We start from the raw sequence: 72,089 nt of genomic DNA, 5'->3' as shown, positions 1-72,089 counted from the left end.
CCAGGCCTCGTTTACATCGCCTGTTCCGTCCAAGTCCTCCCGATGAACACGACCACGCATTCCGTTCCAACCCAGCCGGTTGGTTCCCACGCGTTCCGTTGCCTCCCGATGAACACGACGCATTTCGTTGCCTCCCCATGAACATGATGACGATGCTGTTTCTCCGTTCCGACCAGCCATGTACATGAGCCCTGGCCGTACGTATGCACAAGTAGGCGTTCGAGACCCCGCCCGTATGTACACATACGTGGCCGTATTTTCTTTCTTGCACCCTGGCCGCTGTACGTACGTGTACATGCTACGTGCGCGCCTCTATTACGACACGTACGCGCCTCTACTACGACACATGTGCGCCTCTACATCCACCAGTATATATGTAAGTACACGTTCGCGACCAGAATGATAACGCTACGTACGCTTCGACTAGGTGGGTCCCGACTGTCAGGCACTTCCTTGCGTGCGAAGATGTAGCTGGTGGGTCCCAACAGTCAAGGGGGAAACATTTTTTTCATGAAATACGGTGGCTCGTCCGGTGGGTCCCCGCTATCAGGTGGAGGAATAATTATTTTGCATGGAATAAGGAGGCACTTCCTTGCTGCGTCCGTGGACCCAGCTGTCAGCCTCTCCACGTACAGTCCACGTCCGATGGAAGCCGTTCCTTGACCACGTTGACCACACCGCACCGAGAGCACCAGGGCGGTGGACGACGGCGAGGCCTAGGAAGGGGACGACGCGGAGCCGGGGAAGACGCGGCAGTGGATGCCCACGCATAGAGGAGTACGAGGGTTCACTGGTTCGCTGTGGTGTGAGGCTGCCGTCACCGTAGAATAACAAGGGGTATGGGTGAGTAGAGGGATGACCTGGCCAGCGGTGGGAGTAGTAGGGGGCGGTGAGGCCTCCTCCGCATAGCAGCCGGCCACGGGAGGCAGGAGCACGAGGCACGACCGGCGCTGGTTTGGCCAGCTGGAGCAAGAAGACCAGAGGTTGAAGAAGCACTACGACCGTTGGATGGACATCGTACGGTCACTGGAGCTAGAATCGTGCATATTGACTAAGTTGACAAAGCCCTTCGTCCCCGTCAACTTAGTAGGCCCACAAGTCAGCCTGCCACTATACTGGGTCCCAGCTAACAAGGGAGTATTCATTTTTTGTGCATAATAAGGAGGCACTTCCTTGCGTGCGAAGATATAGCTGGTGGGTCTGAGCTGTCAGCGCTGGTAACGTTTTTTTCGCGAAATACAGAGGCCCTTTCGGTGGGTCCCTGATGTCAGGTGGAGGAATCATTATTTTGCGCGTAATAAGGAGGCATTTCCTTGCGTGCGGCTATGGACCCAGCTATCGGCCTCTCCACATGCAGTCCACTTCAGATGCATGTCGGTTGTTGACCACGTTGACCAGGCCCCGCCGAGAGCACCAGGGCGGTGGACGACGGCGAGGCCTAGGAAGGGAACGACACAGAGGCAGGGAAGACTCGGCAGTTGTTTCCCACGCGGAGGGGTGTACGACTGTACGAGGGTTTACTGGTTCGTCTGCGGTCGCCGGAGAATAACAGCAGGTGTGGGTGAGTAGAGGGATGGCTAGGCCAGTGATGAGAGTACGATGGGGCGGTGAGTCCTGCGCGGCAGCAGAGCCGGCCGCGGGGAGGAGGGAGCAGGCAGTCCCGCCAGCGCTTGTTTGAGCGGCTGGAGCAGGAAGAGCGGAGATTGAAGAAGCACGACGGCCGTTGGATGCCCATCCAACAGTCACTGCTTGTGCGTCAACCTTTTTTTAGGAAAGCCTCAAATCTATGAAAAACAGCATACAACCCATCTGCCATTATTTCTAATAATTTACAGCCCATTTGCTAATTATTAAGGTTCTTTTGGAGCCCATATTCTTTTTGTTAGCATTACAGCCCATATTGTGGCCACGGTTAAAAAATTATACGAATTTTTGCATATTTCGGTGCGGTCCGAATTGTTTTTAATCCCAAAATTTCGACTCACATTCAAACTGATTTTAAAAATAAATGTATATCAATATAAAATCCAACAAATTCTCCACGCATAAAAATTAATGTAATTTAAAATCTCGAAATGAAAAAAAAGATATTTGAAACTAATTGCCAGTTTGATGTGCTTTAAAAATGTGCAGCCCATTTCTCATTACCGATGGGCCATTTTCTCGGCCAGCCGAATGAAAGCTCTCCTCATCTTGAAAGATTTGCAGCCCAACAGGCCTGACAAAGCGACTTACTTGGCAAATCACAAAAAAACTGGGCTGTGGCCATGGACCCAGCTGTCAGCCTCTCCACGTACAGTACTCTTCCGATGGAATGTTGTTGACCATGTTGACCAGGCCGCGCCGAGAGCACCAAGGCGGTGGACGACGGCGAGCCCTAGGAAGGGGACGACGCGGAGCCAGGGAAGACGCGGCAGTGGATGCCCACGCGAAGAGGAGTACGAGGGTTCACTGGTTCGGCTGCGGTGTGAGGCTGCCATCGCCGCAGGGCCTGGCTAGCGGTGGGAGTAGTAGGGGCGATGAGGCCTCAACGGCAGCACAGGCGGCCACTGGAGGCAGGAGCATGTGGTCTCCCCGGCGCTGGTTTGGGCGGCTGGTGCAAGAAGAGCAGCGATTGAAGAAGCAGCAGGACCATTTGATTCAAATCCAACGATTACTGCTGCTAGAATTGTTTGTTGACTACGTTGACAAGCCCTGCGTACGCGTCAACTTAGTAGGCCCACAGGTCAGCCTCCCAACCAGTGCGCCCCAGTTGTCAGTGGGAGGAATCATTTTTTTCGTGTAATGAGGAGGCAGTTGATTGCGTGCGGCCAGGCCAGCAGAGGGAGTAAGGTGGGCCGGGGAAGTCTGCGCGGCATCACAGCGGGCCACAAGAGGAGGGAGCAGGCAGTCCCACCGGCGCTAGTTTAGGCAGCTGGAGCAAGAAGATCAGATTGAAGAAGCACGTCGGCCGTTGGATGAACATCCAACAATCACTGCTGCTAGAATCGTGTGTTCACTGACAAAGCCTTGTGTAAACAAGTCAACCTCGAAATTTGTGGCGTGTACAGCCCATTTGCTATTATTTTTATAACTTTTACTCATTTTCTAATTCATATGGAATTTATTGGAGCCCGTTTTCCATTTTTAGAATTGCTGGCCATTTTCTGGTCAGTACCAGGGTCAAAAAATTAACTAAATATGTGGGAAATTTTGAAAATTCGCAATTTTTTGCTGGGGAATGAAATATTCTTAATCCAAAAATTAATAGCGATACTAAAACAAATTTAAAAATAAATTAGTACTATGTCATGTTAAATCCAATGAAATACGTATAAGATAGCAGTGAAGAACAAAAACAAAAAAGAAACTTATATCCCATTTGCTATAATTTTTTTGGAATTTTCAACCCCTTTTGATATTACTTTTGACAGACATTGACCATACTATTAAGCCAGGCCAGAATGCATCCCTCCTCATCTTGAAAGATTTGCAGCCTAGTAATTCGGAGAAAACAAATAGGCGTAGGTTGGGTATTCTTCAAAAAGAAATACTGGGCTACCTATTTTCCCAAAGAACTGGTGCATGAGCAATTAGCTTTATTTATTTATTTACTTATTTATGTTTAGGGGACCATGAGCCTCCCTTCCAGTTAATTATGGGCTTCCCTATTGGGCCTTCATTAGTGGGCTGCATGTTATCAACAAGTGGAAAATGTGTTCCGTACGAAAAATAGTATGCGCTACGTACGGTACGGGGCACTAAAGGATCGAACCATGCAACGACTTCCAAAACATTATGTTTGTCATTCTAACAACACATTTATTCAACCAACAGATGAAATATACTACTGACTGTACATTGAAAACAGCAGCAACAGCAACCAGGGCTGGGGGTGCAACAGAAGCAGTAAGCAGGACAGAAGAGTGAAGACACAGCTCTCTCTTCCAAACCAAACATCAGCCATCATTACAAAAGGGCTACCAAAAAAGAACAAGTGTATGCATCAAACTAAATAAAGATCCTACTACACCAAGTGTACGCATCTAACTAACTGGCTCAGTTAGACGTTACTATTTATTAAGCTGTGGAGATTGGCCGACGACTTGAACCAGATGGGTGCCTGACGGGGGAAACTCCAGCCAGCAGGTCGAAGTCTGATACTTGCGACCCTCTCTCCTACTTTGGGCTGCAGAGCGTGGCGGCACATATCAGGGTATGGTGCATGCAGAGACGCATGGTACGCTATGTACACACAGTTTTGCCTGATGAACGAAACCGCGCTGCCATCATGATCCTTGTCGTCGGTTATCTCCTGGTTAATCAGATAATTCAATCCGACAAACAGAGAGCGTGTACCAAGGCTACTTACCAGCCTCCAGTCAAAAATTCCTGCAGGCCTAGAGAAGCTGGGATCCTGCTCAAAGACCTTGCAGTGACTATGATTGTATTCCGCGAAACAACACGTCCGGTACATGCGAACGATCATCAATCTTTGGTCATCGTCTGATCAAGCCAGGAACCACCTTCAACTGCCATGCCGCTTTTCTTTAAAAGGCTCTAGGATTAGGAAGGGTAGGGACACCAGGCGGCCTACAACATCATATCAAGTTGGAGTCAAATAAAAAATGGCTCTTGATTTAGTCAATCTTAAGAACAACATGTTATGAGCATGAATATTTTTTCAGCAAATGTTGACAGTAATATAAGCAAGCCATCATGATATCATAGGAAAGTAACATACTGCTGTAACAGCCGTTTGTAGCGATGACTGGAGTAGGCCAGCAATACGTCCAGCCATAGAAGGAGTCGATAACGTAAATGAAGCCCTTGTGTTCAATGTCATCAGAGAACCATGGAGGATGTATGATCCTGCGATGGACGTGCAGATTTATCCACTTACCGCAGTGACCTGTCAGATAGGCGAGACCACGGTTGAAGAACGCAATTATCCTGAAGTCTTTATAATTCGCAGATCTTGTGGGCACTTGGCACATTACAACCTTGAGCAAATCAAACTTGGTATCATGTTGGCTACTGTAAGATTCCGAGTATTCTGGGCCGTGGTGCCAAAGCAGTGCAATGTTAATCGAAGGAAGGGGGATCAATCACTGGGTGTAGACCTCCACGAGCATCCAGCTGCTGTGACCGTTGACGAGAACCATCCAAGACGTGTTCATGCCGACCCAGTACATACCGTTAATGTAGTTGAGGCTGACGGGGATCGGATCGCAACCAAGGGGGTTGATGCTCACCACCCTACGATCGTTATGCTGCGTGACACGCCGTTTCTGAAGATCAGACGGCATCAATAAGAAAGGAGCTGGCTTAAAAAGCTCCGGCATGAGGGCCTTGAGTAAACGGTATAGCCCCGACGAGCACGCGGCTCGGTTACCTCCGTGGGGAGCGAATTCCAGCCACTCTTTCGGCAGACGCTGCTCAGTTCTGCCATTGTTAGTGCTTGGGTTTCGGACGAGGGGGGAGAGGCACCTTAGTGGGGATGGAAGATTGGACGAGATTACGTGTGGACAAAGATGGAGAAGCGAATATGTGATGCGGGAAGTGGACAGGTGATGATGACTACAACATGCCGCTTGACTTACGAGACACATAACAGCAGCGTAGGGTCATGTCGATGCCAGGCATCTTGCTTGAGTGATCACAGTACTGGTACTCCCTACAGTGCTATGCCCTAACTTGCTTGAGTAGAGTAGTAGAGTAGGACTCTGCTCTACTACTAGCACCGGAGGAGTAGTATATTCTAATCTAAAATAGTTACAAACGTCAATGCCCGAGCGTGGAACGACTACGAACCGTGCTCAAAGACTGTGTCTACGTGGTGTTTGGACATGGGCGACAACCTCAATGCCAACGGTGCTGCTCCCGTTGCACCGTATGTGTTTTTGTCCTTCCTGTTCGAAATTATGGTAGAATTCATGTTTCTACTCTGTATCCTACTACTATGCTAGTCCACATGATTAGTTTCATCTCTGTTATAGCCGTCATGATTTATTTTGTGCTTATTCGGATTAAATATCATAGTAACTTGCTCATATATTCAACTGGCGCAACGTCCCCTACAGCCACTCCCGTTTCATGGACGACCTGGTCGATGCCTCCAAGGAGCCCTTCATCCACTGCTATGAGTGCCCGATGCCGTTTTGTGGCTCGCCGGCGGACATGGTGCATCACCTCACGGATGCGTGCAGTGGTCACTGCTGGCCCTTGGCGGAGAACATCAAGTACGAGACGTGCTACCCATTCACCATGCCGGAGTCGCTGGAGGATAACCGCTGCCTGCTAGTCTCGGAGGAGGATGGCATCATCTTCCTCTTGATCGTGGGCACCGGCGAGGCCCGCTCAGGCCGCCGCCCGTCTCTGTAATGTGTGCCAGGGGTGACGCCGCTGACACTGACACTGATAAGAGGCCGATGTACGGGTGCTCATGGCATGTCAGTAAAGCTGTCATATCAGAAAACCCAACCACTCCCAGTAATAAGTGGCCTGGATAAATAAACGGACAAGCAACCATCACATCCCTCCGTCTTTTTTGCATTTCATCTCTCTGCATTTACTTTCTCCAGTTCATCTCGCACACTCGATCCCTAGCTACTACTCCTAGGGCCAGTTCTTTTGCCGGCTTCCCCAGCTTTTCCCACAAGACTAGTCACAGTGGAGAGTAACAATAAGGTGCCTCACTCATTTATTTGGGCTTCTAAACTACTACTCCGTCCTGGTTTATTCCTCACCATTGTAATTTGTGCTAAATTTTGACCAAAGATTTAACTGGTTTATTCCTCACCATTGTAATCCCTCCGTCTAGGTGTGTAAGTCATCTTACGAAAACCAAATAATCCCAAAACACTTAGGCGCGGTGCATTAACTTCTACCTCATTTCTTGTTTCTTGACATATCAACCAATAAGAGATAAAGAGTGTGCATGCTTTTAATGACTTGAGATATCAAACACGACATGCAGTGGTTAGTTTATTGCATGCAATACTATTAATTAGCAAATAAACATTAATGTTTCTCGCTTTCTCCTCCTCTTTGGTCATGATGCACAGCCTAAGATGACTTACTCACCTAGACGGATGGAGTAGTGCATGTGACATGCACTAACATTTCATTAGTTAAATTTATGATCAAAATTTGACATAGATTACAATGGGGACCAATAAACCAGGACGGAGGTAGTAGTTATGGGATTACTAATCTAGAAGCCTAAAAGAACTGGCCCCTGGTACTCCTACTAGTAGTAGTACTCAAGTTGGAATTACAATTGCACGACACAACTTGTTAGGCAAAAAATTCGATACAGGGTGTAGGAAGCAGTTTGGGAATTTGCATGCCTTTCCAACCAGTGAGATACTCCGTACAAAGTACGACAGAGAAATAACCACAGAGAAGGAAGCTAAAAGTAAACAATCAAACGAGCATTTTTGCATTTGTTTTGCATTGAATCATTTCACAAGCTTGACTAGTGTTGTTTTTTACTTTTACAAAAACCGCATCATAATGTTAAAACATGCATTTGCACGTACTCCCTCCGTCCGAGTTTATTAGGCCTAAAGACAACTTCTCTTAGACCAAGACACATAGTAATTTTCTCACATTAATTCTTCCATTCCACTCCCAATGCACTCTCTCACATGCATGCAGCCAATGAAAAGCACACATGAAGTGTATTAACTTTTCAGCCATGGCACCAACAACAATAGCTCTCAATACAACCAATGAAATGGTTGCATGCATGCACCTTTCCAACGCGGGGCCTTATAAAAGGGGACATGCTTGTGATGCTGAGAGGCCGTAGTACTCCCTCCGTCTAGGTGTATAAGTCTTCCCTCCTTCTTGGTCATGGTGCACAACCAAAGATGGCTTATTGACCTGGACGGAGGGAGTAGCATAGTCTGCAAGCATATATCGAGAGAGACGTGTAGTGCGATAGTATATAGTAAAGTTTGTGCTATATGCACGTACATGCAAAATGTGTACGAATACACAAGGTTTCCAAACTTTCCCTTTTACATACTTAATTAAGGATGCTAAAAATTCCTGAACGTTTGGGATTTATCATTTGCGTCCCGAAACTAATGAGATCGCCTTACGAAACAAAAATTATACTCCTCCTAGAAGCCACGACGCTCGTAGGAGCGCTTGCGGCGCGCCACAAGTGCCCTGGTGCGCAGCTGTTTCCCAGCGCGCCGGCACAACGCCTCTTCCTCAGCCTCGCAACTCGCGAGGTGCTGATTGGCGGTTTGTGGCGGGCGAGCGTGATCTCACCGGTGTGGTGATCCGGCGCCAACATGTACTCCTCCTCGCTGGAAGCATGCACCCGGTCCACGTACCGCCAAGCGTAGATGAGGCGCTTGGGCCCGACTGCACTCAGGGCATCGGCACGGGCGTCCTCCGCCACCCTCACGGCCCTCGCACGAGCCTTCTGCCAAAGAGCCAATTGCCTGACTCTGTCGGACGCGACATAGGCCTCCCAGGCACCTTGTTCCGCGGTGCGCTTCTCTTCCTCGGCCTTCTTCTCCGCCTCTATTTTGGCGCGCTCTGCTAGAGGCAAAGCGTCCCACAAGGCGACATCCATTTCTTTCCAAAGCTCCTCAAGGCTGGGGGGCTCAGTGGGTGGCGCGGCGTTCTCCTCGTAGCGGGGAGTTGACACGTCCTCCGATGCGCGTGCTGGCGAGATTGGGTACGCAGACGTCCATCTTGACGCGGGAGGAGTGGAATGCCTATGCGTCCTCCTCGACTAGTGGCGGCGAGGAACGGAACGGCAACGCGTCGCATAGCGGCGAGGAGTGGAACACCGACGCGTCCTCCTCGACTAGTGATGGCAAGGAACGGAACGACGACGCGTGACCGTCCGCGCGGTATAGCGAGGGGCTCCTAGGGCTTGGGAGGGGCGATGCCATGGTGGTCGACGTGAGGAGATAGCGCTGTCGTGGGAGGCGCAGTATTTATAGTGAGCAATGGCACACCTATGTAAGATATGGACTTAGCTGCACTAACTTAACTGCAGGTCCAGTTGCGTCACAGACATGTGGGCCAGACCCCTGTTGGGCCCATATGTCAGTGACCCAATGCACCTGCAGTTAAGTAACAACTACGTGGGCATATTTGTTGGCGTAAATTACGGGGGAGCGAAGGGGTGGAAATATTGCTGGTCACAACGGATTGGACGAGCATGGGGGGAGGAGAGTCATGCATGCGGATTTTTTCACACGGGCTTCCTGCAGGTATGGGGAACGTTGCATAAAGTCATCTCGCATGCCGGGCTAGGTATAGTCTCAAGTCATTAAAAACATACACGCCCCACACATGTTCATATTTCAAGGTGCACTAAATTATTGCATGCGATGATTAAGGCTGGCCATAATGGTGGTATGTTAGCTGGTATCATGCACACGCGAATAGCAAACATGCTAATGTGGCAAAGAATTAAAGAAGAGAGGGGGGTTAGATCTAAACCATAGTATTTTCCCTAGAACTACCAGGTTCAACATCTCGCAACATAAACCCATACAACCTCCATCGCAAAAAAAACCATACAACCATACGCCAAGGAGGTACGTAGTACAATGAATTCCATTTTCGCTCCATACCAATCGTTCTAAAAACTACTTACTACTTATAACGCGCCATTGAAAATTGGAACTCTTAACCCTGATAAAACGATATTTTAAGCGTGGCTACTCGATCTGTGGCAACTGGCGAGCTACCGCGCTCCAAGTCGTTCACCTATGGTCCCAACCATCAACTCCTACGGATCAAATTATCACGCGAGCTGACTATTCCTACAAAGGTGCTCCACCACGTACCCGGTACCCGCGAAAGCAAAAATCGTGCACCTAGGGTTTTAGGATTTATTTGTTAACGTCGCCTTTACGTAACACTCATGTGTGCGAGACAGCGAGAGGCCGACTGCGTGCGTGCGCCTCTTCTCTTCGTATATGTACTCCACCGTTTGTCTGGTGTCCAAAAAATTATAATAACTACTAGCAATGTGCCAATGCGTTGCCACACGATCAAAGTAGATTAATACATATTCATCGATTTGATAGAAAAAAGTCTAGTTTTGAAATACATATATCACTAAAAAATATGTTATGTTTCACTCAAAATATATTCCTTTGTCGGTTTTGATGAGATAAGGGAGGAATGTTGTTGGTTTCAAGATTCGAGAAGTGGTATATGTCTAATTTCTACTCTTACTAGCAAGATGCCCGTGCGTTGCACGGAACATCAAGATCTTGTGGGAGAAAAGGATGAATGAGGGAAGGCCTTATCTGCAAATGTGGTGAAGAGTGCGAGTAAATTGCCATATTTTCGTTCCTATCCGTCAGATATAAATCGGACGACCTACATTGCAGGATGGCAGGCCCACCATCATCACCAACTCTATTTTTTATCCCTACTCTTATAAAAAGCATTGTCGGTGATGACCGTGTGCCTGCCATCCTGCAATATAGGCCGTCCGATCTATATCTGACGGATAGGAAGGAAACTATGGCAATTTTGCAAAAAGATACCCGCACCCCTCTCCACATTTGCAAATAAGGCCTTCCCTCGTTCATCCTTTTCCCCCACAAGATAAACTACTCATACAAATGCATCTTGATGTTCCGTGCAACGCATGGGCATCTTGCTAGTTGTTGCAAAAATCCCATGTGTGTGTGAGAGAGAGGGAGAGTGGAGGAGGACAGAGTGCATGTGTGACAAAGACACAAGGAGTGTGTGTGCGATAGGTATCAGCTTAAAATGAGGCGATAGTGTGTGTGTGCACGATCGAGAGGGCATGTCTCGAGAAGGGAAGAAAAATCTAGATATATACAAGGAGCGGGAGAGCGACATGTATGCGATGGTGGAAGCACGAGCGTGCGAGTGTATAAACCTATCTAGAGGTTAGCTAGTCGATAAATGTTTGTGAGAGAAATATGAGTCGGGGTGCAAAAGCAAGAGTTTTGTGTGTGTGAGAGAGAGACGGTAGTCGGGAAGGGGAGTGGAAGCAAGAGTTGTGTGTGTGTGTGTGTCTGTGAGAGAGAGAGAGAGGAGACAGTAGTCGGGGTTGTCTGATCGGTAAACAAATGAATAATTCAGTCTGGGATGGAGACGAAAAGGAGACCGCAACAAATGTTGTGTCTACAGGAGAGAGAGAGAGAGTAATTTTAGTGGTATGAGTCATATGTAGAGACATATAGGGTGTGTGAGAGAATCCCATAGAGAGAAAGACAAAGTGAAAGACGAGTGGAGACTGTGTGTGTGGCGGTGAAAAAGAAAGCTTAGGTACCGAGTGATACCAGAGAACAGTAGAGACGTGAGAGATAATGAAAACCATGTAATGTATAATGATAGGGAGAGTGTGACACTTCTCAGGGAGACGTCGAGATACCATGTTTGCAAGGATAGGAGAAACATGAAGTGAGCGTGCGGGTGAGCTGGAGAAAAGGGAGTGATAGCTACCTGAAGGAGCATGCATGCGAGAGAGATGGGCATGAAAGAAGTGAAAAAAAAAGGGATTCAAATATTTGAATTCGAGATGATGATACATGTAATCCATACTCGAACCAAAATTGATCTATCAAACATGCATACTCATATGAATTCACGCACATCTAAGTTATTTAATATGTAGATATTACTCATCCATACATTTTAGTAGAACATAATTTGATTAATTTTTTTCGAATTCAACCTTAAGATTTCAAGATCGTTGTATTTGTAAATCATATTATACATATAAAGGAGCAGAATTCTTTGTTGTGCTTTTGAAAGTATATATAAAAAATGATGTATATAGAATGTAATTCCAATTGAAAATGGATCCCGCCCGAAAAAAATATAGAATACAAACGGGATTCGAATTGAGTTGGCACGGTAAACGTGCACTCAACAAAATTTGAACGAAGTGGGGAAAGTCGCAGTAACCGCCCGAAACCAAAATCTGCGAGATGGAAATCACTACTGCCTATCCCTGCCATGCAAAGCCTATCTGCTGGATTTCTATAGGTTTCGATAGGGGTAGGTTTGTAATTTCACCCAAACGTGACGTAACCGCCTCTCACCCGGATTCATACACGGTGGGCGCCAAAACACAGTGTGTCCTCGGCCGAAATTGACACCCTCCCCGATTCATATTCATACACGGTGGGCGCCAAAAACAAACTCTCGTCGGCAAATATTCGGTGTATGCAAGATTACCGTCCTATCCCCAACCGACTAATGTTGTTGTGATGTAGTAGAAATTTGAAATGGGGGCAAAGTTTGTAAATTTCCTCGCATTTGAGACAAGCGCGCCCTGAATACATGGTTCTCCCTTCCTCTCTACCTCCCTTTTCCCCATTCGTACTCCGTGGGTGCCAAAACACCCTCTCCACCCCACCCTCCTCCGTCCGCCGCTGTCCGCCACCCCATCCACCGCCGTTCTCCTCCACCATGCCGAAGCTGATACCCCGATGCCATCGTCCATTACAAGAGATCGACCTCTCTCATCCATGTCTTCGGACCGGGATCCTTGCATCTCATCCTCTCGCTTCATCCCTGCCGTCGTCCACCTTGCCGGCGCCGCTCCTACGACCGTCTCATCCACCGCGCCCCGCTGCCACCGTCTACCCTCCTAGATCTGCTTCCACGCCGCCGACAGCCATCGCTACCGCAGCACCGTCAAATTCTTAGCAGATGCGTACACGGCGCCCCACCAGAGGCGGTACTCTTTCGTATCTGCTCAACTTATTTATCGCAGCAAGAAAATAGATCACCACTGCTTTACTCTGATTTCTTGTCTTGGTTACGAAGTTGCCTTTGTCCGGTTTACACCTTCAGATCCGCCATGGCACGCTCAACACTATACTCCCAATGCTTATGGTTTTCCCCTTTTATATTCCACACTAGTTAAATCACAGTAGACTAAATTTCAAAATTGGGTCAGTTGATTTTTCAGAGCTCGCCGGAGTTCGCCGGTGCGATCGAAGGGGCTCGGGTGGTTGTGGGGCCTCGCCGAACGAAGAAAACTCGATGCGGGTGGGGGTTGGGGCGGGGGTGGGGGGTGGCGGAGGAACATAGGTGGTGGGAACCAGTGGTCCGGCCGGCGGCCCGTGCGGTGTTCTGTATGGGAAGAATCAGAGACGAGGAAGAAGAAGGGTTAGGAGGCATAGGATCTTCATCCAACCGCCTGAAATGGTCGAGAGATAGCTGGGAGTTGCATTCTTAATGCACTCTGTTTCATCATGTGTGGGCACTGCGCAACCAAAATTTTATTATCCAAAATCTGCTTGCTCTTCTTTACCATGTTCCTCTTCCGTTCTTCTTTAATATGTACTCTCTCCATTCCTAAATACAAGTCTTTGTATAGATTCCACCATGGACTACATATGGAGCAAAATGAGTGAATCTACACTCTAAAATGTATCTGGATACAGCTGTATGTGATCCATAGTGGAAATCTCTACCAAGACTTATATTTTGGAATGTAGGGAGTATGATAGTAGTACAGTATGTTCCTTGTACTGAAGATGAGCAGGGACATTTGCAGTGTAGAGGTCTATACGGTCGGTTGTGATGGACACTTTGAGCCTCTTTGATTCGTTGGATCTTGTAAACATATGAATAGGATTTGTAGTGGCCTGCCCACTTGAATCCTATAATAATAGCAAGGAAATGCGGGGAGCTGTGTCACCTTTGAGAGTAACACTAATATTAACAGTATCGCACCTTCACTTGAAGAGAGCTGGTATCCGAAGCCTTTCTAGCCGTACCGGCAATATTAGCACATATATTCCAGCAGGTTCCACTTTGCTGATTTTACTCTGATGCTTAAGGTTTTCTCGTTATATCTACACTATGATCTGTGTAGCTGCTTTGTGTCGCACTAGCAGGAGTCCACTCTTGAAGCTAAACACTACAATGACTTACAAAATTGGCACCAAGGCATTGAGTGCCATTCTGGATGCAATGAAACTCATACGCTCCCCACCTGTTGATTCTTGTTCAGAATATGATTCTAATGACTATTCTAACCTCGAGGAGTCAAAGGCAGATGGCATGTCCTGTTCACCCATCAAGGTGCCTGTTCTAATTTGGCAATGTTTTATTGATTGCGGGTATCTTGGATATGTTGTATTGCATTTATTTTACTTTGTTGCACCGCCATCTGCTTAGTTTACTCATCATATATGTCGAGATGCCATGCCCATTCATTATCAATACATATTCCATCTGTCATCATACCATGTTTTTCCACTCAAATGCTGTTCTTGTGCATCAGACATCAAAAAGGAAGAGGGTGATTGCCGAACCTGAAGGAGCACCAGCAAAGTCCTTGAAAAATGTGGTGGTGCCGAAGAAATCAGACATCACCCCACTTATATTGGATGTACAACCAGTGACACAAAACGTAGGACCGACTCTAGCAAACTGTACCCATACTTCACTGGCCACACCACTAGCCCCACCACACAGGACCTGCACTCCAACAAAAGGTATACCGATTTCATTTGCCATAGCACCAGCTATACCACAGAAAAATCCCACTCCAGCCAAAAGTATAGCAAGTCCACCAGCCGAAGACCTATCCCACTGTAGAGACGGCCAATTCCTGCAGATTGGAACCCCACTCCATTTATTCCCAGTTTAAAAGACAATGCTTTCAATGTTGTTAGGGACTACGTGCATATATTCCCATCATGGGAAGATTATTGTGAAGACAAACACCATTTTCACATCTTCCTGTCCAACTTACGTGTAAGTGCTATTATTCATGGTTATTATTTTCCCATTTTCTGCTGATTGAACACATCAATGATTTACATTACATTGTTGTAACTAGGCGAGGGTCAATCTGGATAGTCATGACAAGCAAAGCTTGCTTGTGCTTTTCAAGGAAGCATTGCAGCAGTATCGGTGTTACCTGAGGAAATCACACTTTGATGGCAAGTCTATAAACGAATTTCCGGTGAAGTCTCCTGTGCTAAATTTAGAAGACATTGAATTGAAAAACCTTGTTATGCACTGGTCTCGTTCCCAGGATGAGGTACTGTCTATGAAATCACATGACAATTTGAAATTCTACTTTTCCGCATGTGCCTTACGGATCTTTTTTGCAGGAAATCTGCTCGAAGAAGAATTCCGGTTTGACAAGAACGACAGGATATCGCAAATATGCTGCCTGCTGCTTTGCTCTTGTTAGTACCTGTTGTCCTGTATCACTGTACTTGCATACATACCTGGTTCATTATGTGAAAACAGTATGCATGATAGCTTGCTTATCAATTGATCGCTCCAAATTATCTGATTTGTATGAATGATTACATTTGTGTAGAATATATCCAATGCCAATATTTTTTAGCTCTGCATTGTTCTTGTAAGTACATGCTGTCCTTTATAAGTGTACTTATAATGACAGGTAGTTGTTCATGTACCATCACTCTGCAGCTTATTTTCCCTTGCCCTCCATTTTCTACACATCAGATCTATATTTACTCTTACCATAAGGTTGGTATTGAAGAAGTTTAGCTGTGCATTACTCTTGGATGTACCTTTTGCCTGTATCGCTGCACTTACATTTATAGCTACTTGGTTATGTAGCATTACTCTTCATCTTATCTTAAATATTCTCCATTTTTTTGTATATTATCACATCTATATTTACTCTTAACAAAATGTAGAATAAAGGCAATGCTTTTGAAGAAGATTCCGTGGTAAACTTCTTGAATTCCCCCCCCATTAACATGGACAAGGCCTTTATAGAGCCTGTCTTCACCAATAATGTAAGTTTGTCCATCTCAAGCCTTCAAACTTTGTTGTATATATTTGGTTAGGCATGACTGCAACAGCTGTTTATTTTTGGTGTTTGCATCAAATTGCTTGTTTAAAGTTTATTATGTAGTTCATAAACAAAAGTTTGTCCTTTCTCAATTTAAGTTTTCAGTTGTACAACCAAGTTCCTTCTTCATACCATGTAAATTAAACAATACAGAGCAAGTGATCTTCTTTTGCACTGCATGTATGCTTCTGTTCTTCATTCGTAATCCAGTGGTGTGGTGAACCTACCCACTACAGCACAATGTCATATTCTGCAATGTCTTAACTATGAACAATGTCATATCATTCTACTATTATTTAAACCGTCTCTTTATTTGCCAATCTAAAATGGTATAAATTGACAGCACACTAACCATTGATACTTATGAGTTCTTGATCTGTAATCCAGTGGTGTCGTGAAGCTGCCAACTCCTTCACAATGTCATTTCCTGCCATGTCTTGACCTGGACAATACCATATTGTGTTAATGCAATTTTAAACTATGTCACTTTATTCGTTAGTAAGAAATGTGATGAATTGTCAGCACTGATACTTTTATGTGCAAAACCTGTCATCTGTCCGCTTGTTTATCTTTCAGAGTGAGGAAGATATAAGTGTTGAACAAGCGCAGTCTCATCATCTTGCTCAGCTGCTTGCGCTGTAGCTCCCCAGCAGGGCTAACCTTTCTTGAACTCTATTGAAGTGCTGTCGGTTTTGTATATTATTTTGTCGTCGTGTTTATTTGCACTGGTGGCGATCTTTGATGCCTAGTGTATGTAATATGCTGTCTGCTTGTGCTTTATTATCATAGTGGCGATCTTTGATGCCTAGTGGATGTAATATGCCGTAATTTCTTTATTGTATAGTCTAGGTTTTTTCTTATTCACGATGCTGCAGTTATTTTACTGTATATATCCTGTCTTCGCAGTAAACCGGCCAAATCGTAAAATTACGGTACATAATCGGGCCGTCATGCAATCATGATGTAGGTTGGGCCTGAAACATGCCGAACAGCTCACAGGCCGGCAGCAGCCCAAAATGAACCCCGGCCCATGATCGTGTGAATCAAATCACGGGCTTTTCATAGGCCAAAATTGTCTCGGTCCTTGTTTGGGCCAATCAGATATTGGCTGCGAGCAGGCCGGATGCAAACCAGGCCGTAGTTAGGCCCAACTATATGACGGGCTTTTAACAGGCCAAAATTAATATAGGGCCGAAATGTTAAACGGGCCCTTAACAGGCCAAAACTAATATCAGGCTGAGTTACTAAGTGGGCCTTTAGCAAGTGGGCCCAAAAGCATAGTGTCCAGTTGACGGGCCGAATCTGACATGGGCCATAATTAAGCCCAAAGCCTCTTAAAGGGCCGGACCTGATCTGGGCCGTAATTTGGCCCAGAGCGTGGTAGGCTTTTAACGGGCCGGATCTCATATGAGCCACTATTAGGCCCGGAGCGTGGCAGGCTATTAATGGACCAGATCAAATATGGGCCGACATTTGGCCCAAAACATGGCAGCCAGTTAATGGGCCGGCCTACTAGGGTCCTCAAAATCTTGTGGGCCTACAGTTGGGCTGGCCCATTAATGTCGGCAAAATCTCGTGGGCCTTTAACTGGGTCGGCCCATTATGATCCGCAAGAATCTTGTGGGCCTTTACCTAGGTCGGCCCATTATGGCACACAAAAATCTTGTGGGCCTTTACCTGGGCCGAGCCATTATGGCCCGCAAAATCTTGTGGGCCTTTAGCTGGGCCAGCCCATTATGGTCCGCAAAATCTCGTGGGCCTTTAGCTGGACCGGCCCATTATGGTCCACAAAACCTTGTGGGCCTTCAGTTGGGCAGGCCCATTTAAACTTGATGGGCCGGTCCACGTGTCAACATATCATAGGCGCGTCTCGCCCATTGGATGAGTGACACACGTGCCAATGCGGACCTGACATGTGTCTCCTCCAGCCAATGATGATTTTACACGTGGAAAATCCCCATTGGTCGGGGCTGTTAACGGGTAATCGGATCCAAAACCCGACCCGATAGATTAACGGTGTTCCATTACGGTGGATGGCACGTGTCGGTCACCCTTGACGAAAGCACTTCTGTGACACGTGATTTATCGTCATGGAAGTGGACACTTCCGTGATGATAATTTTGGTAATGTCATGGAACACTTCTACGACAGCACATGTATGACTATCTTGATTCTGTCATAAAATCGTCATGGATGTACATGCATGACAGAAAACGCGACCTACTGTGACAAACATGTATCATCACGGAAGTGTATTTTTTTGTAGTGATTAAGACAACACTCCGGTTGGAAAAGGAAGGTAAAGAATATGATCTTGACAAATTGAAAGCACTTGGATGAGACTCTGGTTAGACGAGGAATGATAGACACAACACTCCGGTTAAAACAAGATAGAGAAGGAATAAGAATGATATAATTTGGACAACACTCTGACTGTAAATGGAAGGAATTCAACATGAACTTGACAAGATAAGAGGATACTTGATGAGATCAACAACACACTGCCTCCGGAACTATTGAAAAATGGCACAAGGGGTAGAAAGATTTCAGACAGCACTCCGGTTGAGAAGGGAGGTAAAACTTGATAGAATGGGAAGAACTTGAATGAAGGACATGACACTCCGGTTGAATGGATAAGCAAAAGGAAAGAACATGATCTCCACAATCCGAGACGGTGAGTGAAGAGAGCAACATTACTATGCCTCCGGAAGAAATGAAAGAATGGAATGGAATGAACGGAGGGAAACAAGATCTTGAGAGAGCACGCTTACAACAAATGCTAGAACGGAGTTGTTGGATTAACAACAACGAAAGGATAAGCTTGATGTGGGCTTATGGAAGACATCTCAAGATTATGAGGTGACAACCTGCCACTAACGGGAACAAGATTGGATTGATATCAACAAGGAGACGAGAAACTTATTTCACCGAGAGGATAAATGAAGAACTTGGGTCATTTATAAGCACCATAAATAGCAATAACCCTTAGGGGAAGCTTTAGGTGAAATATAACCCAAGATAACTACAATGAAGAGATTGATTGGTTGAAAAGATGACTTGAGCGAAAAGAAAATGATGGATTTAGATATATCACTCTTGAAAACTTGTGAATCATGAAACACGAAGGGAAATTATCAAGAATGACATAACACCACCTCAAAAGATGAGATATGAAAGAATTGCGCTTCGGTTGCAAATAATGCTTGAGCTCCTCAAAATAAGACATGTGTTGAGCTTGGGGAATGAAGAATGCTTGAGCTCCTCAAAATAAGACATGTATAGCTTGGCGGATTTTAACTTCGAGAGAAATCTTAAAGAACGAATGAAGAATGAAAGAAATCCTTGATGAGCCACCATGTTGAGCCTCCAGAATAAGGAATTGAATTCACTCGATCAAAAAAGAATAGGAATTACATTATGCTTATCCTTCACCAATTTAAATTGATGACACACAATGGATTTGGCATACTACTTATTCTTCTTGAAAAAGGATTGGGGAGGGATATAGCGTAAACTTGAGAAAAATCTTCGACGAACCACCGATAGGATTTGGAAAGAATGAATGAATTGATATGATAATGAAGGAAGAGAAATCTTTAATGAACCACCGTAAGAATTGAAAATGAACGAAGAAAAGATAAGAAAACACCGGGAAGAATTAGAAAAATGAATTAAGATACTTGAGAGAATTTAGATACAAGTGAAACGAAGAGATCATGAGCTGATTAGGTCATACTCGAATGATGCATCAGTATGATTTGGAGAACGAGAGCTGAAAGCTGAAATGAATAAACCCGAAATGATGGCCTTCGAAGAATTAAACTAAAAAGACTCCTGTATTACTCCGGATGGGTGAAAAGAATTCTCATAATCGAAACTATTATGAGAGGATGGCATCAAGCTAGAACCATGAATCTTGAAGAGAATGGAGCAAGATTTAAGAGAAACACTTCTTCAGTCTTCAAAATTCGAGAATGATGCCGAGAAACACCATCATGAATTGTTGAGATACTCCGGGATGAGAAATAGAAAGGTTGAGCCAATGGTGATAAGAATTTGACAGATCTTGGAGAAATACATATGACTGATGATAATTCATTCTTACGTCAAACTTTGGAAGATTTGAGAATAACTGTGGTAAAATTAGAAGAGTCAGGTAAGATCCTGGGAAAAGATCCGTGGGTTAGGGCCCACTCAAAAGATACACCATTGACCGATTTAAAAGTTAGATTGCACCGGTTGAGTTAAAATGGCTTGAATGAGATAACAATCTCGAAAGAGCTTGAACGAATGCAGAGTGGAAACACGAATCTACTGAGATATCTTCAGCACTTTGGATAAAAAAATAGCAAGAGGTAGATGATTAAGAGGTGCGTCGGCATGAGAAAACATTTGAAATGAGGAAAATAATATGATCAACAAAGCTTGAAATGAATCCACCGGAGAAGAAAAGAGAACGGAGAATGATGAACTTGTAGAGCATCTTCATGAGAACCACCGGGTAAGAACATTGACGGAAAAGAATGGAGAGACTTCCCATCAATAAAAGGATAATTGATTAAGACATCGGATTCCTTGAAGGAAAAAGGGTGGGAGGGCGGGAAAAACAAAGGCAACTTGGAGACGGATGAAACAAACACCGTTGATGAGAACTGAGATTGGATCTTGCGAATGGGAAAAATGATAGGATCATCTTGAAGAGAATCACACCGGTTGGAAAGAATTGACATGATAACCTCGATGATCAAGAAGGACTGGTATTCACATAGAAGTATGAGAACACCACTTAGGAAAGGTATGGAATCAACATTTGACTTTGAAGCAACTTGAATACCACAGCTGAAAAATAAAACAAAGGATTCGCTTGCAGAATAAGCCGGAACAAACATATGATAGAGATTTCGTCTGAAGTTTTCGTGGTGGGGCCCACACGGGCTCGATCGTACATCACCATCATGTACAAGGCAGTGGACAAGACATACGAAGCATCCCCGAGTCAGCATAGCCAAGGACTCTTTAAGACACAACGAGACCACTGTAAAACCAACCGCGGATGGGAGGACCACTAGACATCGAACCCCAATCTCATATCATGCATCTGTCAGAAAGAGATCCTAGGAGCTACTTGAATTCCCACTTATAAACTCCGAAACTTTCTGGTTATGCAATCAGGTGTTGGGGATACAGGGGAAGCATAATATCTCACCCGAAACTAGCAAATCCTACATCCAGCTGTATCCATCCTTCAACACGTAACCAAGAAACCTTCAGAAATCGTGTACCTCAACCTTCGAAAAGCATCCGTTATACGAGTTATGGCAATACTCCCGAACTCCCGCCCCAGTACTAGGTGGCGTCGAGGTTATCTCACCAACAACTGCATAAAAGGGATTTTCGATGTTGGCGAAACTCAGGTATTCCAGAACTGCAACGATAAAATTGTGACGACAACACCTCGGAGCTCAACTCCCCGGGACACTGCCACAACCCCTAAATGTTAGGAGGCACAAAGAACAATGTTCTCGTCACAAGACTATCGGAACGATTCCAAGATACTCGCATTTTTTTAGTGAAATTTGAGGAGAGAAGAGTCAAAACTCTATGCCAGGAGGCCTCACCAGAGCGACGAAGGGACTGAGAAGTAAAAAGAATCCTACTCTCCGATATATATAATCCTAATACTCAAAACATTCTCTTCTAGACTCGACAACGTCAGTGATTCGATCAAGCAGGGGGCTCATAAGTTGGGGAAGGCTCTGATACCAGCTTGTAACACCCACAATGCGGCTATATCTCCCACGTGTCGGGGCACGACTTAGAGGCATAGCCGCATGGTAGGCATGTCACAAGAGGGGTAATCTTTACACATCCCATGTACTGAATAAGAAAGGGATAAAGAGTTGGCTTACAATCACCACTTCACACAAATACAAGTTAAACATACATCATCCAGAATACAATCAAGGTCCGACTACGGAACCAAAATAAAGAAAGACAACCCCAAATGCTAGATCCCTGATCGCCCCGACTGGGCTCCACTACTGATCAACTAGAAACGAAACAACACAACGAACATGGCCTTCATCGAGCTCCCATCTGAGCTCAGTTGCGTCACCTGCACTGGTATCATCGGCACCTGCAACTATTTGGAAGTATCTGTGAGTCACGAGGACTCAGCAATCTCACACCCGCGAGATCAAGACTATTTAAGCTTATGGGTAGGAAAGGGTAGTGAGGTGGATCTGCAGCAAGCACTAAGCATATATGGTGGCTAACATATGCAAAAGAGAGTGAGAAGAGAAGCAACGCATTGTCGAGAAGCTATAAGTGATCAATAAGTGATCCTGAAGCTACTTACGTTCAAGCATAACACAAGAACCGTGTTCACTTCCCGGACTCTGCCGGAAAGAGACCATCATGGCTACACACGCAGTTGATTCATTTTAATTAAGTTAAGTGACAAGTTCTCTACAACCGGACATTAACAAATTCTCATCTACCCATAACCGCGGGCATGGCTTTCGAAAGTTCAAACCCTGCAGGGGTGTCCCAACTTAGCCCATCACAAGCTCTCATGGTCAACGAAGGATATTCCTTCTCCTAGGAAGACCCGATCAGACTCGGAATCTCGGTTACAAGACATTTTGATAATGGTAAAACAAGACCAGCAAAGCTGCCCAGATGTGCCGACAAATCCCGATAGGAGCTGCACATATCTCGTTCTCTGGGCACACCGGATGAGCCAGACGTCGGGTTGGCATAGACCCTAGTTGCCCAGGGGGCGCCGGACATCGCTCAGGTTGGACCAAAACTTAGCGAAGCACTAGCCCGGGGGGGGGGGGTTAAAATAAAGATGACCCTCGGGCTTCAGAAACCCAAGGGAAAAAGGCTAGGTGTGGAAAATGTAAAACCAAGGTTGGGCCTTGCTGGAGGAGTTTTATACAAAGCGAACTGTCAAGGGGTTCCCATAATACCCAACTGCATAAGGAACACAAAATCAAGAAACATAACACCGATATGACAGAAACTAGGGCGGCAAAAGTGGAACAAAACACCAGGCATAAGGCTGAGCCTTCCACCCTTTACCAAGTATATAGGTGCATTAAAGTAAATAAGATATAATAATTATATCCCAAAATATCCATGTTCCAACATGGAACAAACTTCAGCTTCACCTGCAACTAACAACGCTATAAGAGGGGCTGAGCAAAAGCGGTAACATAGCCAAACAATGGTTTGCTAGGAAAGGTGGGTTAGAGGCTTGACATGGCAATATGGGAGGCATGATATAGCAAGTGGCTGGTATCGCGGCATAGCAATAGAGCGAGCAACTAGCAAGCAAAGATAGAAGTGATTTCGAGGGTATTGTCATCTTGCCCGCGATCCCGCAAGGAAGAAGAACGAGTCCAGGAAGAAAAACAAACGGACGAAGTCGAATGGATCCTCACAAACGTGACGGTATAAGAACTAACCCGAAGAAGCATCACCGGAAAGAAGCAAACAACATGGTAAACAACCATCACATAATCATGGCATGATGCACAACCAAGTATGATGCATGTCCGATTTAATGAAGCATGGCATGGCAAAGTGCAACAAACAACACTACAAATTGTGGAGCTCAATATGCAACTCGTTGCATATTGAAGAAAAACACCACATGACTTATTTAGTTCTCTCTCGTTTAGGTACTCAACAATATTAAATGTTGGTTAGCATGGCAAGAGGTGAAGCATAACAAAACTATACTATCTAAACAATTTAAATGGGGCCGGATATAACAAACAACAAATCCGGTAAAACTCCATATGCATTTAGCAAATTAATGCAAACAACAATTCAAACATTTTAATTGTTGTTATCATGATGCAGATGACATGTGCAATTTTATGCATTTTTTATTAAAAGTTGACTTGAGCATGATGAGAGCATTTGTCACCGCGGTAGAAAGAAAGGGGTGCCATGGCGACGAAATGGAAATGAGGCCGCGGCAACATTTCGATGATCTGGTAGCTCATGGGGATACCGGTGCAAAAGGAAGTGGGTGTGAGTGTGTCATGCAAGAAGATGGGGTGCTCCCGGCTACCGGGTTCCCACATGTCGACAACAAGGCAATGAGGAACTTGCAAAGAACAACTCGGACACGGTGCAACCACGACCATCTCATACATCACACAACATTCGTTCACGGGCGTCGTCTCGGTGGTTATACCTTCCAAGGGAGCATTCTTGAGCGGTTCGAGTTCGTAGAGGAAGTAGTTGTTCCGCGACGGTAGTAGAAGTAGTGGTACTATCGGTCCTCGGCGATGGTAGTGGAAGTAGTGGTTCACGAGTCGGAGAGGAAATGATCGTTCATGTTTGGGGAGCGATAGTGGTACACGGTCATCGGGGAACTTGACGAATCCATGTTGACGGTAGTCATACACTTGGTCTTGTCGGATCCACAACAATGGTAGTCGTTCTAGGCATCGGGCGTCGGGGTACTTGGCGTTCTTGGCGATTCCGAAGACGGTGGTAGAGGTACACATTTTAATAGATGTTCGAGTCACAGGTACAAGAACTTGGCGGTCCATGTAGTAGAACTTGGCGCATCCAAGGTCTTCGGGCGTAGTGGTACACATGTCATCGGGGTACTTGTCGGATCCAAGAGGTACTTGGCAATGGTAGAGGTACACGCGGTCTTCGGACTTGCCGGTCTCGACGAAACGAAAGGGTACTTGGTACAATCCGCGTAGTTCGTTGAGGGACTTGGCGAAAATCTAGTCTCGGGTTCTGTAGTCGTCCACAAGGTCCAACATAGAGTCTTGGCAAACCCAGGGTGCATCTTGTCGTAGTTGTACAGTGGGGTGGCCTTGGGTCCACCGCAACAAGAGGTCGACGGCGAGGTGGATGTCCTACTAGTGCCCTGCGGAGGCAGCGAGGCTAGGGAGGCACAACAGCGAAGCCGAGCTCGTGAGGAGAGGAGGAAGTCGTGGCACTGGTGCAAGGGACCTGGTGAACTGGTCAAAGCGGAGCGGGCAAGGAGGCAGGGGCGACGAGAGCCAGCGGGGACGTGGGGAAGACGGATCCATCCGATTCCCAGCTGGAACGAGTGCAGAACGGCGGCAAGGCGGAGCTTGGCAGAGCCGTTCGTGCATGGCGGGGTCCTGCTCCAGTTGGGCGACGAAGACAGGCGCAGTGCCCATGGCAGGGACCGAGACGCGGTGCTCCGGGTCGCCAGTGTCCGGCAGGGCCGAATGGAGGCGGGGCGACGGCGGCACTGGAGGGACGGGGAGAGGGAGCAAGGCAGCGGAGTGGGAGGACGTGACGCGGGGCATGTGTGCAGCGCAGGAGGAAAGATGTGATTGATCGGGCGTCTCCCTTGGAGGTGCTGGTTGTATGCGTGTGGGAGATCGAGAGGGTGAGGGGGAGATGAGTGAATGAAGGAGAGAGGGATGGGGATCGAGCGAAGGAGCTCCTCTCCCTCGGCTCGATGAATGCGGGCGTGTGTGGCGGCGGTCGCTGGAACGAGGGGAGGAAGAGACCGAGACAGGAGTGGTCGGGCCTAGGGTTAGGTTAGGTGGGCCTGTGGCTGGGCTTAGCAGATGGGCCGGTGGAGAGGGAAAAGGCCATAGGCTTGGTCGGCTGGGCAGCAGGCTGCAGGCTCTCTCTCACTCTCTTAAATTCTCTTTTCAGCAAAAAAAGATAGGCCAAAATAATTAAGAGAAGAGGCCATGGAGAAGAGAAAAATTATGGGACATTTTTGTATGGCTTAAAGGAATATTTCCACCCCAACAAAAATGGTATCAACAAGTTAGGAGAATTTAAATTCAAACTTAATTGACTAGAGCCAAAGGAGTTTGAATGGAGGCTAGGCTATAGGGGTGTGCAAAAATGTTGAGGATTTTGGAGGACCCTCGATAAAAGGAGAAACAATTATCGGCAAGGTTTGCAAGTGAAACCTGAAGCAGAAGAGGCATGGAACTAAAATGCATGTGTGTTATGGTTAATTCCAAAAGAACAGAATATTTATTATAGCTCCCTAGTATATTGGGAGGATAGGTTATATAGAGAAATCACCATGTGAGTTCCCTCAATTTAAATAGATCAAAGATCTATGCATTTTATTTTGTTGAGTTTTTTGAAATGAAATGTCATGATGACATGATGCAATGCAAAAAAATAGAGCAAGAAAATAAAACACACGACGAAACTCGGAATAGCTGGAAGTCTTCTGGAGCGTCGGTCTCAGGGCGTCACATCGTAGGTCAACCAGAGTGAGATCCGCACCAGAGTGGTATGGTAATCCTGTTCGGGAGGTCATGTTAATTGACCATGACGAACATACGAACTATGAGGAAGCGATGATAAGCCCAGATTCCGCGAAATGGTTTGAGGCCATGACATCTGAGATTGGATCCATGTATGAGAACAAAGTATGGACTTTGATTGACTTGCCCGTTGATCGGTGAGTCATTAAGAATAAGTGGATCTTCAAGAGGAAGACATACGCTGATAGTAGTGTTACTATCTACAAAGCTCGAATTGTCGCAAAGTGTTTTCTACAAGTTCAAGGTGTTGACTACAATGAGATTTTCTCACTTGTATCGATGCTTAAAAGTCTGTCCGAATCATATTAGCAGGTGCCGCATTTTATGAAATCTGGCAAATGGATGTCAAAATTGTATTCCTTCATGGATTTCTTAAAAAGAAGAGTTGTATATGATGCAACCAGAATGTTTTGTCAACCCTAAAGGTGCTAACAAAGTGAGCAAGCTCCGGTGATCCATCTATGGACTAGTGCAAGCATCTCAGAGTTGGAATATATGCTTTGATAAAGTGATCAAAGTATATGGTTTTATACAGACTTGCGGTGAAGCCTGTATTTACAAGAAAGTGAGTGGGAGCACTACAACATTTCTGATAAGTATATGTGAATGACATATTATTGATCGGAAATAATGTAGAATTTTCTGGAAAGCATAAAGGAGTATTTTAAAGGAGTTTTTTAAAGAAAGACCTCGATGAAGCTGCTTACACATTGAGCATCAAGATCTATAGAGATAGATCAAGACACTTGATAAGTTATTTCAATGAGTACATACCTTGACAAGATTTTGAAGTAGTTCAAAATGGAATAGTCAAAGAAGGAGTTCTTGCCTGTGTTGCAAGGTGTGAAGTTGAGTAAAGACTCAAAACCTAACCACAACAAAAAATAGAAAGAGAATGATAAGTCATTCCCTATGCCTTAGTCATAGGTTCTATAAAGTATGCTATGCTGTTTACCAGTCCTATTGTATACCTTAGCATCTTTCTGACAAGGGAGTATAATAGTGATCTAGGAGTAGATCACTGGACATCTGTCAAAATTATCCTTAGAGGACTAAGGAAATATTTCTCAGTTATGGAGGTGATAAAATAGTTCATCGTAAAGAGTTAGGTCGATGCAAGCTTTTACATCGATCTAGATGACTCTAAGTCTCAATCTGGATACATATTGAAAGTGGGAGCAATTAGCTAGAGTAGCTCCGTGCAAAGCATTGTAGAAATAGAAATTTGTGAAATACATATGGATCTGAATGTTGCAGACCCGTAGACTAAACTTCTCTCACAAGCAAAACATGATCACTCTTTGGGTGTTAATCACATAGCGATGTGAACTAGATTATAGACTCTTGTACACCCTTTGGGTATTAGTCACATGGAGATGTGAACTAATCATATAAAGATGTGAACTAGATTATTGACTCTAGTGAAAGTGGAGACTGAAGGAAATATGCCCTAGAGGCAATAATAAAGTTATTATTCATTTCCTTATATCACGATAAATGTTTATTATTCATGCTAGAATTGTATTAACCGGAAACATGATACATGTGTGAATGCATAGACAAACAGAGTGTCACTAGTATGCCTCTACTTGACTAGCTCGTTGATCAAAGATGGTTATGTTTCCTAGCCATAGACAAAGAGTTGTCATTTGATTAATGGGATCACATCATTAGGAGAATGATATGATTTACTTGACCCATTCCGTTAGCTTAGCACTTGATCGTTTAGTTTGTTGCTATTGCTTTCTTCATGACTTATACATGTTCCTATGACTATGAGATTATGCAACTCCCGTTTACCAGAGGAACACTTTGTGTGCTACCAAACTTCACAACGTAACTCGGTGATTATAAAGGTGCTCTACAGGTGTCTCCGAAGGTACTTATTGGGTTGGTGTATTTCGAGATTCGGATTTGTCACTCCGATTGTCAAAGATGTATCTCTGGGCCCACTCGGTAATACACATCACTTAAGCCTTGCAAGCATTGCAACTAATGAGTTAGTTGCGGGATGATGTATTACGGAACGAGTAAAGATACTTACCGGTAATGAGATTGAAGTAGGTATTGAGATACCGACGATCGAATCTCGGGCAAGTAACATACCAATGAAAAAGGGAACAACGTATGTTGTTATCTGGTTTGACCGGTAAAGATCTTCGTAGAATATGTTGGAGCCAATATGAGCATCTAGGTTCCGCTATTGGTTATTGACCGGAGACGTGTCTCGGTCATGTCTACATAGTCCTCAAACCCGTAGGGTCCGCACGTGATACGTCTCCGTCGTATCTATAATTTTTGTTTGTTCCATGCCAATATTCTACAACTTTCATATACTTTTGGCAACTTTTTATACTATTTTTGGGACTAACATATTGATCCAGTGCCCAGTGCCAGTTCCTGTCTGTTGCATGTTTTATGTTTTGCAGAATATCCATATCAAACGGAATCCAAATGGGATAAAAATGGATGGAGCTTATTTTTGGAATATTTGGAAAATTCCGGAAGAGAAATCCACGCGAGACGGTGCCCGAGGTGGCCACGAGGCAGGGGGGCACGCCCCTGGCCGTCGTGGGCCACCCGTAAGGGGTTGATGCCCTTCTTCGGCCACAATAAAGCTAATTTTCGGAAAAAATCGCGGCGAAGGTTTCGATCCAATCGGAGTTATGGATCTCCATATATACCCAAAACGGTGAAAGGGCAGCAGAATAGAATGCAGAAACAGAGAGAGACGAGAGAAAGATCCAATATCGGAGGGGCTCTCACCCCTCCCATGCCATGGAGGCTAAGGACCAGAGGGGAAACCCTTCTCCCACCTAGGGAGGAGGTTAAGGAAGAAGAAGAAGGAGGGGGGCTCTCTCCTCCTCGCTTCTGGTGGCACCGGAGTGCCACCGAGGGCCATCATCATCACCGTGATCTACACCAACACCTCCGCCATCTTCACCAACATCTCCATCACCTTCCCCCCTCTATATACAGCTGTCCACTCTCCCGCAACCCGCTGTACCCTCTACTTGAACATGGTGCTTTATGCTTCATATTATTATCCAATGATGTGTTGCCATCCTATGATGTCTGAGTAGATTTTCGTTGTCCTATCGGTGGTTGATGAATTGCTATGATTGATTTAATTTGCTTGTGCTTATGTTGTTGTCCTTTGGTGCCCATCATATGATTGCAAGCATGGATCACACACCCTAGGGTTAGTTGTATGTTGATAGGACTATGTATTGGAGGGCAAGAGTGACGGAAGCTTCAACCTAGCATAGAAATTGATGCATACGGGATTGAAGGGGGACCAATATATCTTAATGCTATGGTTGGGTTTTACCTTAGTGAACATTAGTAGTTGCGGATGCTTGCTAATAGTTCCAATCATAAGTGCATAGAATTCCAAGCCAGGGATGACATGCTAGCAGTGGCCTCTCCCACATAATACTTGCTATCGGTCTAGTAAAGTAGTCAATTGCTTAAGGGGCAATTTCGCAACTCCTACCACCACTTTTCCACACTCGCTATATTTACTTTATTGTTTCTTTATCTAAACAGCCCCTACTTTTTATTTACGTACTCTTTATTATCTTGCAAACCTATCCATCAACACCTACAAAGTACTTCTAGTTTCATACTTGTTCTAGGTAAAGCGAACGCCAAGCGTGCGTAGAGTTGTATCGGTGGTCAATAGAACTTGAGGGAATATTTGTTCTAACTTTAGCTCCTCGTTGGGTTTGACACTCTTACTTATCGAAAACTGTTGTGATCGCCTATACTTGTGGGTTATCAAGACCTTTTTCTGGCGCCGTTGCCGGGGAGCAATAGCGTGGGGTGAATATTCTCGTGTGTGCTTGTTTGCTTTATCACTAAGTAATTTTTATTTGCTGTTCTTAGTTTTTTTCTATCTTTAGTTATGGGTAGGAAACGCAAAATACCAAAAAAATTAGTTGTACCTCCCAAACCAATGGTTGAAGAACCACTCAAAATCTATCACACTGCTGAAGCTTATTACTTGGATCATCTTCGATCCCTATGTGCTCGTGCTGAAACCCCAACTAACTTAGTTGAGGGCAAATCTTTAGATGAACATGCTTGTTATGTGCGACACCAAATATCTGAAAAAGGGAAACTTTTACTGGATCAAATTCATCATTTGCAATGCTATGCTTGGAATTTATGTGAAATATATGATTATATTTGTTGTTCTGAAGACCCTAAGAAACACCTTCCCTACCAATGTTTGTTTAAGGATAATGGAATCGTATCTTCTTATGCTAAGGGTGTTTATAATTACTATGATGTTCAACAAATTGAAGAATTTGTTGCTTTTAAGGGTGCTTACGAAATTTCTTCTTTGATTGAAAAGTATGATGCTACTCTTTACAAATCTGAATTTTTTTCCATACTTAAATATTTCTATGATAATTATGCTTCTAATGCCTATGTTGAACCATATATTGAGGACTACTCCGCTGTCCAAGAAGAGACTAATATTTTGCAGGAGTCTATGGAAGAAGAAATTGATGAAACTGTGAGCTCATTGGATGAAAAAGATGATGAGGAGAGCGAAGAAGAAAAGGAGGAAGAGAGGATTAGCTACCCATGCCCACCTTCTAATGAGAGTAACTCTTCAACTCATACATTGTTTAATTCCCCTTCGTGCTTACCGAAGGATGATTTCTATGATGACTATTATGATCCCTTTGATTCTCTTGAAATATCCCTTTTTGATGATGCTTGCTATGCTTGTGGCCAAGATGACAATATGAATTATACTTATGGAGATGAACTTTCTATAGTTCCTTATGTTAAACATGAAATTGTTGCTATTGCACCCACACATGATAGTCCTATTATCTTTTTGAATTCTCCCAACTACACTATATCGGAGAAGTTTGCTCTTATTAAGGAATATATTGATGGGTTACCTTTTACCGTTGCACATGATGATTTTGATTAATATAATATGCATGTGCTTGCTGCTCCTACTTGCAATTATTATGAGAGAGGAACTATACCTCCACCTCTCTATGTTTCCAATATGATAAAATTGCAAGAAACTGTTTATACTATGCATTGGCCTTTACTTTGTGTGCATGAATTGTTCTTTTATGACATGCCGATGCATAGGAAGAGAGTTAGACTTCGTCATTACATGATATATGTTACCTTGTGCTCACCACAAAATTACAAATCATTGTTAATTAAAATTGGCTTTGATATACCTTGGGATCCGGGTGGATCCATTACTTGAGCACTATATGCCTAGCTTAATGGCTTTAAAGAAAGCGCTGCCAGGGAGACAACCCGGAAGTTTTAGAGAGTCAATTATTTCTGTTGAGTGCTTTTATATAGTTTAAAAACAACAAAAATAAAGAGGGGAACTCAAAATTTTTTCAAAAAGGAAAGCGAAAGTGAGAAAGACAAGCATTGTTGAAGTGGGAGCTAGCCTTGGACTTTGTTCATGCTCACGGAAACTTTGTGAATCTTGATTACAGAAACTTTTCAATAAAAATAATTATCCCCTTGTACAATTCCTTGTATTATAAAAATAATGTGCCAAGGTTTGCCTTTAGGATGTTTACATTTGCTTGATGGTTTGTATGGTGTAGGACAGAAACTTTGGCTGTAGTGCGTGATTTTACATTTTTTGCCGGAATGTCAAATGGTTCTGATTCTTTCTGCACTGTCTTCCTATACAAATTGTTTATTTTCCTAATTTTGGTAGAATTTTCAAGTGTCAGAAGTATGGTGAATGTTCATATTATTACAGACTGTTCTGTTTTAGACATATTCTGTCTTTGATGCATAGTTTGCTTGTTTTGATGAAACTATCGATTCATATCAGTGGATTAAGCCATGAAAAAGTTATATTACAGTAGACACAATGCAAAAACAAAATATCAATTGGTTTACAACAGTAATTAGTTTAGTGATTTTCTTCATTATACTAACGGATCTTACCGAGGTTTCTGTTGAAGTTTTGTGTGGATGAAGTGTTCGATGATCGAGAAGGTCTTGATGTGAGAAGAAGGAAGAGAGGCAAGAGCTCAAGCTTGGGGATGCCCGAGGCACCCCAAGTAAATATTCAAGGACACTCAAGCGGCTAAGCTTGGGGATGCCCCGGAAGGCATCCCCTCTTTCTTCAACAAGTATCGGTATGTTTTCGGATTCGTTTCGTTCATTCGATATGTGCAAACTTGGAGCGTCTTTTGCATTTAGTTTTCACTTTTCTTTTATGCACCATGCTGGTATGAGATAATCCTTGGTTGATTTATAGAATTCTCATTGCACTTCACTTATATCTTTTGAGTATGGCTTTATAGAATGCTTCATGTGCTTCACTTATATCATTTGAAGTTTGGATTGCCTGTTTCTCTTTACATAGAAAACCGCCATTTGTAGAATGCTCTTTTGCTTCACTTATATATGTTAGAGAGTGGGCATATCTTTTGTAGAAAGAATTAAACTCTTTTGCTTCACTTATATCTATTTAGAGAGATGACAGGAATTGGTCATTCACATGGTTAGTCATAAAATCCTACATAAAACTTGTAGATCACTGAATATGATATGTTTGATTCCTTGCAATAGTTTTGCGATATAAAGATGGTGATATTAGAGTCATGCGGGGGCAGGGGGCACCTCTAGACACACAAGTTGATCTGTTGATCTCTCCCAGCCGTGTGCGGTGCCCCCCTCCACCATAATCCACCTCGATCATATCGTAGCGGTGCTTAGGCGAAGCCCTGCATCGGTAGCATCATCATCACCGTCATCACACCATCGTGCTGACGGAACTCTCCCTCGAAGCTCTGCTGGATCAGAGTTCGTGGGACATCATCGAGCTGAACGTGTGCTGAGCTCGGAGGTGCCGTATGTTCAGTACATGGATCGGTCGGATCGTGAAGACATACGACTACATCAATCGCGTTGTGCTAACGCTTTCGCTTTCGGTCTATGAGGGTACATGGACACACTCTCCCCTCTTGTTGCTATGCATCACCATGATCCTATGTGTGCGTAGGAAATTTTTGAAATTACTACGTTCCCCAACAATATTATAGTTCAGCACGAAGTTCTAGTAACTTGGAGATAGTGACTAGAGAACTCTGTCAATCACTATGTTATCTGGAAGATTAACTCCCACTTGATTTAAGTGATTGTAGCACTCACACAATCTGAGCACAGGCTCACTGGTTGAGCTATTCTCCTCCATCTTGTAGGCAAAGTACTTGTCAGAGGTGTCATACCTCTCGACTCGGGCATGAGTTTGAAATCCCAATTTCATATCTTGAAACATGTTATATGCTCTGTGGTGTTCAAAACGTTTTTGACGTCCCGGTTCTAAGCCGTAAAACATGGTGCACTAAACTATCAAGTAGTCATCATACCGAGTTCTATCAAATGTTCATAACGTGTGCATCTGCTCCTGCAATAGGTCTATCACCTAGCGGTGCATCAAGGACATAATTCTTCTATGTAGCAATGAGGATAATCCTCAGATCACGGATCCAATCCGCATCATTTCTACTAACATCTTTCAACTTTATTTTCTCTAGGAACGTATCAAAAATAAATGGGGAGCTACATCGCAAGCTATTGATCTACAACATAGATATGCAAATACTATCAGGACTAAGTTCATGATAAATTAAAGTTCAATTAATCATATTACTTAAGAACTCCCACTTAGACAGACATCCCTCTAATCATCTAAGAGATCACGTGATCCAAATCAACTAAACCATGACTGATCATCACGTGAAATGGAGTAGTTTTCAATGGTGAACATCACTATGTTGATCATATCTACTATATGACTCACGCTCGACCTTTTTGTCTCAGTGTTCCGAGGCCATATCTGCATATGCTAGGCTTGTCAATTTTAAGCCAAGTATTTCTGTGTGTGCAAAACTGGCTTGCACCTGTTGTATGTGAACGTAGATCTTATCACACCCGATCATCACGTGGTGTCTCGGGACGATGAACTTTGGCAACGGTGCATACTCATGGAGAACACTTGTACCTTGAAATTTAGTGAGAGATCATCTTATAATGCTACCATCAATCAAGCAGAATAAGATGCATAAAGGATAAACATCACATGCAATCAATATAAGTGATATGATGTGGCCATCATCATCTTGTGCCTGTGATCTCCATCTCCAAAGCACCGTCATGATCACCATCTTCACCGGCACGACACCTTGATTTCCATTGTAGCATCGTTGTCGTCTCGCCAACCATTGCTTCTATGACTATCGCTACCGCTTAGTGATAAAGTAAAGCAATTACAGGGCGATTGCATTGCATACAATAAAGCGACAACCAGATGGCTCTTTCCAGTTGCCGATAACTCCGTTACAAAACATGATCATCTCATATAATAAAATATAGCATCATGCCTTGACCATATCACATCACAACATGCCCTGCAAAAGCAAGTTAGACGTCCTCTACTTTGTTGTTGAAAGTTTTATGTGGCTGCTACAGGCTGACCAAGAACCGTTCTTACCTACGCATCAAAAACCACAACGCTGTATAGTGATTGCTTTTTGATCTTCAGAAAGAACCCTGTTCATTGAATCCGATTCAACTAAAGCTGGAGAAACAGACACCACTAGCCACCTGTGTGCGAAGCACATCGGTAGAACCAGTCTCGCGGAAGCGTACACGTAATGTCGGTGTCGGGTGGTAGGTGCAACATATGCCAACGGGTGGCTTATCATTGTGGGAACCAGTAAGACGTCGCCGGTGCCTGGAAGCGGGATGAGGCGAAGACATGCATGCCGGCGAATCTTACCCAGCTTCGGGGCTCTCCGTGGAGATAACACCCCTACTGCTGCTTTGCAGGGTCTCCGCATGATCGCTAGATGAACAAGTAGCTACACGATGCTCCTTGAGTTGTTTTGTGAGGAGAAGAAGTAGAGCACGGCTAGCCCTCCTCCCCTCTCTATGTGGTGTCTAGAACTAGCTTGGATCAACCCTTTGCATGGGTGTCCCGGGGGGTTTATATAGGCCTACCCCCCGGGGGTACAATGGTAATCCGGCTAGGCGTGGGGCCCAGCCGTCTGTGTCTACACTTGCCGGCTTCTGCACCGGCTGCTGGGGCCCGCCGGCTGGTGGGTCCCGCCGGCTGCCAGCTCCTTGGTCGACAGGCAGGCCCCACTATCCAGTGCCTTGTCGGTGGCTGGTTACTGTTGCTCAATCCTGGTGACGAGGGCTTCGCCGAGGTGGGCGTGGCTACAGTGCCGCCATCCGGCGGGTGATCCCTGTAGCCTCACCGCGTCTTGTCTCCTTAATGGGGCGTCTCCTTCGAGGGAGGTGGCAAGCCGGCTGTGGAGACCCGGCTCTCTCTTGGGCCGACTGGGGGAGGCCTGGCCGCCTTCGGGTGTCTCTCTGCCTAAAAGGGCCCACCGCCCATGGGCCACACTGGCAGCCCGTCATGGATGACATCAGGGTCAATGTGGCGATAGTGCCGCGCCAGACGGGTCATGGCCACCCGTACGGCGCACTGTGCCAGGCGTGCTCCGGGATTTGGGGGTGGCATGCTTTACTGTAGCCACGCCCCGTCACATCGCCATTATGTGGATGCAGACTTCGAGGGTACGATCTTGACCGCTTTGTGGGAGCCGGTTCTTGGAGTCGGCCTTCTCGCGGCCGGCTTATCGGAGCCGGCCCTCCCGCGGCTTTCTTCATGAGGGCTAAAGTCGGGTCGCCTTCCGATAGCCAGCCTGGGAGACAACCGGCAAGGGGAAGGCGGACCCACGTCTTGGATTCTTGAGGGCCGGATCAGCTCGTAATTTTTTCAGAAGGGCTAGGGGGAGCCGGCTAGGCTACCCGTGGTCATTTACTCCGACAGTAGTCCCCGAAGCTGATCGAGCTTCGAGGCTGACAAAGGGACGAGAAGCTTGGTCAGCCCCCTATCCTAAGGGGCCGGCTTTGCTTGTGTGCGCCGCCTTCGAAAAGCCCCGTTCCTCGTAGGCGGGAACGCGGGTCGGCCTGCGAGCTTACCGCGCGCCTCACGCAGGCCACGTGGCAAGGAAATCCTGCCAACGCACGCGCGCGATGGGACGCCGCCACAGGCCCGGGCCCTCCACTCCCAGGCCTCGGCCCGAGCGCGGATCTTCTGCGGCCCACACGGACCGCTCGCCTTCCCGCGGTGGTTTTATTACGCCATCAGGGCGCAGTAATCGCAGGACGTGGGGGAGTGGGCGCAGTTGATCCCCACGTTCCCCCACACCACGCCTCCTCGGCTCCGCCGCGCGGGTCTATAAGTAGGGGGAGGAGGGGGAGCGGCAGAGGCTCGCACACTCTCCCTTGCTCCGCCCCTTCTCGCCTTCCTTCTTCTTCCTTCCGTCGCCGCAGCAACCCATTGCCGTGCCGTTTCACCGCCGGACCTCTTGGCTCCCTCGGTCCCGCCGCAGCGGGGTCGTGCATGTCTCCGCCGTCGCATCGTCTTGCTCCTCTCTGCGTCGCTCCCATGGCGCTGTCGATCTCGTGGGATGGCTCCAACGTCCACGAGGACCACGTCGAGTTCCTCCACCGGACGCAGCGCCTGCCGGGCGAGAACTTCGTGCGGGTTCGTCAAGCGCCGGTGAGGGAGATTTCGCCGGCACCGGAGGAGGGCGAGCGGGTGATCTTCCGCTCGCACTGCCTGCGTGGCTTCGGCCTCCCGGCGAGCGGATTCCTTCGAGTCTTCCTTGAATTCTACCACCTCCAGCCGCATCGCCTCACGCCCAACGCGGTGATGCTGCTGTCGGCTTTCGTCACCCTGTGCGAGGGCTTTCTTGGGGTTCTCCCCACGCTCGAGCTCTGGGGGGAATTCTTCCAGAGCAAGCTCAGCACCGTCGTCGCGGGCGTGCCCGCCCCCTACGGAGCCTTCATTGCCATGAGGCGGGCAGGCGACAACAATCTGTTCCCGCCCATCCCGCTGATCCAGTCGGTGAAGCTCTGGCAGAAGTCCTACTTTTACATGAAGAATGTCGCCCCGCAAGGCGACTACGTTAACCTGCCGGCTTACATAGCCGTCCCGCCGGCTGGGAGGCAACCTTCGTGGAGCTACCGGGCGAGGTTGCTATCTCAGGCCGGGAACGCAGCCGTCTCCCGGCTCCGGGTGATGATCTAGTCGGAGGGCCTGACTGCAGCCGACTTGGTGGCCGCCTTCGTGGAGCGCCGGGTACTTCCGCTCCAAGGCCGGCCTCATATGATTTGCCAGATGAGCGGCCGCTTCGACCCATGCTGGCTGAGCACCAGGGAGATGCCTCATGCAGAGGTGTCTTACATGGTGAACTACATCTCTAACTGCAAGATCGCCGAGGACTGGCGATACGGCAAGGAGCCGTATTCTCGCGCCAACCCTCCGCCTGCCGTAAGTTTTTCTTCTTTTCTTCCTTTTTGTAGCCGGCCTCATGATAGCCGACCTCTGATCAGTTGGTTTGCCTTTAGCAGAATCCTCTTCTTTGGCCGACAGCCGGGGCCGTAGGGGTAGAGCGCCAACTCCTCCCCAACCGCACGGTGGACGACGCCGACGAGCTGGACCTGGGAGCGGCCGCCATGGAAGACGCCATCGTGGGGGAAGGCGATGAGGCCGGAGGTGCGGGGCTCGGGGCAGGCTTCAAGGACTGGCCGGATGACGACGAGGTCGAAGCCGCCCCGCACCGCCAGCCGGCGCTTGATCATCAAGGCACGGGCCCGTCTGCCGTGCCGGCTGCCCGTGGCGGCGCGCAGAAGCGCCGGGCCGCGTCGACCTTCTTCGGCAGCCGGCCGAAGAAATCCAAGGCTTCTATAGCGGCGACCAAGCGGGATGAGGCGGCCGTGAAGGCGGCCCGCTTCCGCAAGGCGGTGAAACAGCCGCAGGCAATCTCGGCGTAAGTCGTCGAACGTCTTGTGTATATATATTTTTTGTTGTCCTTTTCGATTGAAGCTCTTCTAAACCTTTCTTTGCTCGCCGGACAGGGCACCGCTTTCCCTTGAGCGGGGTCCTGGCGGCTCCATAGTTGGGCCGAATGGAGGGTCTTCAGGCTCCCGCCGTGTGGATCCCCGCGCCGACCTTAGGAAGGCCACGAAGCGGAACGCACGGGTGGCGCGGGAGGAGCGGGAGGCGGCGGAGCGAAGGACCGCCCAGGTGGTGAAGGAGCAGGCCGATGCGGTAGCCAAGGCCCGGGCGGAGGCGGCAGCCGCGGAGACGGAGGCGGAGGCCTCGCACAACCAGCCTCCGCTGCTCGTTGTTCCCCTCCGCGCCATGGCCCCCGACATCCCCGTGCCCCCGTCGGAGGAGGTCGACCAAGACCCGCCGGTGATGGAGAGGAGGGAGGAACACGTGATCTTCGTGGAGGAGGCACCGTAGGCGGCGCTGACTGGAGCGGGCCAAAGCGGCCAATCAGCTGCGGCGCCAGAGCAGCCGGCCGGGGGCGAGCCGGAGGCAGGGGCCGGCCTCGAGGTGCAACCGGCATTGCACCGGCGCGCAGGGGAAGGCACCTCCGTGCCGGAGCCGCACCGAGCTGCGGGCGCCAGCCAGACGGCGCCCTGGAGGCGGCCAGCGCCAGCACGTCTGAGTGGACTCCCAGCGGGGGGACGGGCGAGCTGAACGCGGCGGCCCAGGAGGTCCGGAACCGGCTTCAAGCCCAGGCCGCCTCGCTGCAGCGATACACCCAAGAGTTCCTTGTGACGCGGGCCGTCATCCAGGTAAGTCTTCTGGCCTTGGTTGTTTTGCTCTTTTTGATTTCTTCCGTGGGGGCGCGTCAGTGCACCCACTAGGTGTAGTCCCAGAGTTCCGAGTTGGCTGCTACGCAGGAGGCTTGGAACTTACTAGGTCCTGACAACTGTCTTATTCTCGCCTCCTATCTGATTTTCCGCGCTGCTGCCTTCAACTCCCAGGCTCAGGAGCTGGGCCGGAGAACCGAAGACCTGACCAGCAGCTGGAGTGCATGCTTGGTTTCGTTCATCTCCTGTGGGGGCGCGTCAGCGCACCCACTGGGTGTAGTCCCCGAGATTCGGGCCGACTGCTGAGCAGCCGGGTCGGATCTTCCTTGACGACTTTTTCCTTATTGATTTTTCCTTTGTCTTCATGCTTGCAGGAGCCAATGCCGACTTGAGGGGGCAGCTCAGCGGGGCCCAGGCCGCCCTTCGCGCCAAGGAAGCCGAGTACAATGCCTTGGTCCTGGAGCGTGACCGCCTGGCCAAGAAGTTGGCCGACCAGGAGGAGAGCCACAAGGCGGCCCTGAAGAAGGCGCAGGACAGCGAGGACGCCCTTAAGGCCGAGTTCGAGACCGAAGCGGCGGGCTGGGCTGAGGCGAAGCAGGTGTTGAGCGAGGGATTCGGTCGTATCGAGGATCTGATCGATGGTAAGCCGCCTTCTTCACTCCTTGCTTGCCCCTTGATCCCTGATTTGTGTTCTGACTTGTGTTGCTTTTTGTTCTCTGTGCAGACTACTTTCCCGGCTACTCCGTCTTCGCCACCCAAACCATCGAGGCCCATCGCGAGGTGCGCCGGCAGGCGGGAGCTGAAATCGCGCCGGACGCGCAACTCTTGGCGGTCCAAGCCCGGCTGCAGCCGGCTCACCGTATGCTCCGCCACCTCCAGCGCGCCGGGGCGCAGGTGTTGGCCGCCCTCTGGCCAGGCGAAACGATTCCCCGCACCCCGAGTCCGACTGCAGACTGGCTGGAGGTTGCGGTTGGCCGCTTTGAGGCTTGGAAGGCATCGGCAGCCCGGCTTGGAGCTGGGCGGGCGCTGGAGTTCGTCCGAGCCTGGTATCCGGGGCTAAACCTGGACCAGCTGCGCACCTGGCGGCTGGAGGCCGACGAGGAGATGGAGGAGGTGTGGCCGGCTATCGCTCAGCGCGCTTCGACGATCGCCGAGTGCACTGACATCAGCGTCTTTGCTCCTAAAATTAATGACGATGGCGTTGCCCAGCCGGAGGAGTGGTTCGGGCTGGACCCGGCAGCAGGTGAGGACTCGGCAGAGGAGATCACCTCCAGCGATGAAGGCGAAGACGACGAAGGAGAGGAAGGCGAAGACGTTGAGCCGGCCGGTAAAGTGGCCAGCCAGCCTCAGCCTGACCGTGCTTCCAGCAACGAGGCGCGTGCTAGCGCGCCCTCTGCGGGAGGCGGTGATCATGCCGAGGTTCGTCAGCCGGCCACTCCTCCAGCCGGCACTGCCGTCTCCACCGACCTTCCCGACTCGCCAGTCGCTCCCCTGGCTTAATCTGCCGTCCTTGTTTTTCCTGCTTGTTATCCTTTGAACAATTTTTATTAAACTTGCGCAGTTCCACCCACTGGGGGTGTATTTGAACTATGTTGAATGCTAGCCTTTTGAAGGTCTTTTGTGTAAATATGATTGTGTGCGTGTTTGGTTTCCATTCGTGTATGCTTTTTATCCTTAGGATGTTTCCTTTGCCGCCTTCCCCTTTTGGGAAGGCAAGTACTCGAGCTTTCTTAGATTGAAGCGAGGTGAATGGAAGCCGGCCGGCGGGCTACTATGGTAGTCGGTCGGTGGTGGGAGAAAAACCGGCTTTTGTTATATTAGTCCGTTAGTCCCTAGCCGTTTTTCGTGTGGGCGTCCTTTCCTGCCTTTAACTCTTGCCAGCCGGACAGCCGGTTCTTCGAACTGCGACTTTTGGCAAGAGAAGGCTTGGGTGCCAGCACACTAGTTGTCTGGCCGCGGGTAGGACTTTTAATATAACTCTAGGCGGCCAGTCCCCGGGCCGACTAGTCGAACCCGGTGCCGGACGAAAAAAGTAAATGTAATGACAAGGTCATAAGCATGATATTCTTCATTCATAGATAAAAGATGGCAGTCCCTGAGCTCTCCTCGGGGGGCCTATTGTCTCGTACTTAGTACAAAAGTTAGCGTGATACATACTGCATTTCAACAGTAAAATCTTTGGAGGAGGTTGGCGTTCCATGGTCGTTCCGACTCCTTGCCGGAGTCGTCTCTCTTTTGTGCCTTCGGCTTCTGCGCGTCGATCAGGTAGTAGGAGTCGTTGCCTAAAGCTCCGCTGATGAAGAAGGGGCCCTCCCAAGGGGCCGAGAGCTTGTGCTGGCCGGCTGTTCGCTGGATCAGCCGGAGCACAAGATCGCCCTCTTGGAAGGATCTTGGCTTGACCTTCCGGCTGTGGTAGCGGCGCAGGCCCTGCTGATAGATGGCGGACCGGCTGAGGGCTAACAGCCGGCCTTCTTCCAGCAGGTCAACACCGTCTTCTCGTGCTTCCTTGGCCTCCGCCTCCGTGTACATGGTTACCCGAGGCGAGTCGAGCTCGATGTCAGTTGGGATGACCGCCTCGGCACCATACACGAGGAAGAAAGGAGTGAAGCCGGTTGACTTGTTTGGGGTAGTGCGCAGACTCCAGAGGACGGCCGGCAGCTCATCGAGCCAACAGCCGGCTGAACGCTCCAGTGGTACGACCAGTCGGGGTTTGATGCCGGAAAGGATGAGGCCGTTGGCTCGCTCGACCTGGCCGTTTGACTGCAGGTGGGCAACGGACGCCAAGTCCAACCGGATGCCTTGCATCGCGCAGAAACGTGCCAAGGCTCCCTTGGCGATATTCGTGCCATTGTCGGGGATGATGCTGTGGCACGCTGTACCGAGTTGTTATTTCTGCGATAAATGTCACGACAGTCGGCCCATTCAGCTTCTTGATCGGCTTTGCCTCAATCCATTTGGTGAATTTGTCCACAGCGACAAGCAGATGTGTCATGCCTCCACGCGCCGTCTTGAATGGGCCCACCATGTCCAGTCCCCAAATGGCGAAGGGCCAAGTGAGGGGAATGGTCTTGAGTGCTGAAGCCGGCATGTGTTGCTTGGAGCTGAAGAGTTGGCACCCTTTGCAATTTTTAACTAACTCCTTGGCGTCATCCAAAGCAGTCGGCCAAAAGAAACCATGGCGGTAAGCTTTGGCGACGAGTGATCTTGAGGCCGCATGGTGGCCGCATTCTCCTTGGTGGATGTCTCTGAGGATTGCAATGCCCTTCTCTTGCTCGATGCATCGCTGGAGGACTCCAATGACACTGCACTTGACGAGCTCTCTATTGACGATAGTGTGTGCTCCGGCTCGGCGTTGGACTTGTCTTGCCTCTGTTTCGCCAGCCGGCAGATCTTGGTTTATTAGGAAGTTGAGGATGGACTGAGCCCATGATGGAGCTGCGACTTCTTCTATTGCCAACACGGCTACTGCGACCAGGGCGGGCGGGCTGGGTGGTGAAATGCTGGAGTCGGCCGCCGCCTGCTGTGTTGGTGCAGTCTCCGGGCCGACTACCGCAGTCCCCGAGCCGGGTGTGGCAGTCCCCGGGTCGGGCGTAACTATGGAAGTCCCTGAGCCGCCTGCTGATGTCCCCTGGCCGACTATCGAAGTCCTCGGGTCACCCTCTTGGTTCTTCGAGCCGGTCCCGGCTGTATCGGGGTCAGGCGGCACGAAGATGGAATCGGACTCTGGAGACGCCTTGACAGACAGCTTGAGGAGGCGTTGTAGAGAGACACCGGTTGGTATTGCTTGCCGAGTGGAGCCTATTCGAGCCAGGGCATCAGCTGGCTCATTGTCGGCTCACGGTACGTGGAGGAACTCGCATCCTTCAAAATACCCACTGATCTGCTGAACGAGGAAGCGGTAGCTTGCCATATTTGCGTCCTTGGCATCCCAGTCGCCGGATGATTGCTGGACCACCAAGTCCGAGTCGCCATAACATAGGATCCGGCGAATGCCGAGCTCTTTGGCAAGCCGGAGCCCGTGTATGAGCGCCTCGTACTCGGCCACGTTGTTGGAGGCGGCAAAGTGAATTTGCAGCGTCTATCTGAGCTTGTCGCCTTTGGGAGAGGTGAGGATGACGCTGGCTCCCAAGCCGGTGCGCATCTTGGACCCATCGAAGTGCATGCGCCAATGAGTGGAGTCGGGAGCTAGCGGCAGGTACTGGGTCTCGGCCCAGTCGACGAGGAAGTCGGCCAATGCTTGGGACTTGATGGCGGTGCGAGGCTGGTAGAATATCGTGTAAGGGGCCAGCTCGATGGCCCATTTCGCCACCCGGCCGGATGCATCCCGGCTGCCTATGATCTCGGCCAGTGGGGCGGTGCATACGACCATGATGGGATGCTCTTGGAAGTAGGGCTTCAACTTCTTGGCGGCGAAGTACACGCCATAGCACATCTTCTGGTAGTGCGGGTAGTTCTGCTTCGAGGTGGACAACACCTCGCTCAAGTAGTACACCAGCCTCTGGACCGGCTGGGCTCGGCCCTCTTCTGGGCGTTGGACTACGATGACGGTGCTGACCACCCGGCTGGTTGCGGCAATGTAGAGGAGCATGGGCTCTTTCTCAGTCGGTGTCGCCAGGATAGGCGGCGTGGCCAGCATCTTCTTCAGCTCGTAGAAAGCTTGGTCGGCTTGGTCATTCCACTCGAATTGAGTGGTCGTCTTCATGAGGCGGTAGAGGGGGAGAGCTTTCTCTCCGAGCCGGCTGATGAAGTGGTTCAGGGAGGCCAAGCATCCGGTGAACTTCTGGACGTCTCGAAGTTTGGTGGGAATCGCCATTCTCTCAATGGCCTTGATCTTTACTGGGTTGCATTCGATGCCGCGTTCGGAAACCAGGAAGCCTAGGAGTTGGCCGGCTGGCACTCCGAACATGCATTTCTCGGGGTTGAGCTTGATTTGGAACCGGCGTAGGTTCTCAAATGTTTCCTTGAGGTCTTCCAGCAAGGTGCCGCGCTTCTCCGTCTTCACCACAATGTCGTCTACGTCGACGTGGGCATTTCGGCCGAGCTGCTTGAGGAGGCACTTCTGCATGCAACACTGAAAAGTGGCACCGGCATTTCTCAAGCCGAATGTCATAGTCAGGTAGCAGAAGGCTCCGAATGGCGTGATGAAGGCGGTATTCAGATGGTCTGCCGGATCTAACTTTATCTGGTGGTATCCTGAGTAAGCATCCAAGAAACTCAACAACTCGCATCCGGCCGTGGAGTCTATCACTTGATCAATCCTTGGCAGGGCAAAGGGATCTTTGGGGCAGGCCTTGTTGAGGCTCGTGTAGTCTATGCACATGTGCAACTTGTTGTTCTTCTTTAGCACGAGGACCGGGTTGGCGAGCCATTCTGGAAAGAAAACTTCCATAATGAAGCCGGCTGCCAGAAGCCGGGCTATCTCTTCTCCTACGATCCTTCTTTTCTCCTCTGACAATCGGCGGAGGGGTTGTTTGACTGGTTTTGCGTCTTCTCGGACGTGTAGCTTGTGCTCGGCGAATTCCTTCGGAACGCCCGGCATGTCCTTGGGGGACCATGCAAGGATGTCCCGATTCTCACGGAGGAAATCGGCGAGCTCGCCTTCCTATTTGCTGTTTAGGTTTGCCCCGATGACGGCAAACCTCTCTGGGTGCTCGGGGTCAAGAGGTATCTTCTTCGTCTCCTTGGCCGGCTGGAAAGATCCTTGGGCATCATACTCCTTGGGATCGGGGGACAAGGCCGACTGTTTGCCGGCCATGGCCATGACTCGGTCCAACATCTTCTTTTCTTCGGCAATCACAAGGGACTCGGCCAACCGGCTTCTGGTTGCTGCGCACTCGGAAGATTTCTTGTAATCGCCGGCTATGGTGATGATGCCTTTGGTGCTCGACATCTTCATCTTGAGGTAAGCATAGTGGGGAACAGCCATGAACCTGGCCAAGGCAGGTCGGCCAAGCAATGCATGGTAGGGGCTCTCCAGGTCCACCACTTCAAACCAGATTGCCTCCCGGCGGAAATGCTCCTTGTCCCCAAAAAGTACATCAATCTTGATCTTGCCAATGGGGGCGCAGGACAGGCCGGGTACGATGCCATGGAACACAGTCCGAGTAGGCACGAGTTGCTTCGTCTTAACATTTAGCTTCTCCAGGGTGTCACGGTACAGGATGTTGATGCTGCTCCCGCCGTCTATCAGCACGCGGGAGAAACGGGCGGCGCGTCAGTCCGTTGCAAGGGTGGCATCCAGAACCAACGCATAAGAGCCGGGAGATGGCATCACCTCTGGGTGGTCGGCCCGGCTCCAGCTGATAGGTTTTTCTGACCAGTGCATGTGCTCGGCAGGGTTGGGAGCGACCATGCTGACCTCCTGGTGCTCTCGGCGTCTGCCGCGCCGATCTTCGGGCTGGCTTGTAAAGACGACATAAGCGGCATGCTCGTCGGGGGACTCATCGTGCATGGCTCCGACTGCAGGCCGAGCGGTCGGCGGCTGAGGGAGTCCTGGATTAGGGGGTGTCCGGATGGCTGGACTATACTTCCAACCGGACTCATAGACTATGAAGATACAAGATTGAAGAGTCCGTCCCGTGTCCGGATGGGACTTTCCTTGGCGTGGAAGGCAAGCTTGGCGATGCGGATATTCAAGATCTCCTACCATTGTAACCGACTCTATGTAACCCTAACCCTATCCGGTGTCTATATAAACCAGAGGGTTGTAGTCCGTAGGCAATCAACTCCATATACAACAATCATACCATAGGCTAGCTTCTAGGGTTTAGCCTCCTTGATCTCGTGGTAGATCTACTCTTGTACTACCCATATCATCAATATTAATCAAGCAGGACGTAGGGTTTTACCTCCATCAAGAGGGCCCGAACCTGGGTAAAACATAGTGTTCCCTGCCTCCTGTTACCATCTAGCCTAGACGCACAGTTCGGGACCCCCTACCCGAGATTCGCCAGTTTTGACACCGACATTGGTGCTTTCATTGAGAGTTCCTCTGTGTCGTCGCCTTTAGGCCCGATGGCTCCTTTGATCATCAACAACGATGCGGTCCAGGGTGAGACTTTTCTCCCCGGACAGATCTTCGTCTTCGGCGGCTTCGCTCTGCGGGCCAATTCGCTCGGCCACTTGGAGCAGATCGAAAGCTACGCCCCTGGCCATCAAGTCAGGTTTGGAAGCTTAAACTACACGGCTGACATCCGCGGAGACTTGATCTTCGACGGGCTCGAGTCACGGTCAAGCGCGCCGCACTATCTCGAGGGGCATGATCTAGCTCTGCCCCCGGACAGTGTCCTGGAGGCCGCGCACGCATCGGTTCCGACCCCTAAATCGGATCCTATTGCGCCAATCGAGGATGGGCGGTTGGACGTCACCTCGGGGGCTGCGATCCCGAAAGCGATCGAGCCGAACGCTAGCCCCGCACTCTGCACGACCCGTGACTCCGAGGATCCGGACTCCTCCCCGGACTCCGAACCCCCCGCGCCCCTGCCAATCGAATCCGATTGGGCGCCGATAATGGAGTTCACCGCCGCAGACATCTTTCAGCATTCGCCTTTTGGCGACATCCTGAACTCTCTTAAGTCTCTCTCTTTATCAGGAGAGCCCTAGCCGGACTACGGTCAGCGAGGGTGGGATATGGACGATGAGGAAATTCAAAGCCCACCCACCACCCACTTTGTAGCCACTGTCAATGATCTAACCAACATGCTTGACTTCAGCTCCGAAGACATCGACGGCATGGACGATGATGTAGGAGACGAATAGGAACCAGCACCTATAGGGCGCTGGAAGGCCACCTCGTCATATGACATATATATGGTGGATACTCCAAAAGATGGAGATGGCGATGGAACAGTGGGGGATGATGCCCCCAAGAAACAGCCAAAGCGCCGGTGTCAGCGGTGCCGCTCTAAATCCCGCCAAAGCACAAACGGTGATTCCGGCACGGGAGATAATACTACCCCGGATAGCGCCGAAGAACACCCACCTCAGAAAGATTCGGCATAGGAAGATGGAGAAGCCAGCCCTCATGAGAGAGCGGCAGACCGAGAGGTCAAGGATGATAACTATACGCCTCCCTCCGAAGACGAGGCAAGCCTCTATGACAATGAATTCGTCATACCATCAGACCAAGACGAACAAGAGCGTTTTAAATGCAGGCTTTTAGCCACGGCAAGCAGCCTCAAGAAAAAGCAGCAACAACTTAGAGCTTCCCAAGATTTGCTAGCTGACAGATGGGCTGAAGTCCTTGCAGCCGAAGAGTATGAACTCGAACACCCCTCCAAGAGTTACCCGAAGCGTAGGCTGCTACCCTGATCAGAGGAGGAAGCACCTACATCACCAGCGCATGACATGGCAGACCGGTCACCTCGCGGCCGCGACAGAGAGGCCTCTCGGCCCTCCACCCAAGCCATGCCCCGACGCCGCTCAACTAAGGCACGGGAAATGTGCCCGACCTGCGAGACATACTGGAGGATAAGGCAAGACAAACAAGATCGATCTACGGATCGCGCAGGCGCCCTACGGCATGTGACAATGATCTTCACTCCGAATACAACAAATTCGGCCGGGCCGAACACAACAGACATAGCTCTTCCGAGCTGCGCCGTGATATAGCCCAGTACAGAGGCGCCGCACACCCGCTATGCTTCACGAATGAATTAATGGATCATAAAATCCTAGAGGGTTTCAAACCCGTAAACATCGAATCATACGATGGCACAACAGATCCGGCAGTATGGATCGAGGATTATCTCCTTCACATCCACATGGCACGCGGCGATGATCTACACGCCATCAAATACCTCCCCCTCAAACTTAAAGGACCGGCCCGACATTGGCTTAACAACTTGCCAGCAGACTAAATCGGTTCTTGGGAGGACCTGGAAGCCGCATTCCTCGAAAACTTCCAGGGAACTTACGTGCGACCACCGGATGCCGATGACTTAAGCCACATAATTCAGCAGCCAGAGGAATCGGCCAGACAATTCTGGACACGGTTCCTAACAAAGAAAAACCAGATAGTCGACTGTTCGGATGCAGAGGCCCTAGCAGCCTTCAAGCATAACATCCGCGACGAGTGGCTTGCCTGGCACCTGGGACAGGAAAAGCCGAAATCCATGGCAGCCCTCACGACACTCATGACCCGCTTTTGCACGGGAGAAGACAGCTGGCTAGCTCGCAGTAACAACCTATCAATGAACCCTGGTAATTCGGATACCAAGGAAAAAAGTGGCAGGACACGTCGGAATAAGCAAAAACGCCGCATTAGCAGCGACAGCAATGAAGACATGGCAGTCAATTTCGGATTCAAAGGCTATAAATCCGGTCAGCGAAAAAAGCCATTCAAAAAGAATACTCAGGGCCCATCCAGTTTGGACCGAATACTTGATCGCTTGTGCCAGATACATGGCACCCCCGAAAGGCCAGCCAATCACACTAACATGGATTGTTGGGTGTTCAAGCAGGCAGGCAAGTTAAGGGCCGAAAACAGAGACAAGGGGCTGCACAGCGACGACGAGGAGCCCAAGCCGCCGAACAACAATGGACAGAAGGGCTTTCCCCCACAAGTGCGGACGGTGAACATGATATACGCAACCCACATTCCCAAGCGGGAGCGGAAGCGTGCGCTACGGGACGTATACGCGATGGAGCCAGTCGCCCCAAAGTTCAACCCATGGTCCTCCTGCCCGATCACTTTTGATCGAAGGGACCGTCCCACTATTATCCGTCATGGCGGCTTTGCCGCATTTGTTCTCGACCCAATCATCGACGGATTTCATCTCACAAGAGTGCTCATGGACGGCGGCAGTAGCCTGAACCTGCTTTATCAGGATACAGTGTGGAAAATGGGCATAGATCCCTCAAGGATTAAGCCCACAAGAAGGACCTTTAAAGGCGTTATACCAGGTGTAGAAGCCAATTGTACAGGCTCAGTAACACTTGACGTGGTCTTCAGATCCCCGGACAATTTCTGAAGCGAAGAGTTAATCTTCGATATAGTCCCGTTTCGCAGTGGCTATCACGCCCTGCTCGGACGAACCACATTCACAAAGTTCAATGCAGTGCCGCACTACGCATACCTCAAGCTCAAGATGCTAGGCCCTCGAGGAGTAATTACGGTTAACGGAAACACCGAACGCTCCCTCCGTACGGAGGAGCATACGGCAGCTCTCGCAGCGGAGGTACAAAGTAGCCTTCTCAGGCAATTCTCCAGTCCGGCCGTTAAAAAGCCAGACACTGCCAAGCATGCCCAGAGTAACCCACAGCAGGACTACCTGGCACACTCTGAGCAAGCGTAGCAATGCGGCCCCAACCCCAGCTTTCGCGACATAGCGAAACCAATACCTCGCGTACATAACTACACCCTTAAAATACCATGGGCACAGGGGAAGGGGCACAATAACGACACGCCCAAAATACAGCTTAAAACGTACTAGGGGCTGCCGGATTATTTTTTTAATTTTTTTCTTACTTTCAGGACTCCATACTTCGGACGACCTGTTCGGCAATTCGACTGCCGCACAAACGATACAAGATCCAGGGAGGCAGACAAGCCATGCCGCATTATGGAACTCCCAGGTGGTCTCTGTTACGAGCGGTATACCTGTTTTAAACACAATTCCGCGGCCTGCCCCTGGTCAGGACATACTGAATAGTCCAATATCTTTTGCTTAGCGCACTATTTGTATCATTCGGCTTTGATAAATAGCCTCTCTATAAACAATGCTTAGCTTCTTTTCTATTTTTTGCATTATCTTCTTTTCACATTTATGTTTATTAAATGCCATGATTGCACCTGTACACCATGGTACGGCAAACACGCCAGGGGCTTTAGTACCCCTCATAATGGTGTGAGAAGTCCGTACACTTTCACAAGTGCGGCACCCCGAACTTATAGCACTATATGCATCGGCTCCGAATCATGATTTGGGTCAATAGTTGGGTTTGCCCGGCTCCTATGTTTTGGTGCCTTACGTTCCGCTCTATCGGCTAAGGTAGCACTAGGAGAACCACTGCGATTGTGCCCCGGTTCAGCTGGGTTAAGCACCTCAGTGGAGAAAGCTAAAACTGACTGTCATGATGTGGCGAGAGATCGGTCGTTGTTCGAGAGGTTTTTCGAGTCCCTAAAGGCTTATGCCGCTTCGAGCGAGGAGCTGGCTTTGTCCGTCCAAGGCGTGGATAGCGCCCCGAACTCGGTCTTCCGAACTAGGGGCTTCGCCGAAATTTAAAATTATAGAGTTCTATGGCTAAGTGAGAGTGTTCAAGCATTATAGTCCGATTGCCTGGTTCGTTGTGCTGAGTGCCTCCCTCGAAGGACCCAACTATGGGAAAAAGAGCGCTCAAGTTTATCCCGAACACCCCATCACTAGTGGCATGGGGGCAGAAGCCGACGACTGGCCATCTCTCAATTTTTGATAAACGGCCGCACGGAAAGTAATATTTTAAATTCAATAAGCATTGCTTAGCACATATGAACAAGTTTTCAGCGCACAGGATAAACACGAGCGAGTTCATTCAAATATCACATCCTTGGTACATTCATCCACCAAAAGGCGGGCACCTGCAAGAACATCCTTGTAGTAGTTCTCGGGCTTGCGATGCTCCTTCCCCGTCGGCGGCCCGTCCTTCACAAGCTTCTCACCGTCCAGCTTACCCCAGTGCACCTTTGCACGGGCAAGGGCCAGACGGGCACCTTCGATGCAGACGGAGCGCTTGATGACCTCAAGCCTCGGACAGGCCTCCACTAGCCGCTGCACCAGCGCGAAATAGCTCCCAGGCAGGGCCTCTCCGTGCCACAGCCGAACTATGAAGCCCTTCATGGCCTGCTCGGCCGCCTTGTGGAGCTCGACCAGCTGTTTCAGCTGGTCGCTCAAGGGCACAGGGTGTCCGGCCTCAGAATACTGAGACCAGAACACCTTCTCCGTTGAGCTACCCTCTTCAGCTCTGTAGAATGCGGCGGCGGTGGATACGCTGCGGGGAAGATCTGCGAATGCCCCTGGAGAGCTCCGGATTCGGGTAAGTAACAGGTAGTTCACTTTTATATTTTTGCTTTGCATAAAGAATGCCTTACCCGCTGCTATCTTCCTCATCCCCTCCAACTCTTGGAGGGCCTTTTGGGCTTCGGCCTTGGCAGACTTGGCAGCCTCTAGGGCCGTTGCAAGCTCGAATGCTTGCACCTTCGACTCCAGCTCCAACCTCTCATGTTTTTTCATGAGAGCGTGAAGCTCATGCTGCACCTCGCCGACCTGAGCCCCAAGTCTGTCTCGCTCGGTGCGCTCCGCGGCCGTTTTCTTTTCGGCCTCAGACAGCTCCTGCTTAAGGGTCGCCACCTCAGTCATGGCCCCTACAATAAGCAGTACAATCCTGTTACTCTTTTTTGCAATCAAGCCTTTTTATAGGCACTTTTTCTGTAAGGTATTTCTTACCTTCTTCCTCCTCGAGCCGCCGCTTGGCAAGGCCGAGCTCTTGCTCGGTCCGCTCAAGGTCCTACTTTAGGACACCCACCTCCGCAGTCAGTGCGGCGGTGGATAGCAGCGAAGCCTGCATACGCATATTGACTCTTTTTTTAGACTCCTGCGAAATTTAATAGATCCTCTATTCGGCTTTTCTTTCCGAACGCCAAACAGAGCATCAAGGGCTACTGTCTATGCGGTAATATTTTTACATATTTTTACTTACCTCGAAGCCTGTTAGAAGGCTAGCGCAAGCTTCAGTCAGTCCGCTCTTGGCGGACTGAACCTTCTGGATCACCGTACTCATAATAGTACGGTGCCCCTCGTCGATGGAGGCGTCATCAAGCACCTCCAGCAGATTGTCCGGCACCTCCGGTTGGACGGAGGCCGCCGGCTCAGAAGGCTTGCTCCTCTTGGAAGGAGTTCGCCTATCGCGGTCCGAAACTGATTCCGGCGCGGAGTCCGGCACAAAGCCGGACTTAGAGCCCTGGGGAGCCTTATCCACTTCGCTCCTGGAGTCCGGGAGGTTGCCTTGCGGATCCTCCGGGACCACCTCCTCCTGCCCCGGAGCTTGTCGCGACGCCACTTCGGCGTCGTCTGCAGTGCGGGGGGAGACAGCGGGCGGAACTGAGTTCACATCCGATGAGTCCAGGGAGCCGCCCAACGATTCGTCGAATTCGGCCCGGGGCGGACTGCATAATTACATTCGACATTAGGGACAGCTGTGCAACAAAGGAACATCATGAGTTACTCTGATATCCGAACTTACGATTTTGCCGGACGCTTGGCCCTGTTTGGCCACTCCTCTTTGCCCTCTTCGGCGTTGGGGGCATAGATCGGCAGAGGGGACTTCCTTTTCCTAGACCCCTCGGCCTCCCCCGTTGGGGCGGCCTTCCTCTTCTCTCCTCCCTCCGCTGGGGGAGAGAGTTTTCTTCTTCCTCCTCCTCGTTTTCGCGGGAGGAGGGCGTCTCGGACTCGTCAGATGACGAGTCTGACACCACCACGTTGCGGGCACTCTTTCGAGTCCCCGTGGTCTTCTTCTTCTTGGCCTTCTTCTCCGGCACCACATAAGGCGCCGGAACCAGCAGCTTCACTAGTAGAGCTGGGGCTGGGTCTTCGGGCAGCGGAGCCGGACAGTCAATCGGTCCGGATATCGCCCGCCAAGCCTGTCAAAGGTAAGGGAGTTTAGATCCCGCATAGAGTCAAATTATGAAAAAAGCTTAACATCCTGTAAAAGGTGTAGATGGCTTACCTCGCTAGCGTGACACTGCGAGCTGTATCCGCGGTCCTCGGAAGCGGATGCGGGAGCCTCGACGCCCTTGAATAGCATCTTCCAGGCGTCTTCGTACGTCATGTCGAAGAGCCTGCTGAGGGTTTGATGCTACGCCGGGTCGAACTCCCACAGATTAAAATCCCGTTGTTGGCACGGGAGGATCCGGCGGACGAGCATAACCTGGATTATATTAACAAGCCGGATTGGCTTGTTCACCAGGGACTGGATGCATGTTTGCAATCCGGTCACCTCTTTTTCGTCACCCCACGACAGGCCCGTCTCTTTCCAGGACATAAGCCGCGTGGGGGGTCCGGATCGGAACTCGGGGGCTGCGGTCCATTTCAGATTGCGCGGCTCGGTGATATAGAACCACCCGGATTGCCATCCCTTTAGGGTCTCCACGAAAGAGCCCTCGAACCATAGGACGTTGGCCATCTTGCCCGCCATGGCGCCTCCGCACTCCGCCTGGCTGCCGCGCACCACCTTGGGCTTGACGTGGGGGCGGAATGGGGGCGGACGCGGAGAAAAGCCTCGCACATGACGATAAACGCCGAGATGTTGAGGACGAAGTTCGGAGCCAGATCGTGCAAATCCAGGCCATAGTAGAACATGAGCCCTCAGACAAATGGGTGGAGTGGAAAACCCAGTCCACGGAGGAAGTGGGGGAGAAATACTACCCTCTCATGGGGCCTTGGGGTGGGGAGAAGCTGCCCCTCTTCGGCAAGCCGGTGCACGATGTCCTTGGACAGGTATCTGGCCTTCCTTAGCTTCTTGACTTTACCCTCCGTGAACGAGGAGACCATTCACTTGCCTCCCGCTCCGGACATTGCTGGAGAAGGTTGAGGTGGGAAGTGCGGGCTTGGGCGCTGGAGCTCGGGTGCGCAGGAGATGGATAGGCAAAGGAGGAAGAAGGCGTAGGTAAAAAGGTGGATCCTTGTCCCCGTATATGGGCGGACGCAATTGTGCGTCCCCACCTGCCTAGTAAAACTCGCTTGCCTCCCAAGTGCCGTGATAAGTGGCGCGGTTGGGTTACCCACGTCCGTATTGATGAGAATCCCCTAAAAGGGGGGTACACGATGTTTGCTTTGACAAGACGTGCCAAGGAAACTGCCTCACAAAACACGCTGAGGTGGAAAAGTGAAAACGATTCGAGTGAAGGACTTGGCTGTAGTGTGATGACGCACTGCAGAATACGTCAGCAGATTTGATTTGTGTTAATATTATTCTCTCTATGGAAATATGTGGAAGCTTATTTTGCAGAGCCGGACACTACTCTTGGTGTTTACAATCTTCTATGAAGGACTTGGAGGAGGAACCCGCTTTGCAATGCCGAAGACAATTTGCGCGCCGGACTTTTCATCATTGAAGCCTGGTTCAGGGGCTACTGAGGGAGTCCTGGATTAGGGGGTGTCCGGATGGCCGGACTATACTCCAGCCGGACTCCTGGACTATGAAGATACAAGATTGAAGACTCCGTCCCGTGTCCGGATGGGACTTTCCTTGGCGTGGAAGGCAAGCTTGGCGATGCGGATATTCAAGATCTCCTACCATTGTAACCGACTCTATGTAACCCTAACCCTATCCGGTGTCTATATAAACCGGAGGGTTGTAGTCCGTAGGCAATCAACTCCATATACAACAATCATACCATAGGCTAGCTTCTAGGGTTTAGCCTCCTTGATCTCGTGGTAGATCTACTCTTGTACTACCCATATCATCAATATTAATCAAGCAGGACGTAGGGTTTTACCTCCATCAAGAGGGCCTGAACCTAGGTAAAACATCATGTTCCCTGCCTCCTGTTACCATCCGGCCTAAACGCATAGTTCGGGACCCCCTACCCGAGATCCGCCGGTTTTGACACCGACAGCGGTTGCAGAGCCGGAGGCGGCAGACCGGCAGGCGGAGGCGGTGCGAGCCCTTCGCCTTTGGAGATTCGGGTGAGCCAGTGGCACTTCCGGGTTGTCTGGTTGGACGGCTTCGCGCCGCTGTGGAACTTGCATGGGGCATCGAGAGTTTGCTCATAGGAGAAGGCCGGCTGCCACGCCGGCTTGCCGCCCCTCTGCTTCTTGGGTGCGGGCCACCTTTCGGGCTGCTCGTCTTTGACTGTGGCCACCTGCCGACTGGTGGAGGGCGGCACGGGGCCCTTGCGCTTGTGGTCATTCTGGTGTGGGCGTCGGCCGGAGTCCCCAGCCGGCTTCTTGGGCGCCGGGTTGAGTACTTTCTCGGACGCGTCTACCCGGAGCTCGGTCTTCAATGAGGAGTCGGCGGTGGTGTACTTGTCCGCTATGTCCAGTAGCTCGTCGAGGGTAGTCGGCTCGTCGCAGAGAAGCTTGTGCTTGAGGAGGGTGCCTTCTCGGCACCCGGCAGTGAAGTATTCTATGGCTTGCACCTCGTGCACCCCTTCGCAAGAGTTGCGGAGCTCGGCCCAACGCGTGAGGTAGTCGTGAGTGGACTCGGCGGGGCCTTGTACACATAAGGAGAGCTGTCTGGGCTTGGGAGCCCGCTTGTAGGTGCTGGTGAAGTAGCGGACGAAGGCTTCTGTGAAGTCTAGCCAGCTGTTGATCCTGTATGGCTTGAGGCTGTTGAGCCAGGTCCGCGCTGTGCCTTGCAGCATGAGGGGCACGTACTTCACGGCAACGCGCCTGTTGCCGTTTTCTATGCTAACCGTCGTGGAGTAGTCGGTCAACCAATCTTCTGGCTTCATGGAGCCGTTGTAATGGGCGTGTCTCTTGGTAGCGAGAACCCTTTGGGGAAAGGCTCATCGCGTATGCGGGGGCCGAAGCAAGGCGGGCCGACATCATCTTCTTCTTCCATCGCCAGGGATCGCGCTAGGCAGTCGATCCGATGGCGGGCGTTGTTCTCGCCGACTCCTTCGCGGCGGCCTAGTCGGCCGCTGAGAGTCGGATGCGCAACAGGCGGTGGGGTGGGATATCTCTCCCCACGGGGCCGAGGCGGAGGCGGGTTGCCCCGCCACTCCATGGCCCAGGGATGGCCTCCTGCGTCTCGCTCGATGGAGATTCGGGTTCGGCTTCGGCCGGCAGCCGGCTCTTCCTTGTGCCGCGCGCGGGTTTTACCTGCAGTCGGCGTCCGGGACGTCGCGCCGTGATCTCGGCGTGGGGGAGGGCTTTGCGCGCGGGCGTCGGCTTCGTGCTGCTGCGTGGCCACATCGATTAGCTGCTGGATGCGTCTGGTCATGTGGGGGAGTTATTCGGCCCCCAATCCGTCTAGCTCGTCTACGGCCGCCTGGGCGGCACGCAGGTTCTCGAGTGGAGTGGCGTAGACTGGGCGGTCGACTCCTAGCGTGTCGGCGACGATAGCGCCGCGCTGCCTAACAACACTGGCCCGACTGGGCCCGCCTGGGGGCGGCGTGCCAAAGGCGGCGCGGTCAGCTTCTTGCCGGTGGGCCTCAGTGAGGCGTCTCATGGAAGCCAACTTCCGGCCCTCCGCGAGGAGGGCGAGGCGGCGAGCCTCCAGTGCTTCGGCATCGGCATCGGCCGGGAGGGGGATGGTCAAGTCGCGGACCGCCGCATGCGGGGCGTCGTGGGCGCTCTCGTCAGAAGCATCGCCGTGGCCGATGACCATCACCTCGGTGGTGACAGCGTCGCAGCCATCGGCCCGGGGAAGCGGGTCATTGTAGATCGTGACGTCGGTGGGGAAAGTGTCGAGTGAGGCCGTGTCGGAGTCTACAGGCATCGGATCGGTGGAGCCAACCGACTCCAAGTCCACAGCAGGCTCGCCGGAGACGTGGAGCTGGCCGAGGAGGTTGACGAGGTGGTCAGTGCCCGCGTCGGAGGCGAGCTCGTCAGAGATGAGGGTCTTGTCAAGGAGATTGGCGAGGCCGCTCGCTGCGCAGACGTTGGTGACGCCTTGCAGCGCGTCGTGGCAAGCGCCATCGGGCGTGCCAGGCTGGCTACGCTCGCTGGGGAGGAAGAGGGTTCCCGTCCAGAACATGTCTCCGGGCGACGGTGCACCTGGCCCCATGGTGGGCGCCAAATGTCGGGTGGTAGGTGCGACATATGCCAACGGGTGGCTTACCAGTAAGACGTCGCCGGTGCCTGGAAGCGGGATGAGGTGAAGACATGCACGCCGGCGAATCTTACCCAGCTTCGGGGCTCTCCGTGGAGATAACACCCCTACTGCTGCTCTGCGGGGTCTCCGCATGATTGCTAGATGAACAAGTAGCTACACGATGCTCCTTGAGCTGTTTTGTGAGGAGAAGAAGTAGAGCACGGCTAGCCCTCCTCCCCTCTCTATGTGGTGTCTAGAACTAGCTTGGATCAACCCTTTGCATGGGTGCCCCGGGGGGTTTATATAGGCCTACCCCCCGGGGGTACAATGGTAATCTGTGTCTACACTCGCCGGCTTTTGCACCGGCTACTGGGGCCCGCCGGCTGGTGGGTCCCGCCGGCTGCCAGCTCCTTGGTCGACAGGCAGGCCCCACTGTCCAAGGCCTTGTCGGTGGCTGGTTACTGTTGCTCAATCTTAGTGACGAGGGCTTCGCCGAGGTGGGCGTGGCTACAGTGCCGCCGTTCAGCGGGTGATCGCTGTAGCCTCACCGCGTCTTGTCTCGTAAATGGGGCGTCTCCTTCGAGGGAGGTGGCAAGCCAGCCGTGGAGAGCCGGCTCTGTCTTGGGCCGACTAGGGGAGGCCTGGCCTCCTTCGGGTGTCTCTCTGCCTGAAAGGGCCCACCGCCCGTGGGCCACACTAGCAGCCCGTCATGGATGACATCAGGGTCAACGTGGCGACAGTGCCGCGCCGAACGGGTCATGGCCACCCGTACGGCGCACTGTGCCAGGCGTGCTCCAGGATTCGGGGGTGGCAGGCTTTACTGTAGCCATGCCCCGTCATATCGCTGTTATGTGGATGCAGACTTCGAGGGTACGATCTTGACCGCTTTGTGGGAGTCGGCTTCTTGGAGTCGGCCTTCTCGCGACCGGCTTCTCGGAGCCGGCCCTCCCGCGGCTTTCTTCATGAGGGCTAAAGTCGGGTCGCCTTCCGATAGCCGGCCTGGGAGACAGACGGCAAGGGGAAGGCGGCCCCACGTCTTGGATTCTTGAGGGCCGGATCGGCTCGTAATTTTTTCAGAAGGGCTAGGGGGAGCTGGCTAGGCTACCCGTGGTCATTTACTCCGACAGTCGGTCTGGGCAACTTCATCCAACAATGCCGCAGAATCAAGAATCAACTAGTGACAGCAAGCAATATGTATATACCCATGCCCACAACTCCTTTGTGTTCTACTCGTGCATATGACATTTACGCATAAACCTGGCTCGGATGCCACTATTGGGGAACATAGTAATTTAAAAAAATTCCTACGCACACGCAAGATCAAGGTGATGCATAGCAACAAGAGGGGAGATTATGTCTACGTACCCTTGTAGACCAAAAGCGGAAGTGTTTATCGACGCGGTTGATGTAGTCGTACACCTTCACGATCTGTCCCGATCAAGTACCGAACGTACGGCACCTCCGCGTTCAGCACACGTTCAGCTCGATGACGTCCTCGACTTCTTGATCCAGCAAGAGGGGCGAACTAGTAGATGAGTTCCGGCATCACGATGGCGTGGTGACGGTGTTGGTGAAGAACAATCTCCGTAGGGCTTAGCCTAAGCACTACGAGTCTATGAAAACTATTACGGAGGATAAACTAGAGCGGACGGGGTTGCCGACACACGGCTTGGTGTTTCTTGATGTGTCTTGGGTGCTAACCCTACCCCTCTATTCATATGTTGAGCCTTGGGGTCAAAACGTGGAGTAAAAGCCTCCACAAAGTCGGTTTCACCTGAAAGGCAAGAGTCCTTCTCGGACTCTAGGGCCAGATGCCAGGGACCCTGGCGTCTGGCCCATGGACTCCGCAAAACTTCCTTTTGCGCTTTCCAAAAACCTTGTGGGCTTTCCCATTTGGCCCAAATAAAGTGTTCTCGTACCCAAACATTTTGGGAAACATCCGGAACCCCTTCCTGTGAATTCCGGAACCCTTCCGGAGACCAAACACTATTATCCCATACATCAAACTTTATCTTCGGACCATTCCAGAGTTCCTCGTCATGTCCGTGATCTTATCCGGAACTCCGAACAACATTCGGTTACCAACATACATAACTCATAAATACTATATCATCAACGAACGTTAAGCGTGCTGACCCTACGGGTTCGAGAACTATGTACACATGACCGAGACACTTCTCTGGTCAATAGCCAATAGCGGAACCTGGATACCCATATTGGCTCCTACATATTCTACAAAGATCTTTATCGGTTGAACCGCATAACAACATACGTTGTTCCCTTTGTCATCGGTATGTTACTTGCCCGAGATTCGATTGTCAGTATCTCAATACCTAGTTTAATCTCGTTACTGGCAAGTCTCTTTACTCGTTATGTAATGCATCATCCCGCAACTAACTCATTAGTTGCATTGCTTGCAAGGCTTATAGTGATGTGCATTACCGAGAGGGACTAGAGATTCCTCCCCGACAATCGGAGTGACAAATCCTAATCTCGATCTATGCCAACTCAACAAGTACCATTGGAGACACCTGTAGAGCACCTTTATAATCACCCAGTTACGTTGTGACGTTTGGTAGCACACAAACTATTCCTCCGGTAATTGGGAGTTGCATAATCTCATAGTCATAGGAACATGTATAAGTCATGAAGAAAGCAGTAGCAACAAACTAAACTATCATCGTGCTAAGCTAACGGAATTGGTCAAGTCAATTACATCATTCTCTAATGATGTGATCCCGTTAATCAAATGACAACTCATGTCTATGGCTAGGAAACTTAACCATCTTTGATTCAATGAGCTAGTGAAATAGAGGCATACTAGTGACACTCTGTTTGTCTATGTATTCACACATGTACTAAGTTTCCAGTTAATACAATTCTAGCATGAATAATAAACATTTATCATGATATAAGGAAATAAATAATAACTTTATTATTGCCTCTAGGGCATATTTCCTTCAAGATAGACATCCCTCTAGTCATCTAAATGATCACGTGATCCAAATCAACTAAACCATGTCCGGTCATCATGTGAGATGGAGTAGTTTTCAATGGTGAACATCATTGTGTTGATCATATCTACTATATGATTAATGCTCGACCTTTCGGTCTCAGTTTTCCGAGGCCATATCTGCATATGCTAGGCTCGTCAAGTTTAACCCGATTATTCTGCATGTGCAAAACTAGCTTGCACCCGTTGTATGTGAACGTAGAGCTTATCACACTCGATCATCACGTGGTGTCTCGGTACGACGACCTATAGCAACAGTGCATACTCAGGGAGAACACTTATACCTTGAAATTTAGTGAGAGATCATCTTATAATGCTACCATCGTACTAAGCAAAATAAGATGTGCTACCTCTTTAGCACTGCGTTGATTTTCCCTTGAAGAGGAAAGGGTGATGCAGCAAAGTAGCGTAAGTATTTCCCTCAGTTTTTGAGAACCAAGGTATCAATCCAGTAGGAGATCACGCTCAAGTCCCACGCACCTACACAAACAAATAAGAACCTCACAACCAACATGATAAAACAAATTTTTTGATGTGGAATGCTACCTAACATATTTATCGATGTAATTCTTTTTATTGTGGTAATAATATTCAGATCCATAAGATTCAAGACAAAAGTTTAATATTGACATAAAAATAATAATACTTCAAGCATACTAACTAAGCAATTATGTCTCTTCAAAATATCATGGCCAAAGAAAGCTATCCCTACAAAATCATATAGTCTGGCTATGCTCCATCTTCACCACACAACATATTTGAATCATGCACAACCCCGATGACAAGCCAAGCAATTGTTTCATACTTTTGATGTTCTCAAACTTTTTCAATATTCACGCAATACATGAGCGTGAGCCATGGACATATCACTATAGGTGGAATAGAATGGTAGTTGTGGAGAAGACAAAAAGGAGAAGATAGTCTCACATCAACTAGGCGTATCAACGGGCTTTGGAGATGCCCATCAATAGATATCAATTTGAGTGAGTAGGGATTGCCATGCAACGGATGCACTAGAGCTATAAGTGTATGAAAGCTCAACAAAAGAAACTAGTGGGTGTGCATCCAACTTGCTTGCTCACGAAGACCTAGGGCATTTTGAGGAAGCCCATCATTGGAATATACAAGCCATGCTCTATAATGAAAGATTTCCACTAGTATATGAAAATGACAACATAGGAGACTCTCTAACATGAAGATCATGGTGCTACTTTGAAGCACAAGTGTGGTAAAAGGATAGTAGCATTTTCCCTTCTCTCTTTTTCTCTCATTTTTTTATTTGGGCCTTTTTATGGCCTCTTTTTTTCTCTCTTTTTTTCGTCGGGAGTCTCATCCCGACTTATGGGGGAATCATAGTCTCCATCATCCTTTCCTCACTGGGACAATGCTCTAATAATGTTGATCATCACACTTTTATTTACTTACAAATCAAGAATTACAACTCGATACTTAGAACAAAATATGACTCTATATGAATGCCTCCGACGGTGTACCGGGATGTGCAATGACTCAAGAGGTACATGTATGGAACAATTATGAACAGTGGCTTTGCCACAAATACGATGTCAACTACATGATCATGCAAAGAAATATGACAATGATGAAGGGTGTCATAATAAACGGGATGGTGGAAAGTTGCATGGCAATATATCTTGGAATGGCTATGGAAATTCCATGATAGGTAGGTATGGTGGCTGTTTTGAGGAAGGTATATGGTGGGTGTATGGTACCGCGAAAGTTGCGCGATACTAGAGAGGCTATCAATGGTGGAAGTGTGAGAGTGCGTATAATCCATGGACTCAATATTAGTCATAAAGAACTCACATACTTATTGCAAAAATCTATTAGTTATCGAAACAAAGTACTACGCGCATGCTCCTAGGGGGATAGATTGGTAGGAAAAGACCATCGCTCATCCCCGACCGCCACTCATAAGGAAGAAAATCAATAAATAAATCATGCTCCAACTTCATCACATAAGGGTTCACCATACGTGTATGCTACGGGAATCACAAACTTCAACACAAGTATTTCTCAAATTCACAACTACTCAACTAGCATGACTCTAATATTACCATCCTCATATCTCAAAACAATCATCAAGTATCAAACTTCTCATAGTATTCAATGCACTCTATATGAAAGTTTTTATTATATCCCTCTTGGATGCCCATCATCTTAGGACTAGTTTCATAACCAAAGCAAATTACCATGCTGTTCTAAAGACTCTCAAAATAATATAAGTGAAGCATGAGAGTTCATCTATTTCTACAAAATAAAACCACAACCGTGCTCTAAAAGTTATAAGTGAAGCACTAGAGCAAATGACAAACTACTCCAAAAGATATAAGTGAAGATCAATGAGTAGTTGAACTATTATGCAAACATATGAAGACTCTAACATTTAAGAATTTCAGATCTTGGTATTTTATTCAAACAGCAAGCAAATCCTAACAAAATAAATTGACGCTCCAAGCAAAACACATATCATGTGGTAAATAAAAATATAGCTCCAAGTGAGGTTACTGATAATGTTGGAGACGAAAGAGGGGATGCCTTCTGGGGCATCGCCAAGCTTAGGCTCTTGGTTGTCCTTGAATATTACCTTGGGTTGCCTTGGGAATCCCCAAGCTTAGGCTCTTGCCACTCCTTATTCCATAGTCCATCTAATCTTTACCCAAAACTTGAAAACTTCACAACACAAAACTTAACAGAAAACTCGTAAGCTCCGTTAGTATAAGAAAATAAATCACCACTTAGGTACTTTTGCGAACTCATTCTAAATTCATATTTGTGTAATATCTACTGTATTCCAACTTATCTATGGCTCATACCCTCCGATACTACTCATAGATTCATTAAAATAAGCAAACAACACATCGAAAACAGAATCTGTCAAAAACAGAACAGTCTGTAGTAATCTGGATCAAACGTATACTTATGGAACTTATAAAATTCTATAATAAATTTCTGGACGTGAGTAATTTATCTATTAATCATCTGCAAAAAGAATTAACTATATACCACTCTCCAATAAAAAATGGCAGCAATTCTCGTGAGCGCTAAAGTTTCTGTTTTTTACAGCATGATCGCAAAGACTTCACCGAAGTCTTCCCAAAGGTTCTACTTGGCACAAACACTAATTAAAACATAAAACCACATCTAAACAGAGGCTAGATAAATTATTTATTACTAAACAGGAGCAAAAAGCAAGGAACAAAAATAAAATTGGGTTGCCTCCCAACAAGAGCTATCGTTTAACGCCCCTAGCTAGGCATGATGATTTCTATGATGCTCACATAAAGGATAGAAATTGAAATATAAAGAGAGCATCATGAAGAATATTACTAGCACATTTAAGTCTAACTCTCTTCCTATGCATACGGATTTTGTGAGCAAAGAACTTCTGGGAACAAGAATCAACTTGCATAGGAAGGTAAAACAAGCATAACTTCAAAATTTTAAGCACATAGAGAGGAAACTTGATATTATTGCAATTCCTACAAGCATATGTTCCTCCCTCATAATAATTTTCAGTAGCATCATGAATCAATTCAACAATATAACCAGCACCTAAAGCATTCTTTCATGATCAACAAGCATAGAAAATTTACTACTCTCCACATAAGCAAAATTCTTCTCATTCGGAATAGTGGGAGTATCATAAGAGACTTGAATACAATAAATTGTTTCCACATTAAAAGAGTAATGTTTATAGAACGGGTAATCATAATCATGACAAGTTTTATAAATATAATCACTACTTTTTATAGCATAAGTATCATCACAATAATCATCATAAATAGGAGGCATGCTATCATCATTATAAATTTGCATATCAAAACTTGGGAGACTAAAAATATCATCTTCATTAAACGTAGCATCCCCAAGCTTGGGACAAACATTAATTGCAGCAAATATATTCTCAAAAGCATCATCTTCGTCAAACATAGCATCCACAAGCTTGGGCCTTTTCATATCATAAGCATAATCACTCTCATCATTAATAGTATGGATAGCACCAATAGTATAGCAATTATCATATTCTTCCAAGAAAGTGCCAAAAAGATTTTCAAGATCATAAGAAGTATCATTATCTTCCACAATTATATTTTCATGAGGCACAATAGTAATAGGAGCAGCACTATTTGGGATAGATATCTTTTTACCTCTCTTCCTTTTTCTTTTCTTCTTCTTCACCACATCATGTGTGGGTTCAATCCTCTTTTTGGAGCTCCTTATTAATGAGATTCGTTGAATAGGAGGCTCCTCCTCGTTACCTGATTCATCATAAGAAATAATAGGAGAATATTGGGAAGTCTCTTCCCTTTCATTAGTATTCTCTTCATCTTCTATTTGTTTTCTTTTCTTTATGTAGTTGGCAATATAAGGATTTTCAATACAATTCACCACACGATACATATAAATTTCTTCTAGATCAAAATGAAGAACTCTATCAAGGGCAAATTTTGGAATATCCTTAGTTATACTTTTCATTTCTTCATAACCCAAGAGCAAACTAAGTTCATTATGATGTGCAAGGGAAATCAAGTCATCACAATTTTTGGACACGATACGATCATGAAACAATTTGCATTGGGTAGTGAAATGATCATGTTCATTGCAAAGCTCACAAGTATGGCCAAGATAATTTAAATTTTCAGCACATTCATCTAGCCTTTCTTGCAACAATTTAGTTTCTAAGTACTTATGCCTCTTGCAATATCTATCTTCCCTATTTGGTGTGTACTTACAAACCCAATGTACTCCACAAAAATTGACATGTTTATAGGAGACATTTTCATCATAACTAGTGCAATCATCATTAGTATCATGGATATTCAAAGAATTCGTACTAACAACATTGCAATCATGCTCATCATTCACATATTTTATGCCAAGCATTCTATGTAATTCTTCTTCTAGTATTTGAGCACAATTTTCCTTTCCATCATACTCACAAAAGATATTAAAAAGATGAAGCGTATGAGGTAAACTCAATTCCATTTTTATAGTTTTCTTTTATAAACTAAACTAGTGCTAAAACAAGAAACTAAAAGACTCGATTGATCAAAAGATATACCTTCAAGCACTCACCTTCCCAGCAACGGTGCCAGAAAAGAGCTTGATGTCTACTACACAACCTCCTTCTTGTAGACGTTGTTGGGCCTCCAAGTGCAGAGGTTTGTAGGATAGTAGAAAATTTCCCTCAAGTGGATGACCTAAGGTTTATCAATCCGTAGGAGGCGTAGGATGAAGATGGTCTCTCTCAAGCAACCCTGCAACCAAATAACAAAGAGTCTCTTGTGTCCCCAACACACCCAATACAATGGTAAATTGTATAGGTGCACTAGTTCGGCGAAGAGATGGTGATACAAGTGGTATATGGATGGTAGATAAAGGTTTTTGTAATCTGAAAATATAAAAACAGCAAGGTACCTAATGATAAAAGTGAGCGTAAACGGTATTGCAATGCGTAGAAACAAGGCCTAGGGTTCATACTTTCACTAGTGCAAGTTCCCTCAACAATAATACCATAATGGGATCACATAACTATCCCTCAACATGCAACAAAGAGTCACTCCAAAGTCACTAATAGCGGAGAATGAACGAAGAGATTATGGTAGGGTACGAAACCACCTCAAAGTTATTCTTTCCAATCAATCTGTTGGGCTATTCCTATTAGTGCCACAAACAGCCCTAGAGTACGTACTAGAATAACACCTTAAGACACAAATCAACCAAAACCCTAATGTCACCTAGATACTCCAATGTCACCTCAAGTATCCGTGGGTATGATTATACGATATGCATCACACAATCTCAAATTCATCTATTCAACCAACACATAGAACCTCAAAGAGTGCCCCAAAGTTTCTACTGGAGAATCACGACGAAAACATGTGCCAACCCCTATGCATAGGTTCATGGGCGGAACCCGCAAGTTGATCACCAAAACATACATCAAGTGAATCACGTGATATCCCATTGTCACCATAGATACGCACGACAAGACATACATCAAGTGTTCTCAAATCTTTAAAGACTCAATCCGATGAGATAACTTCAAAGGGGAACTCAATCCATTACAAGAGAGTAGAGGGGGGAAGAAACATCATAGGATCCAAATATAATAGCAAAGCTCGCGATACATCAAGATCGTACCACCTCAAGAACACGAGAGAGAGAGAGAGAGAGAGAGAGAGAGAGAGAGAGAGAGAGAGAGAGAGAGAGAGATCAAACACATAGCTAGTGGTACATACCCTCAGCCCCGAGGGAGAACTACTCCCTCCTCGTCATGGAGAGCACCGGGATGATAAAGATGGCCACCGGAGAGGGATTCCCCCCCCTCCGGCAGGGTGCCGGAACGGGTCTAGATTGGCTTTCGGTGGCTACAGAGGCTTCTCGCGGCGGAACTCCCGATCTATTGTGTTCTCGGATGTTTTTAGGGTATACGGAGATATATAGGCGGAAGAAGTACGTCAGGGGAGCCACGAGGGTGGAGGGCATGCCCAGAGGGGGTGGGCACACCCCCCTGCCTCGTGGCCTCCTTGTTGATCCCTTGATGTGCACTCTAAGTCTCCTGGGCTTCTTCTGATCCAAAAATGGGTTCCGTGAAGTTTCAGGTCAATTGGACTCCGTTTGATTTTCCTTTTCTGCGATGTTCTAAAACAAGGAAAAAAACAGAAACTGGCACTGGGCTCTGGGTTAATAGGTTAGTCCCAAAAATCATATAAAATAGCATATAAAACATCCAAGGTTGATAATATAATAGCATGGAACAATCAAAAATTATAGATACATTGGAGACGTATCATGGATATATATAGGAGGAAGAAGTAAGTTGGTGGAGCAATGGAGGGCCCACGAGGGTGGAGGGCACGCCCAGGGGGGTAGGCGCGCCCCCTGCCTCGTGCCTTCCTAACTTGTTTCTTAACGGCCACTCCAACTCTCCTGGGTCACGTTTGTTGAGAAAATCATGTTCCCGAAGGTTTCATTCCGTTTGGACTCTGTTTGATATTCCTTTTCTTCGAAACCCTAAAATAGGCAAGAAAACAACAATTTGGGTTGGGCCTTCGATTAGTAGGTTAGTCCCAAAAATGATAAAAGTGTAAAATAAAGCCCATTGACATCCAAAATAGATAATATAATAGCATGGAGCAATCAAAAATTATAGATACGTTGGAGACGTATCAAGCATCCCCAAGCTTAATTCCTGCTCGTCCTCGAGTAGGTAAATGATAAAAGAAGAATTTTTGATGTGGAATGCTTTCTAACATATTTCTCAATGTAATTTTTCTTTATTGTGGCATGAATGTTTAGATCCGAAAGATTCAAGATAAAAGTTTAATATTGACATAAAAATAATAATACTTCAAGCATACTAACTAAGCAGTTATGTCTTCTCAAAATAACATGGCCAAAGAAAGTTATCCCTACAAAATCATATAGTCTGGCTATGCTCTATCTTCACCACACAAAATATTTACATCATGCACAACCCCGATGACAAGACAAGCAATTGTTTCATACTTTTGATGTTCTCAAACTTTTTCAATCTTCATGCAATATATGAGCGTGAGCCATGGATATAGCACTATGGTGGAATAGAATGGTGGTTGTGGAGAAGACAAAAAGGATAAGATAGTCTCACATCAACTAGGCGTATCAACGGGCTATGGAGATGCCCATTAATAGATATCAATGTGAGTGAGTAGGGATTGCCATGCAACGGATGCATTAGAGATATAAGTATATGAAAGATCAACAAAAGAAACTAAGTGGGTGTGCATCCAACTTGCTTGCTCATGAAGACCTAGGGCATTTTGAGGAAGCCCATCATTGGAATATACAAGCCAAGTTCTATAATGAAAAATTCCCACTAGTATATGAAAGTGATATCATAGGAGACTCTCTCTATGAAGAATATGGTTCTACTTTGAAGCACAAGTGTGGAAAAAGGATAGTAACATTATCCCTTCTCTCTTTTTCTCTTTTTTTATTTGGGCCTTCTTTCTTTCTTTTTTCTTCTTGGCCTCTTTTCTTTTCTCTTTTTTTATTTTTCGTCCGGAGTCTCATCCCGACTTGTGGGGGAATCATAGTCTCCATCATCCTTTCCTCACTTGGGACAATGCTCCAATAATGATGATCATCACACTTTATTTACTTACAACTCAAGAATTACAACTCAATACTTAGAACAAAATATGACTCTATGTGAATGCCTCCGGCGGTGTACCGGGATGTGCAATGATGCATGAGTGGCATGTATGAAGAATTATGAACGGTGGCTTTGCCACAAATACGATGTCAACTACATGATCATGCAAGCAATATGGCAATGATGAAGCGTGTCATAATAACGAAACGGTGGAAAGTTGCATGGCAATATATCTCGGAATGGCTATGGAAATGCCGTAATAGGTAGGTATGGTGGCTGTTTTGAGGAAGGTATATGGTGGGTTTATGGTACCGGCCAAAGTTGCACGATATTGGAGAGGCTAGCAATGGTGGAAGGGTGAGAGTGCGTATAATCCATGGAGTCAACATTAGTCATAAAGAACTCACATACTTATTGCAAAAATCTATTAGTTATCGAAACAAAGTATTACACGCATGCTCCTAGGGGGATAGATTGGTAGGAAAAGTCCATCGCTCGTCCCCGACCGCCACTAATAAGGAAGAAAATCAATAAATAAATCATGCTTTGACTTCATCACATAACGGTTCACCATACGTGCATGCTACGGGAATCACAAACTTCAACACAAGTATTTCTCAAATTCACAACTACTCAACTAGCATGACTCTAATATCACCATCTCCATATCTCAAAACAATTATCAAGTATCAAACTTCTCATAGTATTCAATGCACTTATATGAAAGTTTTTATTATTGCCATGTTGTTCTAAAGGACTCTCAAAATAATATAAGTGAAGCATGAGAGAAGTTTCTATAAAACAAATCCACCACCGTGCTCTAAAAGATATAAGTGAAGCACTAGAGCAAAAGCTATATAGCTCAAAAGAGATAAGTGAAGCACATGGAGTATTCTAATAAATTTCAATTCATGTGAGTCTCTCTCAAAAGGTGTGTACAGCAAGGGTGAATGTGGTAAACTAAAAATCAAAGACCCAAATCATACAAGACGCTCCAAGCAAAACACATATCATGTGGTGAATAAAAATATAGCTCCAAGTAAAGTTACCGATAGACGAAGACGAAAGAGGGGATGCCTTCCGCGGCATCCCCAAGCTTAGGCTTTTTGGTGTCCTTGAATTTTACCTTTGGGTGCCATGGGAATCCCCAATCTTAGGATCTTGCCACTTCTTGTTCCATAACCCATCAAATCTTTACCAAAAACTTGAAAACTTCACAACACAAAACTCAAAATAGAAAATCTCGTGAGCTCCGTTAGCAAAAGAAAACAAAAAACCACTTCAAGATACTGTAATTAACTCATTCTTTATTTATATTGGTGTTAAAACTACTGTATTCCAACTTCTATATGGTTTATAAACTCTTTTACTAGCCATAGATTCATCAAAATAAGCAAGCAACACAAGAAAAACAGAATCTGTCAAAAACAGAACAGTCTGTAGTAATCTGTAGCTAACGCAAGTTATGGAACCCCAACAATTCTAAAATAAATTGCTGGACGTGAGGAATTTATCTATTAATCATCTTCAAAAATAATTAACTAAATAGCACTTTCCAAATAAAAATGGCAGAAATTCTCGTGAGCGCTAAAGTTTATGTTTTCTACAACAAGATCAAAAAGACTTTCCCCAAGTCTTCCCAACGGTTCTACTTGGCACAAACACTAATTAAACACAAAAAACACAACCAAAACAGAGGCTAGATAAATTATTTATTACTAACCAGGAGCAAAAAGCAAGTAATAAAAATAAAATTGGGTTGCCTCCCAACAAGCGCTATCGTTTAACGCCCCTAGGTAGGCATAAAAGCGAAGATAGATCTAGGTATTGCCATCTTTGGTAGGCAATCCATAAGTGGCTCTCATAATAGATTCATATGGTAATTTAATTTTCTTTCTAGGGAAGTTTTCCAAGCCTTTCCTTAACGGAAAGTGGAATCTAATATTCCCTTCCTTCATATCAATAATTGCACCAATCGTTCTAAGGAAAGGTCTACCAAGAATAATAGGACATGAAGGATTGCAATCTATATCAAGAACAATGAAATCTACGGGCACATAGTTCCCATTTGCAACAATAAGAGCATCATTAATTCTTCCCATAGGTTTCTTAATAGTGGAATCCGCAAGGTGCAAGTTTAAAGAACAATCATCAAAATCACGGAAACCTAGCAAATCACACAAAGTTTTTGGAATCGTGGAAACACTAGCACCCAAATCACACAAAGCATAGCACTCATGATCTTTAATTTTAATTTTTATTGTAGGTTCCCACTCATCACAAAGTTTTCTAGGGATAGAAACTTCCAACTCAAGTTTTTCTTCATAAGATTGCATCAAACCATCAACGATATGTTGAGTAAAAGCTTTATTTTGACTATAAGCATGAGGATAATTTAGCACGGATTGCAACAAGAAATACAATCTATCAAAGAGCAATTATCAGAATTAAATTCCGTGAAATCTAAAATAGTGGGTTCATTGATATTTAAAGTTTTGACCTCTTCAATCCCACATTTAACAATTTTAGCATCAAGATCTAAAGACTCCGAATTTTTGGAATGCCTTCTAGGTAAAGGTGGCTCATCTTCAGCCCCATCATTATCAAGATTCATATTGCAAAAGAAAGATTTAATAGGAGACACATCAATAACCTTTAGAACTTCACCTTTATTATCATCAAAACTAGAAGAACATGCTTTAACAAAGCAATCTTTCTTGGCACGCATCCTAGCGGTTCTTTCTTTGCACTCATCAATGGAAATTCTCATGGCTTTGAGAGACTCATTGATATCATGCTTAGGTGGAATAGATCTAAGTTTCAAGGAATCAACATCAAGAGAAATTCTATCAACGTTCCTAGCCAACTCATCAATCTTAAGCAATTTTTCTTCAATCAAAGCATTGAAACTCTTTTGCGAAGTAATAAATTATTAGAGGAATTACTAAGAAACAACCTAGAATTAAAAATACTCTATACATAGACATTATTATTCTCAATTGTTCCTACCAACAAAATTCACATCCATTATTATTCTCAATCAAAGTAGACAAAGGCATATCATTAGGATCAGTAGGAGCACTCTTATTAGCAATCAATTTCATAAGTTCATCCATCTTTCCACTCAAAACATTAATTTCTTCTATCGCATGCACTTTTTTATTAGTAGATCTTTCGGTGTGCCATTGATAATAATTAACCATAATATTATCTAGGAGTTTATTAGCTTCTCCTAAAGTGATTTCCATAAAAGTACCTCCCACGGCCGAATCTAAAAGATTTCTAGAAGCAAAATTCAATCCGGCAATAAAGTTTTGTATAATCATCCAAAGATTCAAACCATGTGTAGGGAAATTACGTATCATTAATTTCATCCTCTCCCAAGATTGTGCAACATGTTCTTGATCAAGTTGCTTAAAATTCATAATATTGTTTCTAAGAGAGATGATCTTAGCGAGAGGGAAATACTTAGAGATAAAAGCATCTTTGCACTTATTCCATGAATCAATACTATTTTTAGGCAAATACGAAAACCAAGCATTAGCACGATCTCTAAGCAAAAACGGAAATAGCTTCAATTTAACAATATCATTATCCACATCTTTCTTCTTTTGCATATCACACAAATCAATAATGTTATTTAGATGGGTAGTGGCATCTTCACTAGGAAGGCCAGCGAATTGATCTTTCATGACAAGATTCAACAAAGCAGCATTAATTTCACAAGATTCAGCATCGGTAAGAGGAGCAATCAGAGTGCTAAGAAATCAATGTTGTTGGTATTGGCAAAGTCACACAATTTAGTATTATCTTGAGCCATCGTGACAAGCAAGCAATCCAACACACAAGCAAACAAGAAACGGGCAAAAGAGGCAAATAGAAAAAGAGAAGGGGAACGGAGAGAGAGGGCGAATAAAATGGCAAGGGTGAAGTGGGGGAGAGGAGAACGAGAGGCAAATGGAAAATAATGTAATGCAAGGGATAAGAATTTGTGATGGGTACTTGGTATGTCTTAACTTGACTTGGTGCGAATCTCCCCGGCAAACGTGCCAGAAATCCTTCTTTCTACCTCTTGAGCACTGCGTTGGTTTTCCCTTGAAGAGGAAAGGGTGATGCAGCAAAGTAGCATAAGTATTTCCCTCAGCTTCTGAGAACCAAGGTTTCAATCCAGTAGGATATCACGCTCAAGTCCCACGCACCTACACAAACAAATAAGAACCTCGCAACCAACGCGATAAAGGGGTTGTCAATCCCTTCACGGTCACTTACGAGAGTGAGATCTCATAGATATGATAAGATAATATTTTTGGTATTTTTATGATAAAGAGAAATAAAGATGCAAAGTAAAATAAACGGCAAAGGAAA

Source organism: Triticum dicoccoides, chromosome 5A, assembly GCF_002162155.2.
Source record: "Triticum dicoccoides isolate Atlit2015 ecotype Zavitan chromosome 5A, WEW_v2.0, whole genome shotgun sequence".
NCBI classification, from domain to species: Eukaryota; Viridiplantae; Streptophyta; class Magnoliopsida; order Poales; family Poaceae; genus Triticum; species Triticum dicoccoides.
The sequence above is the reverse complement of the archived record's forward strand: the minus strand, read 5'-3'. Positions refer to the sequence as shown.